Source organism: Tachyglossus aculeatus, chromosome 14 (genome assembly GCF_015852505.1).
Source record: "Tachyglossus aculeatus isolate mTacAcu1 chromosome 14, mTacAcu1.pri, whole genome shotgun sequence".
NCBI lineage: Eukaryota > Metazoa > Chordata > Mammalia > Monotremata > Tachyglossidae > Tachyglossus > Tachyglossus aculeatus.
Genome location: NC_052079.1, coordinates 52,738,797 through 52,794,711, shown reverse-complemented (window position 1 = coordinate 52,794,711; position 55,915 = coordinate 52,738,797). Strand labels below are relative to the sequence as shown.

General features: G+C 50.9%; 2 protein-coding genes across 2 annotated transcripts; one reads left to right on the top strand and one right to left on the bottom strand.

Moving 5' to 3' along the window:
• The first annotated feature begins 441 nt into the window (after positions 1 to 441).
• Positions 442 to 22,771, top strand: PMM1 (phosphomannomutase 1). The gene is made up of 8 exons (XM_038756913.1): positions 442 to 560; positions 9,269 to 9,386; positions 11,863 to 11,939; positions 13,338 to 13,429; positions 16,111 to 16,210; positions 17,219 to 17,294; positions 17,559 to 17,674; positions 20,579 to 22,771. Exons 1-8 carry the CDS (start codon positions 468 to 470, stop codon positions 20,699 to 20,701), a joined length of 795 nt encoding a protein of 264 aa, XP_038612841.1. The 5' UTR covers positions 442 to 467; the 3' UTR covers positions 20,702 to 22,771.
• A 3,177-nt stretch (positions 22,772 to 25,948) lies between these two features.
• On the bottom strand, positions 25,949 to 46,009 carry CSDC2 (cold shock domain containing C2). Its single transcript, XM_038756753.1, has 4 exons — positions 45,895 to 46,009; positions 33,110 to 33,371; positions 29,645 to 29,767; positions 25,949 to 27,959 (listed from the first exon to the last, which is right to left on the bottom strand). The coding sequence occupies exons 2-4, from the start codon at positions 33,283 to 33,285 to the stop codon at positions 27,797 to 27,799; spliced, it is 462 nt and encodes a 153-aa protein (XP_038612681.1). The 5' UTR covers positions 33,286 to 33,371; positions 45,895 to 46,009; the 3' UTR covers positions 25,949 to 27,796.
• Positions 46,010 to 55,915: the final 9,906 nt, after the last annotated feature.

The window sequence follows — 55,915 nt, the reverse complement described above, 5'->3', positions numbered from 1 at the left end:
CTTAGTACAGTGCTCTGCACATAGTAAGCGCTCAATAAATACGATTGATTGATTGATTGATTGATTGTCCCTCACACACAGGCCCCGCCCCCGTGGCCTGCCCACCGCACCCAGGCCCCCGCCACTTCATCCTGCCCATCACCCACAGGCCCCGCCCCTCGGCCGGTCCACCGCACACCGGCCCCGCCCCCACGGCCTGCCCATCACACCCCGGCCCCGCCCCTGCGGCCTGTCCACCGCGCCCCGGCCCCGCCCCTTTATCCTGTCCATCCCCGCGCAGACCCCGCCCCCGCGGCCTGCCCATCACACACCGGCCCCGCCCCTGCGGCCTGCCCATCACGCGCAGGCCCCCGCCCCTCGGCCTGTCCATCACACCCCGGGCCCCGCCCCCCGGGCCCGCCCGCGCGTGTGTCTGTCTGTGTGTGTGAGAGTGTGTGTGTGTGTGTCTGTGAGCGCTGTGAGCAGCCATGGCAGGCGGCGCGGTGGAGGAGGGCGTTAGGCCCCGGGACCGCCTGCTCTGCTTGTTCGACGTGGACGGGACCCTGACCCCGGCCCGACAGGTACCGCGGGACCTCCTCCCCCTCTCCCCCTCCTCCCCCTCCCCCATCCTCCTCCTCCCCCTCCCCATCCTCCTCCTCCCCCCTGCTCCCCTCCTCCCCCTCCTCCTCCTCTTCCCCCTCCTCCTCCTCCCCCTCCCCCTCCTCCTCCTCCTCCTCCCCCCCCTCCTCCTCCTCCCCCTCCTCCTCCTCCTCCTCCCCCTCCTCCTCCTCCCCCTCCTCCTCCTCCCCATCCTCCTCCTCCCCCTCTCCCATCCTCCTCCTCCCCCCTGCTCCCCCTCCTCCCCCTCCTCCTCCCCCTGCCCCTCCTCCTCCCCCCCCTCTTCCCTCCTCCCCCCTCCTCCTCCCCCCCGCCCCCCACCTCCCCCTCCTCCCCCTCCTCCCCCTCCTCCACCCTACTCCTCCCCCCTCCTCCCCTCCCCCCTCCCCTCCTCCTCCTCCCCCTCCCTCCCTCCCTCCAAAGCCCCACTGCCAGCTCGCCTCCCCCAGGAGGCCCTCCCCCCCCTCAGCCCCCTCCCCACCGCCTGACCTCCTTCCCCTCTTCCCCACAACACCTATAGAATCATAGTAAGAATGGCATTCATTAAGCGCTTAATAATAATAATGGCATTTATCAATCAATCAATCATATTTATTGAGCGCTTACTGTGTGCAGAGCACTGGACTAAGCGCTTGGGAAGTACGAATTGGCAACATATAGAGACAGTCCCTACCCAACAGTGGGCTCGCAGTCTAAAATTGGCATTTATCAAGCGCTTACTATGTGCCAAGCACCGTTCTAAGCGCTGGGGAGGTTACAAGGGGATCAGGTTGTCCCTCGGGGGGCTCACAGTCTTCATCCCCATTTGACAGATGAGGGAACGGAGGCCCAGAGAAGTGACTCGCCCAAAGTCACCCAGCTGACAATTGGCGGAGCCGGGATTTGAACCCGTGACCTCTGACTCCAAAGCCCGGGCCCTTTCCATGGAGCCACGCTGCTTGCAAAGCACTGTTCTAAGCGCTGATTCATTCATTCAATCGTATTTATTGAGCACTTACTGTGTGCAGAGCACTGGACTAAGCGCTTGGGAAGTACAAGTTGATATCTATATATATATATATGTTTGTACGTATTTATTACTCTATTTTAATCGTATTTATTGAGCGCTTACTGTGTACAGAACACTGGACTAAGCACTTTGGAAGTACAAGTTGATATATATATATATACATATATATATATATATATGTCTGTACATATTTACTACTCTATTTTAATCGTATTTATTGAGCGCTTACTGTGTGCAGAGCACTGGACTAAGCACTTGGGAAGTACAAGTTGATATATATATATGTCTGTACGTATTTATTACTCTATTTTAATCGTATTTATTGAGCGCTTACTGTGTGCAGAGCACTGAACTAAGCGCTTGGGAGGTACAAGTTGATATCTATATCTATCTATCTATGTATATGTACGTATTTATTACTCTATTTATTTTAATCGTATTTATTGAGCGCTTACTGTGTGCAGAACACTGGACTAAGCGCTTGGGAAGTACAAGTTGATATCTATATATATATGTTTGTACGTATTTATTATTCTATTTATTTTAATCATATTTATGGAGCACTTACTGTGTGCAGAGCACTGGACTAAGTATTTATTACTCTATTTTACTTGTACATATTTATTCTATTTATTTTATTTTGTTAATATGTTTTGTTGCCTGTCTCCCCCTTCTAGCCTGTGAGCCCGCTGTTGGGTAGGGACCGTCTCTCTATGTTGCCAACTTGGACTTCCCAAGCGCTCAGTCCAGTGCTCTGCACACAGTAAGCGCTCAATAAATACGATTGAATCAATGAATGGGACCCCAGGCCGGGCCGGATGGCCTCCGCCCGCTCGCCCAGGGGGGCCAAGAGGTAGCCCAGCCGACTGGCCGGGGGGCATTGGCATCTTCCGAGGATCAGACTCATTCCTTCCTTCTGTCGTATATTCATGGAGCGCTTACTGTGTGCACAGCACTGTGCTAAGCGCTTACAGGCCGGGCACAGTGGGCACGGAGGGAGCTGGATGGGCTGGCTTGGAGAGGCCTTCCTCATCACACACAGTGCTTAACAAATAGCATTATTATTATTATTATTATTATACACTATCTCGGCTCCACCACTTGTCTGCCAGGTGACCTTGAGCAAGTCACTTAATAATAATAATAATAATTATGGCATTTGTTAAATTATATCATTATTATTATACACTATCCCAGCTCCACCACTTGTCTGCTCGGTGACCTTGAGCAAGTCACTTAATAATAATAATAATGATGGCATTTGTTAAATTATCATTATTATTACACACTATCCCGGCTCCACTGCTTGTCTGCTGGGTGACCTTGAGCAAGTCACTTAATAATAATGATGGCATTTGTTAAATTATTTTACTATTATTATTATTATTATACACTCTCCCGGCTCCACCGCTTGTCTGCTGGGTGACCTTGAGCAAGTCACAATAATAATAATAATGATGGCATTTGTTAAATTATCATTATTATTTTACACTATCCTGGCTCCACCGCTTGTCTGCTGGGTGACCTTGAGCAAGTCACTTAATAATAATGATAATGATGGCATTTGTTAAATTATCATTATTATTATACACTATCCAGGCTCCACCACTTGCCTACTGGGTGACCTTGAGCAAGTCACTTAATAATAATGATGGCATTTATTATTATTATTATTATTATACACTCTCCCGGCTCCACCGCTTGTCTGCTGGGTGACCTTGAGCTAGTCACTTAATAATAATAATAATAACGATGGCATTTGTTAAATTATTATTATACACTCTCCCGGCTCCACTGCTTGTCTGCTGGGTGACCTTGAGCAAGTTACTTAATAATAATAATGATGGCATTTGTTAAATTATTATTATTATTATTATTATTATACACTCTCCCGGCTCCACTGCTTGTCTGCTGGGTGACCTTGAGCAAGCCACTTAATAATAATAATAATGGCATTTGTTAAGCGCTTACTATGTGCCAAACACTGTTCTAAGCACTGGGGGGGGGGGGGAGATATAAGGTCATTGGGTTGTCCCACGTGAGGCTTCCAGTCTTCATACCCATTTTCTGGATGAGGGAACTGAGGCCCAGTGAAGTGACTTGCCCAAAGTCACACAGCTGGTCAGTGGCCCAGCCGGGAGACTGTAAGCCCGCTATTGGGTAGGGACCGTCTCTATATGTTACCAACTTGTACTTCCCAAGCGCTTAGTACAGTGCTTTGCACACAGTCAGCGCTCAATAAATACGATTGAATGAATGATTAGAACCCACGACCTCTGACTCCCAAGCCCGGGCTCTTCCCACTATGCCAAGCTGCTTCTCGAGTTAACTTCCGGGTGCCTCAGTTCCCTCATCTGTAAAATGGGGCTGACGACTGTGAGCCTCACGTGGGACAACCTGATTGATAAACTTGTATGTCCCCCAGCGCTTAGAACAGTGCTTGGCAGAATAAGCGCTTAACAAATCCCATTATTATTATTATTATTATTATTATTATTATTATTATTACCATCTTCCTGCTCATTAGGGAAGTGAGTGGGCCCTGGGCCCCGCTCATCTTCTCCTCCGCCCTGGGCCCGCTCCCTTCCCCCTTCCCCACCTCCCGCCAGACCTTTCACTGCAACCCCTGCACCGTCTTCACCTCAAGGCCCCCCCGCCCCCCCCCTCCACTGCCACCTCCTTCCCAAGTCTGTCCACCCTCGGACTCCTTGGGGTAATTTCCAGCACCTTCCCCATTCTCACCCACTTCCTCCCTGCCACACTTCCCCGCCATTCTCACCCTCCTCCTCTCTGCCATTACTTCCACCCTCCCCTCCATTCTCACCCTCCTCTCCCTCCTTCTCCCCATTCTCACCCTCCTCCCCCTTCCCCATTCTCACCCTCCTCTCCCTCCTCCCCCCATTCTCTCCCTCCTCCCCCCATTCTCTCCCTCCTCCCCCCATTCTCTCCCTCCTCCCCCCATTCTCTCCCTCCTCCCCCCATTCTCTCCCTCCTCCCCATTCTCTCCCTCCTCCCCATTCTCTCCCTCCTCCCCCAGTCTCTCCCTCCTCCCCCATTCTCTCCCTCCTCCCCCATTCTCTCCCTCCTCCCCCATTCTCACCCTCCTTCCCCCATTCTCACCCTCCTTCCCCCATTCTCACCCTCCTTCCCCCCATTCTCACCCTCCTCTCCCTCCTTCCCCCATTCTCACCCTCCTCTCCCTCCTTCCCCCATTCTCACCCTCCTCTCCTTTCTCCCCCCATTCTCACCCTCCTCTCCTTCCTCTCCCCATTCTCACCCTCCTCTTTCCTTCCCCCATGCTCACTCTCCTCTCCTTCCTCCCCCCATTCTCTCCCTCCTTCCCCCATTCTCACCCTCCTCTCCTTCCTCCCCCATTCTCACCCTCCTCTCCTTCCTCCCCCCATTCTCACCCTCCTCTCCTTCCTCTCCTCATTCTCACCCTCCTCTTTCCTTCCCCCATTCTCACCCTCCTCTCCTTCCTCCCCCCATTCTCACCCTCCTCTCCTTCCTCCCCCCATTCTCACCCTCCTCTCCCCCCTCCCCCATTCTCACCCTCCTCTTTCCTTTCCCCATTCTCACCTTTCTCTCCCTCCTTCCCCTCATTCTCACCCTCCTCTTTCCTTCCCCCACTCTCACCCTCCTCTCCCTCCTCCCCCCATTCTTTCCCTCCTCTCCCTCCTCCCCCATTCTCTCCCTCCTTCCCCCATTCTCACCCTCCTCTCCTTCCTCCCCCCATTCTCACCCTCCTCTCTTTCCTTCCCCCATCCTCACCCTCCTCTCCTTCCTCCCCCATTCTCTCCCTCCTTCCCCCATTCTCAGCCTCCTCTCCCTCCTTCCCCTCCATTCTCACCCTCCTCTCCCTCCTTCCCCTCCATTCTCACCCTCCTCTCCGTCCTTCCCCCATTCTCACCCTCCTCTCCCTCCTTCCCCCCCATTCTCACCCTCCGCCCCCCATTCTCACCCTCCTCCCTACATTCTCATCCTCCTCAACCCTTCGGGTAGGAATCCAATTTGGGAATGATTTAGGGCCTCCTGATTACCTCCCTATTGGTTGTGTAACTGGTCAGGGACATCTGCTCAGCTGCGGAAGTTGGGGAGGGGGAGAAAAAGAGAGACACTGGCCATCCCTTAAGCCGTCCTCACCTGCCGACCCCTAGACTCTTCTGGACTCCCTAAACTCTGCTCTAGACACTTCCAGTTGCCCCAGGCTGCCTCTTCCCAGCCCCCTGACCCAAGGCGAAGGAAAAGAGGCTCCTGCATGTTTGTCCGCATTTCCACTGCCCTTGGAAAAGGAGCATGCTTTAGTGGAAAGAGCCCAGGCAAAGGAGTCTGAAGTCTGGGCTCTAATTATGGCTCTACCTCTTGCCTGTTGTATGACCTTGGGCAAGTCATTTAACTTTTCTGTGCCTCAGTTTCTTCAACTGTAAAATGGGGATTCAGTGCCTACTCATCCCCCCCTTCTCAGACTGTGAGCCCTATCAGAGAATGCGTCCAATCCGGTTAGTACAGTGCTCAGCACTTAGTAAGCACTTAAATACGCTATTAAAAACACTAACAAATACCACAGTTGTTATTAAATGTGCAGGAAAGGGGCCTGGTTGCGTTTGTTCCTTCTTCTTAATAATAATAATGGCACTTATTAAGTGCTTACTATGTTCAAAGCACTATTCTAAGTGCTGGGGGGGGGGGGGAATCAAGTTGTCCCACATGGGGTTCACAGTCTTAATCCCCGTTTTACAGATGAGGTAACTGAGGCCCAGAGAAGTGAAGTGACTTGCCCAAAGTCACCCAGCTGACAATTGGTGGAGCCAGAATTTGAACCCATGACCTCTGACTCCGAAGCCCGGGCTCTTTCCTACTGAGCCACGCTGCTTCTCTGGTAGGCCTGTCTGCCTGCTCCCCCAAATCTCCTTCCCTCACTACGGGGTGGGGGGCAGCCTGGTCAACAGCTCCCAACTGCGGGGTTCATTCATTCATTCAATCGTATTTATTGAGCGCTTACTGTGTGCAGAGCACTGGACTATTCATTCAGTCAGTCAGTCGTATTTATTGAGCGCTTCCTGTGTGCAGAGCACTGGACTAAGCGCTTGGGAAGGCCAAGTCGGCAACATCTAGAGACGGTCCCTACCCGACAACGGGCTCAGAGTCTAGAAGGGGGGAGACAGACAACAAAACATGCGGACAGGTGTCAAGTCGTCAGAACAAATAGAATTAAAGCTAGATGCACATCATTAACAAAATAAATAGAAAAGTAAATATGTACAATTAAAGTAGAGTAATAAATCTGTGCAAACATATATACAGGTGCTGTGGGGAGGGGAAGGAGGTAGGGCAGGGGAATGGGAAGGAGAGGAGAGGGTTAATAATAATAATAATAATAATAATGACGGCATTTGTTAAGCGCTTACTATGTGCAAAGCACTGTTCTAAGCGCTGGGGAGGATACAAGGTGATCATGGCATAGTGGAAGCAGCATGGTGTAGTGGCTAGAACATAGGCCTGGGAACCCAAAGGTCATGGGTTCTAATCCTCCACTTGTCTGCTTTGTGAACCAAGGCAAGTCACCTCCCTTCTCTGGGCCTCAGTTACCTCATCTGTAAAATGGGGATCAAGACTGTGAGCCCCACAGGGACAGGGATTGTTTCCTGCTTGTATCCACCCCGATGCTTAGTATAGTGTCCAGTACATAGTAAGTGGGAAAGAGCCCGGGCTTTGGAGTCAGAGGATGTGGGTTCGAATCCCAGCTCAGCCCCATGTCTGCTGTGTGACCTTGGGCAAGTCCCTTAACTTCTCTGAGCCTCAGGTACCTCATCTGTAAAATGGGGATTAAGACTGTGAGCCCCCAAGTGGGACAACCTGATCACCTTGTGTCGTCCCCTCCCAGCGCTTAGAACAGTGCTTGGCACATAGTAAGCGCTTAACAAATGCCATTATTATTATTATTATTATTATTATTAAATACCATTATTATTATTATTCTTGCCTGCTCCTGGATTATTCATTCATTCATTCAATCGCATTTATTGAGCGCTTACTGTGTGCAGAGTACGGTACTAAGCGCTTGGGAAGCACAAGTCGGCGTATTTCCTCGCCCCACACTGCCATACCTTCCAGCCGCGGTGGGGCGGTGGATCTGGGCAGTGATTATCATCATCATCATCAATCGTATTTATTGAGCGCTTACTGTGTGCAGAGCACTGTGCTAAGCGCTTGGGAAGTCCAAGTTGGCAACATATAGAGACAGTCCCTACCCAACAGTCTAAAAGGGGGAGACAGAGAACAAAACCAAAAACAAAACTAGGGACCGTCTCTAGATGCTGCCAACTTGGACTTCCCAAGCGCTTAGTACAGTGCTGTGCACACAGTAAGCGCTCAATAAATATGATTGAATGAATTAATGAATTATTATTATTATGGGGATCCCCTCTCTAAGGCTTCTGGCTGGGGGCTGGGCCCTCTTCCCCTTCCATCCCTTTCCCTTTCCCCAAGCCGATTTGTATGTATTTATTACTCTATTTATTTATTTATTTATTTTACTTGTACATATTTATTCTATTTCTTTTATTCTGTTAATATGTTTTGTCTTGTCGTCTGTCTCCCCCTTCTAGACTGTGAGCCCGCTGTTGGGTAGGGGACCGTCTCTAGATGTTGCCAACTTGTACAATAAATACGATTGAATGAATGACTGAATGAATTATTATTATTATGGGGATCCCCTCTCTAAGGCTTCTGGCTGGGGGCTGGGCCCTTCTCCCAAGCCGATTTGTTCGTATTTATTACTCTATTTATTTATTTATTTCACTTGTACATATTTATTCTATTTCTTTTATTCTGTTAATATGTTTTGTTAATCTGTTCTGTTCTCCCCCCTCGTCCCCCTCTCCATCCCCCCCATCTTACCTCCTTCCCTTCCCCATAGCACCTGTATATATGTATGTATGTTTGTACATATCTATTACTCTATTTATTTATTTTATTGTACATATCTATTCTATTTATTTTATTTTGTTAGTATGTTTGGTTTTGTTCTCTGTCTCCCCCCTTCTAGACTGTGAGCCCACTGTTGGGTAGGGACTGTCTCTATATGTTGCCAACTTGTACTTCCCAAGCGCTTAGTCCAGTGCTCTGCACACAGTAAGCGCTCAATAAATACGATCGATTGATTGATTCTCTGTCACTGTCTCTGTCTCCCCCTTCTAGACTGTGAGCCCACTGTCGGGTAGGGGCCGTCTCTAGATGTTGCCAACTTGGACTTCCCAAGCGCCTTAGTCCGGTGCTCTGCACACAGGAAGCGCTCAATAAATACGATTGAATGAATGTGGCCAACTTGGACTTCCCAAGCGCCTTAGTCTGGTGCTCTGCAAACAGGAAGCGCTCAATAAATACGATTGAATGAATAAACGAATCTTAGCAGCAGCTCCCAGAAACAAGGCCGTTTCCTGGGTCCAGCTCGATGGACTCCAGGAGAAGGGCCGGGGGCCCTGTTGGTCCCCGGCTCTGCCCCTTCCCTCCCTGGGGTACGGGGGGGAGATGGAGGGGCAGCTGGACTGACTAGTCCAGTGCTCTGCACACAGTAAGCGCTCGATAAATACGATTGATTGATTGATTGATTGATTGACTGGCTTCTCCACCTGCCCTCAATCTGCCCCCACCCCTCACCAGAAAATTGCCCCAGACGTGGCAGAGTTCCTCCAGGAGCTGCGGGGAAGGGTCAAGATCGGCGTGGTGGGCGGCTCTGACTACTCCAAGATCGCCGAGCAGCTGGGCGAGGGGGACGAAGGTGAGAGCCTCGACGGGCCGGGCTGCGGAGGGCACCCCCAAGCCAGGCTCCGCCCGGGCCCCGTCCTGACTCCAGGAGGACTGGACCCGCTTCTCGGGGGCGGGAGGGCAGGCTGGGCCGCGGGCCAGAGCAGGGCGGGCACTGACGGAGGTGAGCGGTGGTAGGGACTGGCTAGAGGGAGAGGTGGCACCGGCCATCGAGGCGACCCTGGCCTACCGTGCCACCGAGTCCTGCTTTTCTGATTAGACTGTGAGCCCACTGTTGGGTGGGGACTGTCTCTATATGTTGCCAATTTGTACTTCCCAAGCGCTTAGTACAGTGCTCTGCACATAGTAAGCGCTCAATAAATATGATTGATTGATTGATTAAAAAAATGACGACCCACAAATTCATGAAGCGTTCCGTATTTTCTAACAGACGGTTACTCCCCTCCCCTTTAATAGTAATAATGGCATTTATCAAGCGCTTACTATGTGCAAAGCACCGTTCTAAGCGCTGGGGAGGTTACAAGGTGATCAGGTGGTCCCACGGGGGGCTCACGGTCTTAATCCCCATTTTACAGATGAGGGAACTGAGGCACGGGGACTGAAGTGACTTGCCCAAAGTCACCCAGCTGACAGTTGGCAGAGCCGGGACTTGAACCCATGACCTCTGACTCCAAAGCCCGGGCTCTTTCCACTGAGCCACGCTGCTTCCCCTTTCAAAGCCTTATTGAAGGCTCATCTCCTCCAAGAGGCCTTCCCTCTTTCTCCCACTCCCTTCTGCGTTGCCCTGACTTGCCCCCTTTATTTGTCCCTTCTCCCAGCCCCACAGCACTTCTGTCCATATCTTAATATGTCCATAATAATAATAATATTATTATTATTATTATATCTGTCATTTATTTATTTCTATTAATGCCTGCCTCCCCCTCTAGGCTGTAAGCTCAATGCGGGCAGGGAATGTGTCTGCTTATTGTTATATCGTACACTACCAGAACAATTGCTGATGGAGGTGGGGCATCTGTTAGTATGTTTGGTTTTGTTCTCTGTCTCCCCCTTTTAGACTGTGAGCCCACTGTTGGGTAGGGACTGTCTCTAGATGTTGCCAACTTGTACTTCCCAAGCACTTAGTACAGTGCTCTGCACACAGTAAGCGCTCAATAAATACGATTGATGATGATGATGATGGTGGGGCATTCTGGGAGAGATGTGCCCACGGTCTTGCTATGGGTCAGAGACGACTCGACGGCGTAAGACGAGACGAGACTCTCCCAAGCGCTTAGTACGGTGCTCTGCACACAGTGAGTGCTCAATAAATACGATTCAGTGAATGAGCGTCACCCCCGCCAATGAGGGCCTTCAGCCCAGGGTGACCCAGGGTCCCTCTCGGCTCCAACATCCACGTGGCCCAAGGAATAATAATAATATAATAATAATGGCATTTATTAAGTGCTTACTATGCGCAAAGCACTGTTCTAAGCACTGGGGAGGTTACCAGGTTGTCTCATGGGGGGCTCACAGTCTTAATCCCCATTTTCCAGATGAGGGAACTGAGGCCCAGAGAAGTGACGTGACTCGCCCAGAGTCACACAGCTGACGATTGGTGGAGCCGGGATTCGAACCCATGACCTCTGACTCCAAAGCCCAGGCTCTTTCCACTGAGCTACTCTGCTTCTCATCCCGGTTCTGCCACTGGCCTGCTGGGTGACCCCAGGCAACCTACTTAACAGCTCTGCGCCTCATTGTCCTCATCTCAGTCAGTCAATCGAATTTATTGAGCGCTTTACTGTGTACAGTAAGCGATAAATACGATTGATGATGATGATGATACAGAATGCTGTGCTAAGCGCTTGGGAGAACATGACAATAAAAAGCCAGTACAGAGTACCGTACCCTCTTCACGGGCAGTAAAGAGAATACAGTAAAATAGACACATTTCCCACCCACATCAAGCTTACAGTCTAGAGGGGGAGACAGACATCAATAGAAATAAATTACAAATAGGAAGATAAGCGCTGTGGGGCAAAACGGGGGGTTAAATGTCTGTGTGCCCTCTCCTTTAATCAATCAATCAATCAATCAATCGTATTTATTGAGCGCTTACTGTGTGCAGAGCACTGTACTAAGCGCTTGGGAAGTCCAAGTTGGCAACATATAGAGACGGTCCCTACCCAACAGCGGGCTCACGGTCTGGTTTGCCCTTTAGACTGAGACAGTCCTCAGGGCCTGCTTCCAGCTTGACTGTCGTTTATCCACAGTGCTTAACGCAGTGCTTGGCGCACAGTAAGTGCTTAAGAAGTACCACCATTTTCAATTATTATTATTAGGACTGTGGGAGTCACGGGGGCCGGGCAGCGGTGGGTGAGCGCGGCGGAGAAGGCGGCCCGGTGCCAGTTCTTCCCCATGCCCATGTCTTCCTCCTTCCTCCCCCCCGTCACCCCACGACCCCGCATCGCCCTGCGTGCCCGGCCCGGCCCTGTCCGTCGCCCACAAAGTCGTCGACAAGTTTGACTACGTCTTTGCCGAGAATGGGACCGTGCAGTATAAGAACGGACGCCTCCTCTCCAAGCAGGTGGGTGCCCCCGGCCCCGGTGCCCTTGGCAGGCAGCGGGCAGCCCCATTATAGGGTTAGGCTGTCCGGCCGGCCTGCCCACCTCTCTGCCCGTCCCCTGCCATATGGGAGGCGTGAGGTGGGGGTCGCGGGGGCGTCTCCCATACCACCCTTGGCCTGGTCCCCCCGTAGAAGCCCCAAGCAACGGGGCAAAGAGGGGAAGGACGGCTGCAGCCCTCGCTGACCCCCCCCCATTCCCTTTCCCCCCAAATTCGTCCCTCTCTTTCCTGTGCCTCAGTTTCCTCATCTGGAAAATGGGGATTGAGGCTGAGCCTGATGTGGGACAGGGGACAGGTATATATATATACCTGTTTGTACATATTTATTACTCTATTTTGTACATATCTATTCTATTTTATTTTGTTAGTATGTTTGGTTTTGTTCTCTGTCTCCCCCTTTTAGACTGTGAGCCCACTGTTGGGTAGGGACCGTCTCTGTATGTTGCCAATTTGTACTTCCCAAGCGCTTAGTACAGTGCTCTGCACATAGTAAGCGCTCAATAAATACGATTGATGATGATGATGATATGTTTGTACATATTTATTACTCTATTTTACTTGTACATATCTATTCTATTTATTTTATTTTGTTAGTATGTTCGGTTTTGTTCTCTGTCTCCCCCTTTTAGACTGTGAGCCCACTGTTGGGTAGGGACCGTCTCTGTATGTTGCCAACTTGTACTTCCCAAGCGCTTAGTACAGTGGTCTGCACACAGTAAGCGCTCAATAAATACAATTGATTGATTGATTGATTGACAGGGACTGTGTCCTACCCAATATGCTTGTAGCCACCCCAGCACTTAGTACAGTGCTTCCCCCCTTCTAGACTGTGAGCCCACTGTTGGGTAGGGACCGTCTCTGTATGTTGCCAACTTGTACTTCCCAAGCGCTTAGTACAGTGGTCTGCACACAGTAAGCGCTCAATAAATACGATTGATTGATTGACAGGGACTGTGTCCTACCCAATTTGCTTGTAGCCACCCCAGCACTTAGTACAGTGCTTCCCCCCCTTCTAGACTGTGAGCCCACTGTTGGGTAGGGACCATCTCTAAATGTTGCCAACTTGTACTTCCCAAGCGCTTAGTCCAGTGCTCTGCACACAGGAAGCGCTCAATAAATACGATTGAATGAATGAATGAATGGTAAATAATTCATTCATTCAATCGTATTTATTGATTGCCGTCAACAGCGATGGGGAAGTCAGGGAGAGTCTTAATAAGCGCTTAAGACTGTGCCCCCCACGTGGGACAACCTGATTACCCTGTATCCACTCCAGCACTTAGAACAGTGCTTGGCACATAGTAAGCGCTTAACTAATACCATCATTATTGTCATTATTATTATTATTATTTCTGCTCAGACCATCCAGAGCCATCTGGGGGAAGAGCTGTTGCAGGAACTGATTAACTTCTGCCTCAACTACATGGCCCTGCTGAAGCTACCCAAGAAACGGTAAGCGGTTTCGCCCCTGTCCTGCTCTGAGCTGGAAAACCAACTTTGCTCTCTCCGTTGTTGTCTTCACCCTGTCCTTTTTTTAAAAAAATTATTAAATTTAATATATTACTTAATATAATAATAAGAAGAAGAAGAATGGCATTTATTAAGCGCTTACTGTGTCCCCCTCTCCATCCCCCCATCTTACCTCCTTCCCTTCCCCACAGCACCTGTATATATGTATATATGTTTGTACAGATTTATTACTCTATTTATTTTACTTGTACATATCTATTCTATTTATTTTATTTTGTTAGTACGTTTGTTTTGTTGTCTGTCTCCCCCTTTTAGACTGTGAGCCCACTGTTGGGTAGGGACTGTCTCTAGATGTTGCCAACTTGTACTTCCCAGGCGCTTAGTCCAGTGCTGTGCACACAGTAAGCGCTCAATAAATACGATTGATTGATTGATTGCAGAGCACTGTTCTAAGTGCTGGGGAGGTTACAAGGTGATCAGATTGTCCCATGTGGGGCTCACAGTCTTCATCCCCATCATCATCATCATCATCAAAATAAAATAAATAGAATAGATATGTACAAGTAAAATAAATAAATAAATAGAGTAATAAATATGTACAAACATGTATACATATATACAGGTGCTGTGGGGAAGGGAAGGAGGTAAGAATGCGGGGATGGAGAGGGGGATGAGGGGGAGAGGAAGGAAGGGGCTCCCCATTTGACAGATGAGGGAACTGAGGCCCAGAGAAGTGAAGTGACTTGCCCAGAGTCACACAGCTGACAAGTGGCGGAGCCGGGATTTGAACCCATGACCTCTGACTCCAAAGCCCGGGCTCTTTCCACTGAGCCACGCTGCTTCCCTTTCATCCCTGCTTGCGTGTGTATGTGTGTCTGTATCTGGGGAGGTTTGGGGGGCAAAGAAACCGTAGGCCCTGAGCTCCCTTTGCCTTTCGTCTCTGGAGTTTCCCTCTCCCCAAATCCTTTCTGTCTGTTTCTCTTCCAAATGGTTAGGACTACTAGATTATAGACTCCTGGAGGACAGGGATTGCATCTATTCACTCCGTCGTATTTATTGAGCGCTTACTATGTGCAGAGCACTATGCTAAACGCTCGGGAGGGTACAATATATCGATAAACAGACACATTCCTTGCCCACAATAAGCTTAGGTTCTAGAGGGGGAGACAGACATTAATACCAATAATCTACCAACTGTATTGTCCTCTCCTAAATTCTTAGTAGAGTGCTCTGAGGAAAGTGAGCACTCAGTAGATACCACCGATTGATTGAAGTGGATCGTTCTCCAGTTTATTTTTTAACACATCTGTGGGGATGTGTTTTTTTTTTTACTCTATTTTTTTACTCTATTTATTTAATTTATTTGTACATATCTATTCTATTTATTTTATTTTGTTAGTATGTTTGGTTTTGTTCTCTGTCTCCCCCTTTTAGACTGTGAGCCCACTGTTGGGTAGGGACTGTCTCTATACGTTGCCAATTTGTACTTCCCAAGCGCTTAGTACAGTGCTCTGCACATAGTAAGCGCTCAATAAATACGATTGATGATGATGATGAAAGGGGAGGAACCATGATGACCCCGACTTCTCCTTCCCCTTTCCTCAGCCACTGCCTCACTTCCCTCTGACTCCCTTCCTTCCTCTCCCCCTCGTCCCCCTCTCCATCCCTCCCATCTTACCTCCTTCCCTTCCCCACAGCACCTGTATATATGTATATATGTTTGTACAGATTTATTCCTCTATTTATTTTACTTGAACATATCTATTCTATTTATTTTGTTAGTATGTTTGGTTTTGTTCTCTGTCTCCCCCTTTTAGACTGTGAGCCCACTGTTGGGTAGGGACTGTCTCTATATGTTGCCAACTTGGACTTCCCAAGCGCTTAGTACAGTGCTCTGCACACAGTAAGCGCTCAATAAATACGATTGATGGATTGATTGACTCGGCCCTGAGGGAGAGATCCCTGTGGCCAGCTAAGCTAACTCTGGGCTGGAATCCCCAGCGCGGGAAAAATGTAAGGATGGCTTCCCCGGCGCGCTTTCCGGAATGGGGTCTGGATCTGGATCCATCTCAGAGGTTTTCCACCTGGGAGATGGCCAGGGCCCTGCAGGGTGGAGCCTCGGAGGACACTTTCATTCATTCAAGCACGTTTACTGTGTGCTTTCAGAGGGCAGAGCACTGTACTAAGCGGCGTGGCTCAGTGGAAAGAGCCCGGGCTTTGGAGTCAGAGGTCATGGGTTCAAATCCCGGCTGCGCCAACTTTGGAAAAGTCACTTCACTTCTCTGGGCCTCAGTTACCTCATCCGGAAAATGGGGATTAAAACGGTGAGCCCCCCGTGGGACAACCTGATCAGCCTGTAACCTCCCCAGCGCTTAGAACAGTGCTTTGCACATAGTAAGGGCTTAACAGATACCAATATTATTATTATTTGGGAGAGGACAATGTAACAATAAATCGATCAATCATATTTATTGAGAGCTTACTGTCTGCAGAGCACTGTACTAAGCGCTTGGGAAGTACAAGTTGGCAACATATAGAGACGTTCCCTACCCAACAGTGGGCTCACGGTCTAGAAACAGACGCATTCCCTGCCCACAACAAGCTTATAGTCCAGGGGCACCTGGGGTATGACTCCCGCTTTCCTCTTGCCTATCCGATCCCAGCGGCACCTTCATCGAGTTCCGCAACGGAATGCTGAACATCTCCCCCATTGGCCGCAGCTGCACCCCGGAAGAGCGAATCGAGTTCTCGGAGCTGGATAAGGTAATAATAATAATAATAATAATAATAATGATGATGGTATTTTTTAAAGCGCTTACTATGTGCCACTCACCACAGCAGGCAAACACCCCCGCGCCTGACCCCCCTCCTGCATCGGGTCAGGAGGCAGCAGGGAGGCCGGAGAGGTCCCAGGAAGGCTACGGGACTCGGTTTCCCGATGGCGGGGGACGGGGCCGCCACACCGTGCTCTCTTACTCCCTACGGCGACCCCCCCGGTAGTGCCCACCGAGGCAGATGTGGGAGGAACTGGAAAGAGAGCATGCCAGGAGACTGATCTTGGGGTGGGATCAGAAGTCTGGGAAAAAGCAAATTCCTCCCACCTAGAGTCCCCTGCATGTCGGCAGAGGGGCAGGGAACACCTCATCATCGTCATCAGTCGTATTTATTGAGCGCTTACTGTGTGCAGAGCACTGTACTAAGCGCTTGGGAAGTACAAGTTGGCAACATCTAGAGACAGTCCCTACCCAACAGTGGGCTCACAGGCTAAAAGGGGGAGACAAAGAACAAAACCAAGCATATTAACAAAATAATAATAATAATAATAATAATGGCATTTATTAAGCGCTTACTATGTGCAAAGCACTGTTCTAAGCGCTGGGGAGGTTACAAGGTGATCAGGTTGTCCCACGTGGGGCTCACAGTCTCAATCCCCATTTTACAGATGAGGGAACTGAGGCACAGAGAAGTTAAGTGACTTGCCCGAAGTGACAATTGGCAGAGCCGGGGTTTGAACCCATGACCTCTGACTCCAAAGCCCGTGCTCTTCTCCACTGAGCCACGCTGCTTCTCTAATAAAATAAAATAAATGGAATAGATATGTACAAGTAAAAACTTGTACACCCGGGGTAACAAAGACCTCCACAGTGAGCAAGGCCAGCAGGGTCCCTAGGGCAGGTCTGTCTCCTCTTCTAGACTCTTCCGCAGAGCCGGGGGGGGGGGGGTCAAATGGACCTCCTTAATGCCCTCGCTTTCTCCCCTCTCCGCCCGCAGAAGGAAAAGATTCGGGAGAAGTTTGTGGCAGCCCTGAAGACGGAGTTTGCCGGGAAGGGTCTGCGGTTCTCCCGAGGTGAAGGGTCAGGGGTCAGCGGGTGACGGAGTCTCACGAGGGGACGGCTCGGCGAGGGGGCTAGCGGAGGGAGAAGGCAGCCTCGCTCTGGGGATGTTCACCCCCATTTGGCCCCTGGCATCTTGCCCGTTGCCATGGCTACCCCGGCTGCCGTCACCCCAGCAACCCAGCCTCCCTGCTGCAGCAGGGCGGGCTCTCCCTCTTGGGTCTGTCCCCTCTCCTGACATAGCCAGCCTCACGACTCCCGTGTCCCCCCCGCCGCAGGCGGCATGATCAGCTTCGACGTCTTCCCCGAGGGCTGGGATAAGCGCTACTGCCTGGACACCCTGGGCAAGGACAGCTTCGACGCCATCCACTTCTTCGGGAACGAGACCAGCCCCGTGAGTTCAAGCCGCCCCAGGGGTGGGATCCCACCACCTTTCCACCGTGCCCCGCCTCAGCCAGCCACTCCATCATCAGTCCTATTTATTGAGCGCTTACTGTGTGCAGAGCACTGTACTAAGCGCTTGGGAAGTACAAGTTGGAAATCGGATGGCCCCATCCCCATTTGGAGGCGGGGGGGCTCCTAGCCCCCAGCCCTGGGGTAGGACAGGAGTAAAGAGACAGGACTTCTGGTTCTGCAAGATGACCTCTGACCCTCTGGGCAAGAGGTCTTGTTTTTTTGGTTTTTATGGTATTTGTTGGAGAAGCAGCGTGGCTCAGTTTCAAGAGCCCGGGCTTTGGAGTCAGAGGTCATGGGTTCCAATTCCGGCTCGGCCAGTTAATAATAATAATAATGGCATTTTATTAAGCGCTTACTACGTGCAAAGCACTGTTCTAAGCGCTGGGGAGGTTACAAGGTGATCAGGTTGTCCCTCGTGGGGCTCACAGTCTTCATCCCCATTTTACAGATGAGGGAACTGAGGCACAGAGAAGTGAAGTGACTTGCCCAAGGTCGCACAGCTGACAATTGGCAGAACCGGGATTTGAACCCATGACCTCTGACTCCAAAGCCCGGGCTCTTTCCTACTGAGCTACGCTGCTTCTCAGCCAGTTGTCAGCTGTGTGACTTTGGGCAAGTCCCTTCACTTCTCGGAGCCTCAGTTACCTCATCTGGAAAATGGGGATGAAGACTGTGGGCCCCACGTGGGACAACCTGATTCCCCACCACTTAGAACAGTGCTTGGCACATAGTAAGCGCTTAACAAATACCAAAATTATTATTTTTATTACTAGGTGCCAGGCGTGGTTCTGAGCACCGGGGTGAATTGAAGCTAATGAGGTTGGACACAGTCCTTGTCCCACAGGGGTTCTCAGCCTTAATACTCATTTTACAGAGGAGATAACTGAGGCCCAGAGACGTGACATGACTTGCCCAAAGTCACACAGCAGACAAGTAGCGGAACCGGGATTAGAACCCAGGCCCTTCCGATTCTCAGGCCCGGGCTCTTAGCCACTCGGCCACACTGCTTCTCGTAAGCAGCGTGGCTCAGTGGAAAGAACATGGGTTTTGGAATCATTCATTCATTCACTCGTATTTATTGAGCGCTTACTGTGCGCAGAGCACTGTACTAAGCGCTTGGGAAGTCCAAGTTGGCAGCATATAGAGACGGCCCCTACCCAACAGCGGGCTCACAATCTAGGGTCATGGGTTCAAATCCTGGCTCTGCCAACTGTCAGCTGTGTGACTTTGGGCAAGTCTCTGGGCCTCAGTTCCCTCATCTGTCAAATGGGGATTAAAACTGCGAGGCCCCCCGCCGCGGGACAACCTGATCACCTTGTAACCTCCCCAGCGCTTAGAACAGTGCTTTGCACGTAGTAAGCGCTTAACAAATACCATCATTATTATTATTATAAAAAGCAGTGGCTGGATGGGTCTTGGGGTGGGAGGGGGGGTCAAAGAATCCTTGAGCTGGAAGGCGTCCCAAGAGGTCATCAGGTCCAGCCTGCTGCCTCCAGGCCCTTGAATTGCCGGTTGAATGCTTATTCTTTTCACCAAAATCTCCGGGATTGGAGGCTCCATCCTCCCTTGGTGACCATTTACTGCGCCTTTAATCCCTGAGAGTTCAGAGTTCTTCCTCTGTCTTTCCAAAAATCCCCCGCAAATTAAGCCCATTAATTCTCTGATGCCCTGAATCCATGGAGAACAGCTGGCATCCTCCTCCCAGAAACCCACCTCAGAATTGAAGGCAATTAGGCTTCTCCTTAATAATAATAATAATAACGTTCGTATTTGTTAAGCGCTTACTATGTGCCAAGCACTGTTCTAAGCGCTGGGGTAGATACAAGGTAATCGGGTTGTCCCACGTGGGGTTCACAGGCTTAATCCCCATTTTCCAGATGAGGGAACTGAGGCCCAGAGAAGTGAAGTGATTTGCCCCAAGTCACACAGCTGACAAGTGGCGGAGCCGGGATTCGAACCCCCGACCTCTGACTCCAAAGCCCGGGCTGTTTCCGCTGAGCCACGCTGATGATCTCCTTAGTCGATCGGGCGCTTACAGAGCACCCAGCGCTGAACTAAACATTTGGAAGAGCCCATCGGAAGCAAGACTCACGTCCCCTGCCCTCAAAGGGTGGTCATTCAGTCGTATTTATTGAGCACTTCCTGTGTGCTGCACTAAGCACTTGGGAGAGTACCATACAACTATAAACAGACAGGTTCCCTGCTCACAGTGAGGTTACAGTCTAGATGAGGGCCGGGGGGAGACAGACAAGAAGAGAAATAAATTATAGATATAGACATAAGTGGTGTGGGGTGGGGAGGGGGAAGAGTAAAGGGAGCAAGTAAGGGGGACGCCAGAAGGGACGGGGAGAAGAGGAAAGGGGGTGCATGAGAAGCAGCGCAGCCCAAGAGAGCAGGGGCTTGGGAGTCAGAAGGATCTGGGTTTTAATCCCGGATTTCTACCATTTAAAAAAAAAAGTTTATAAGATAATGGGGAAGCAAGAGACGACTTGGATTAGCCACCTGAATTCCTTTTCCACCTCACACCCATTTTCCAATCCCGGGACTGCTTTCTCAGTTATTCATTCAGTCGTATTTATTGAGCGCTTACTGTGTGCAGAGCACTGTACTAAGCGCTTGGGAAGTACAAGCTGGCGACATATTTGACTCTGATCTGTCACTCAGAGTCCTGCCGATCACCCTCCGTCCCTTCAAGGGCGGCTAAGACCCAGGCGCGTGGTTCAACCAGGGCCCAGGGCCGAGCGCGGTGGCAGAGCCCGGGGTGAGTCAGGCCTGCGTGGCTGATCCCGGGGCCGGGGAGGGGGCTGACCTCATCTCTCCCCGCTTCCCCGCCCCCGTGCAGGGCGGAAACGACTACGAGATCTTCGACGACCCCCGGACGGTGGGACACACCGTGGTCTCCCCGCAGGACACGGTGCAGCGGTGCCGGGAGATCTTCTTCCCAGAGAGGGTCCGCGAGGCCTGAGGCCCACCGCCGCGGCCTGACCCTGGCCTCTCCCTCCCTCCCCTCCTGCCCCTGAGCCCGGCGCACGGGGGGCCAGAGTGGTCGCGTCCTCCCCCGGGGAGAGGGGGTCTCCGAAGCCTCGCAAGCAACGAGAAGCTGAGCTCTTCCCTGAAGAACATGGGAAGGGGAGGCTCTCGGGGACTCCGACTTCTCCCCCTTCTCCCTCCCAAGGATCCTAGTCCTGGCAGGAGCCGCCCCACCCAGGTGCCGACCCCTTCCCTCTCTGCCCCTGATCTAGCCCGGCCACCTTGAAAGCGACAAGGCCCAGCGGCGAGCACGCCTAAGAGGCCAGCTGGGCCTTGACAGGCCAGAGCAGAGAGAGTCCACTCTTCCCTGGCAGGAGCAGGCCTCACCCCCTCCAGCCCAGGGAGCAGTAGAATCGGCCACGTCCCTTGGGAGCCCGGGGCATCCTAGAGGGATGAGGGTTCGCCCCTCCACACCTGTGGGGCAGAGCGGGTGACAGTGGCGGGGGCCGTGACCCCCACCTGGTCTGGCCGATGCATAGGAACCATAAGAGACATCAGACCGGAGCTCTCCCCCGCCCCTCTCCCCGACTCATCCTACTCCCCGGTTCACACTCCCGTACCCTCACTGTTTGGAAATGGCAGGGGTGAAGAGCAGCAAAGGAGTTATATATATATATGTATGGTGGGGGGCGGGGGTAGATTTCTATACTGGCGTGAGAGTGTGTAAGTGCAGCTACACACATGTGTGCGTTGGGCCGGGGAGAGTGAGCGCCAGAAGCCACGCCAGAGGGGTGGGCAGCCAGTGGGGCTTCTTCCCGTGTTTTAGAGAACTTTTTATCGCGCATCACGGACTGTACTAAATGTCTTCTACAACACAGCCCCCTCTGTGCTCCGTGCGGCCGGGGGCGAGGCCAGCGTCGGGGCCGAAGAAGTGAGGGGAGAAGCCCTCCGGCTGAGAACCTGTGGGCCGGGGACGGTGGAGGCCGGCCGGCTCCCCGGGCCCGTCCCTCCATCCGAACACCAGAGCGGCAAGGGGAGGGCTGAGCTCGCTGGCCCGTGGCCAGGCCAACCCCTCTGGCCTTGAGGCCCAGCGAGCATGGCAGTGCCATCTGGCTTTTGAAAGAGTGAGTGTGGACAAAGGGCATTTAGTTGAAGGAGCAAACCCTCCCTCCTCTTTTCCATTCGGCCTCAGCGAGGGAAGCGTCTCCCTGGAGTTGGGGGCTTCGAGGGGGTGCCCCCCGGGACTGGGATACCACCACATGCCACTTTACCCTACCAGTCTAGTCTCCCCCTGTAACCTCAGGTATTGGGAACCTTCCCCTTGGCCTACCCAGGGGACATCCAGGCTTTCGCGGGCTGGGGCTGAGCGGGCACGGCCCGGAGCCCACTGTTGGGTAGGGACTGTCTCTATATGTTGCCAATTTGTACTTCCCAAGCGCTCAGTCCAGTGCTCTGCACACAGTAAGCGCTCAATAAATACGATTGATGATGATGATGATGGAGAAGCTCCCAGGGGGTCGGGGGCACCACTGAAGCCCGCAGGGGACCACTGCGGTCCGCTGCCGGGCCGGGGACTGAAAGATGGGAGCGGACCACTCCTCCGGCGCTTAATAAAGCCCGGGCAGGTGGCGCGGGGCTGCCCTCGCCTTCGAGGGACGCCGTGATTATCAATCATCCAGCCTGCTCCCACCTTCCAACTGGCCCCCTTCCCGGTCATTCCGGATAATTGAGTTTTCATGGGAACGGGCTGCTCGAAGGACTAGCAGCCCTTTTCCTACTCACCGGAGGAGGGGGAAGCTGCCGCTTACACAATAGACAGGGACCGTCTCTAGATGTTGCCAACTTGTACTTCCCAAGCGCTTAGTACAGTGCTCTGCACACAGTAAGCGCTCAATAAATACGATTGAATGAATGAATGAATAGACACCCCCCCCAACAGCACCACTCAGTTTTGTGGTTTGGGCTCCCAACCCCGGTTCCGAGAGGCAGCAGGAAACACCGTGGCCTAGCGGAAAGAGCACGGACCCGGGTTCTGATCATCATCATCATCATCAATCGTATTTATTGAGCGCTTACTATGTGCAGAGCACTGTACTAAGCGCTTGGGAAGTACAAATTGGCAACATATAGAGACAGTCCCTACCCAACAGTGGGCTCACAGTCTAAAAGGGGGAGACAGAGAACAAAACCAAACATACTAACAAAATAAAATAAATAGAATAGATATGTACAAATAAATTAAATAAATAAAGAGTAAAAAAAATATGTACAAGCATATATACATATATACAGGTGCTGTGGGGAAGGGAGGGAGGTAAGATGGGGGGATGGAGAGGGGGATGAGGGGGAGAAGAGGGGGAGAATGATCCCTGCTCTGTCGCTTACCTGTTGCGTGACGACGGGCGACTCGCCTCTCTGGGCCTCGGTTTCCTCATCCGTCAAATGGGAGTTCAATACCTGTCCCCTCTTCCCCTTAGAGCCAGAAGTCCCATGTGGGACGGGGACCGTGTCCCCACCTGTGTATTCTGTAGAGAAGCAGCGTGGCTCGGTGGAAAGAGCACAGGCTTTGGAGTCAGAGGTCATGGGTTCAAATCTGACAGACCAAGTCTGTGCTGAGCCTGCACCCGGTGGATTCTGGGTGCGGATCACAGGCCAAGAAATTCACCCCACCCTCAGCCCCACTTCACCTACTTACGCATCCGTAAAATTTAGTTTAATGCCTATCTCCCCCCCCGGACCGTAAGCTCCTTGTGGGCAGGGAACACATCCACCACCGCTGTTATTACTGTACTCTCCCCAGCAGCGTGGCTCAGCGGAAAGAGCCCGGGCTTTGGAGTCAGAGGTCATGGGTTCAAATCCCGACTCCGCCACTTGTCGGTTGTGTGACTTTGGGCAAGTCACTTCACTTGTGACCTCATCTGTAAAAATGGGGATGAAGACTGTGAGCCCCCCCCGTGGGACAACCTGATCACCTGGTCACCTCCCCAGCGCTTAGAACAGTGCTTTGCACATAGTAAGCGCTTAATAAATGCCATCATTATTATTATTATTATCAGCACGCGAGACTACCGCACACAGGGAATGAATCAGTCCGGTATGTAACGGGTCACCTGAAGTAATAATAATTATGATGGTATTTGTTAAGCGCTTACTATGTGCCATGCACTGTACTAAGCGCTGGGTAGAACCACTTGCCAGCCCTGCCCTCTTGAAATCCTGCCCGGCTGGGTGGCTGTGGGGTCCAAGGTTGGCTGTGTCGTCAATCAATCAGTCGATTGTATTGCATCATCATCATCAATCGTATTTATTGAGCGCTTACTATGTGCAGAGCACTGGACTAAGCGCTTGGGAAGTACAACTTGGCAACATATAGAGACAGTCCCTACCCAACAGTGGGCTCACAGTCTAAAAGGGGTGGTTACTCTGTGAAGGGCACTGTTCTAAGCGCTAGGGAGAGTATAATATAATAACAGAGCCGGTAGACATGTTCCCTGCCCACAGTGCGCTTACCGTCTAGAGGGGGAGACAGACATTAACAGGCTCAGTAGAAAGAGTCCAGGCTTGGGAGTCAGAGGTCATGGGTTCTAATCCCGGCTCCGCCACGTCTGCTGTGTGACCTTGGGCAAGTCACTTAACTTCTCTGAGCCTCAGTGACCTCATCTGGAAAATGGGGATGAAGACTGTGAGCCCCACGGGGGACAACCTGATCACCTTGTATCCCCCCAGCGCTTAGAACAGGGCTTCACACATAGTAAGGGCTTAAGAAATGCCATTTTGTTGGTATGTTTGGTTTTGTTCTCTGTCTCCCCCTTTTAGACTGTGAGCCCACTGTTGGGTAGGGACCGTCTCTATATGTTGCCAACTTGTACTTCCCAAGCGCTTAGTACAGTGCTCTGCACATAGTAAGCGCTCAATAAATACGATTGATGATGATGATGATCATTAGTGAGCCCACTGTTGGGTAGGGACCGTCTCTATATGTTGCCAACTTGGACTTCCCAAGCGCTTAGTCCAGTGCTCTGCACACAGTAAGCGCTCAATAAATACGATGGATGATGATTATTGCATAAATAAAAATAAGTTACAGATAGGTACATAAGTACTGTGGGGCTGAGGGAGCGGGTGAATAAGGGGAGCAAATCCAAGTGCAAGGGTGACCCATTAGGGAGTGGGAGAAGAGGAAACGAAATGGGATGAAACAGAAGGGGAAATACCATCATCAACAAATGAGGGCTGAGTCAGAGAAGGCCTCTTGGAGAGGAGATCTACCTGCCACTCCCAAGGGACAGGACTTCCAGTCATGCCCCCCCACAAAGGCCCCTGGGCAGTTAATAACAAAAATAATGATAATAATTATGGTATTTCTTAAGCCCTTACTATGCAGCAGGCACCGTACAAAGAACTGGGGTGGATACAAGCAAACTGGGCTCACGGACTCGATCCCCATTTTACGGACGAGGTAAAGGCCCAGAGAAGTGAAGTGACTTGTCCCAGGTCGCCCAGCAGGCAAGTGGCTGAGCCGGGATTAGAACCCATGACCTTCTGCCTCCCGTGCCTGGGCTTCATTCATAAGCCATGCTGCTTCCAGTTGGGCCTGGCCTGGTCCTGCTCTCAATCAGCGCGCGGCTTTAAGCTAAGTCCATTTTGGCGTTCTCAACCGCTCTGCCCCACGCCCACCTTTGATACCAAAGCCCCTCTCCTCGGCCCCCTGCCAAGGCAGTCCCTGAAGAGAAGGCGGGAGGCGGCAGAACTCATGGGAAAGTCACTTTTAATGGTTTATTGCCAACGTTACAAAGGTCCACATCAGGGCAGAAACCACACCAAGGGTTCACGGACACACAACGGTTTGGTGGAGGTGGCGGGAAGCAATGTGGGGAGCCACGTCTCCATCCACTCTCTAACGGAAGGGCCCGCTGGCAGCACCCTAGTTTAGGACCGGAGGAAAGGGCACCTGCCACCCACCACGGGCACAGGGTGGAGCGGGGCTGGCACGGCAGAGGGGAAGGAAGCAGGAGACTCGTGCCTGCCTCAGTCGTCGGGGGGGAAACCTGGGGGTAAGTGGGTGGATAGGACCTGGTGGGGGGCAGGGAGTGGAGAGAGAGGAAAAAGGGCCTTGGAGACCCCACTCTGTCCCATTCAAGTCCCATAATCAAAGTCAGAGGGCAATCACCCCCTACCCAGCTCGAGATCATCATCAATCGTATTTATTGAGCGCTTACTATGTGCAGAGCACTGTACTAAGCGCTTGGGAAGGACAAATTGGCAACATATAGAGACAGTCCCTACCCAACATTGGGCTCACAGTCTAAAAGGATCCTGGCCCCGTGGCTCCCCATTCTCAGGTCAGCCACCCCCCAGGCTGACTAGAGGCACCTAAGCCCCAACTCCCCTAGGCCCACCCAGGGCTTGGCCCCGGGCAGGTTCGGGGCTGGCATCACAGAGGCTTTGGGTTCCAGTCGGGGTCAGGGGGCTGGAGGGGAGCTGCTCCTAGCTAAGGTCGAGGGGAGGGGGGGAAGGCTGTGAGCTCCTGAGCCGGGCCCCGGCCTCCCACTCTCTGGGAGTTTGGTTAGGGAGATGATGCCAGGAAGAGGGCCGCAGCCCCCAGTCCCTCCTCTCTAGACAACAGTGCCCACAAGATGCCACCCAGCAAGGACTGAGAATGGAAATGACACTGTCCACACACACACACACAAACACACAAGTTGGAGGTGCTAAGCAAATACGGTTCACACCCTGTTCCATCTACAAGAGGCCCAGCCGCCACGGCTGCCGTCTCCTCCTCCTCTGCCCACCTCGAGGACCCCGGCCCCCCAGCTTGGTCTGAAGCAGGAAGACGAGCGGGCGAAGAGGCGGCCCCCGGCTCTCCTCCCTCCCCCTGGCCCAGCGGTGCGATGCCCGCCAGACGGGGGGAGGCTGGGGGTTGCCCCGACGACCGGGAGGAGGGGAACGACGAGGGGAAGGGGCCGGTCCCAGCTTTTCGCTTCGGGGACAACAACACAAACCCTGCCACATCCCCGACCGAGGCCTGTCACCACGGCAACCGAAGCGATGGTACCATCGAGGAACGAGGAGCGGGAGGGCGGTGGAGAGGGAGGACAGGCGTCACCACAAGGCCGCGGGAGGAGGGTTGATGGGAGCCCAGGAGTACAATCAAGAGCTCACGGGCCCAGGAAGGGGGCGGGGGGTCTCCCCCGAATAAAGAAAACCACCACACTGGTTATAAATAAATACTCTAAGAGTGGGAGGGTTGTGTTAAATTTCCTCTGGAAAAGAAGCAGATCAGGAAGGACGTGGGAGGTTCGGATGATACCCGGAGTGGGAGTGGGGGCTTAGGGGGATGTTCCCGCGCTTTAATGATGGACGCCCAAGCTGAGCAGGGCAGGCCTAGCTTCTGCAGCACGGAAGGCCCGGACTCTGGTCCCCAGCCCCCTCCCCTTTAACCATGGTGGGGTGGGCGTGGGCTGGGAGATGGGAAAGAAGGGTCACGGCTACTAGAGTAGGGGAACTCGGGAAAACCTGGAAAGGGAGAGGAAGAGGCACCAAAAAGAGCGGGGCGGGCGGCCTCTGACCACGACTTCTTGGGAAGCTGGAGGTGGGTCGGGGGTCGCGGGGAGCAGTCGGCCCTCCCCGGGAGCCGGCTGGGTGGGGCAGAGGCCAGAGGAGGAGGGGGGAAATAGGTCCTGGCCTCCGGGAGGGCTTCCGGAGAGATACCGACCCACTTCTGGGAATCGGGAAAAAGGTCCCCTCGCCCCTAAGAGTGGAAGCTGCCTCTTCCTCCGGGACAGAGCGCAGCCATTCCCCAGGGCAGCGGCCGGCGGTGGGGGGATCAGAGGCCACAGCAGCGCGGGTGACGCCGGGAGAGCCGGAAGGTGCAGCCGCCCGGGGAGGCCTCGCCACGTCCCCCCTCACCGCCCGGACGACAGTCGCGACGGGAAGAAACGGAGACGGCGCCGGGGGGACGGGAGGACGAGGGGAAGCCCGGGGCGGCACGTGGGACCGCGGCCCTTCCCGCCGTCGCCCTCCCCGCATCCCGCACGGGCGGCCCACCCCCTGGCCTGCCTTCCCTCCCCGTCCCCGGCTCCCGGTGGGCCTAGGAGCCGATGATCTGTCCCGACCAAGTCTCGTGCTTGGTGTGGGGGGCGAGGTGGGTGAGCACCACCTCTACGGCCTGGAACTTCTGGTTCTTGGGCGGGATGGGGCACACCTTGTACGTCACCTCGTCTCCCTCCACGGGCACGTACTCCCCCTCGATGCTGTGGCGGGGAGAAGGGAAACGGGGAACGTGATTCCTGGGGCTCAGCAGGGGCCCAACCCGTAGACCCCCCCCCCGGCCCCAGCCCACCGGGGACGAGCCGCCCCTCCTCCCCACACGCATGCTAGCTTGAGTTCGAGAAACAGTGTGGCGTAGTGGATAGAGGGTTCGTGGGTTCGAATCCGGGCCCCGCCACTTGTCACCTGTGTGACTCTGGGCAAGTCACTTCACTTCTTGGTGCCTCAGTGACCTCATCTGGAAAATGGGGATGAAGACTGTGAGCCCCCTCCGTGGGACAACCTGATCACCTCGGATCTACCTCAGCGCTTAGAACAGTGCTTGGCAGAACTGTTATTGTTACTCATCGCGGCTGCGCCACTTGCCAGCTGTGTGACTTTGGGCAAGTCGCTTAACTTCTCTGTGCCTCAGTTCTCTCATCTGTCAAATGGGAATGAAGACTGTGAGCCCCACGTGGGACAACCTTGATTACCCTGTATCCCCCCCCAGCACTTAGAACAGTGCTTGGCACATAGAGAAGCAGCGTGGCTCAGTGGAAAAAGCACAGGCTTTAGAGTCAGAGGCCTTGGGTTCAAATCCCAGCTCCGCCACTTGTCAGCTGTGTGACTTTGGGCAAGTCACTTCACTCCTCTGGGCCTCAGTTACCTCATCTGCAAAATGGGGATTAAGACTGTGAGCCCCCCTAGGGACAACCTGATCACCTTGTAACCTCCCCAGCGCTTAGAACAGTGCTTTGCACATAGTGCTTAATAAATGCCATCATTGTTATTATTATTATAGTAAGAGCTTAACAAATACCAACATCATTATTATTATTAGAGCACAGGCCTGGGGGTCAGAAGGACCCGGGACCCGGGTTCTAGTTCCAGATCTGCCACGTTTCTGCTGTGTGACCCTGGGCAAGATGCTTCACTTCTCTGGGCCTCAATTCCCTCACCTGTAAAATAATAATAATAATAATAATAATGATGATGGCATTTATTAAGCGCTTACTATGTGCAAAGCACTGTTCTAAGCGCTGGGGAGGCTACAAGGGGATCAGGTTGTCCCACAGGGGGCTCACAGTCAATCCCCATTTTCCAGATGAGGGAACTGAGGCCCAGAGAAGTGAAGTGACTTGCCCAAAGTCACACAGCTGGCCACCGGCGGAGCCGGGATTTGAACCCGTGGCCACTGACTCCAAAGCCCGGGCTCTTTCCACTGAGCCACACTGCTTCCCAAAACAGGGATGAAGGCCGCGAGCCCCCAAGTGGGACACGGACTGTGTCCAACCTGATTATCTTGTATCTACCCCGGCGCTTAGCACGGTGCCTGGCACAGAGGAAGCGCTTAAATACCATATGGAAAAAATTAAAAAGGCTCTCGGGGAACAGAGGTTATCTCTTCCAACTCCCGGGGGCTTAGAACAGCGCTCTGCACACAGTAAGTGCTCAATAAATACTATTGATTAGCCTACTCTTCTCTGAAAGTGCCACAGGCCTGTTAGTGGCCAGGTATCTCCCAAGTAGGAGAGGGGGGCCACTGGGCAACAATCCCCGTGGGGCCAGGCCTACCGTTTTTCCCACCGCATGGCCTCCAGACCGAGAAAGGACAGCCTTGTCGGCACACGCGGAGTGAAGAGGGGGGACGCTTTGCGGTCCGGGGCTGCGGTTCCGGGGGGCTACTCACTCAGAAACATGGACGAATATATCCTCGGTGCCGTTCTCGGGGGTGATGAAGCCGTGGCCTTGGGAGCGGGAGAACTGCTTGCAGACGCCTTTGAAGACGGGCCCCGCCGAGGCCCGGGCCGTCCTGTCGGCGGGTGGGGAAGAGAAGGGGGAGGAAAAGAAAAACAGAAAAAGGGAAGGGGGGAGCAGTACTCAGAGGTCAGTGGTCCCCCTTCCTCCCCTGCCAGGTCTCCACCCCACCACCCAACTCACTCATTCTCCCTCCCAATTCCCACCAGTTACCAAACTGGCGAGGCTGGAGGAGAAGGTGCCCCCTCCCACCAAATAGGGAGGGGATCAGCCGTCCTCCCCCTGGCCTGGAATGCCCCCAATCCCTCTGCCCATCCGCCAAGCTCGCTCTCTTCCTCCCTTCAAGGCCCTACTGAGAGCTCACCTCCTCCAGGAGGCCTTCCCACACTCAGTCCCCTCCTCCCCCTCTCCATCCCCCCCCCCCCCCCCCCCCGCCTTACCTCCTTCCCTTCCCCGCAGCACCTGGATATATGTATATATGTTTGTACGGATTTATTACTCTATTTATTGATTTATTTTACTTGTACATATCTATTCTATTTATTTTATTTTGTTAATATGTTTGGTTTTGTTCTCTGTCTCCCCCTTCTAGACTGTGAGCCCACCTGTGTATATGTATATACGTTTGTACATATTTATTACTCTATTTATTTACTTATCTTACTTGTACATATCTATTCTATTTATTTTATTTTGTTAGTATGTTTGGTTTTGTTCTCTTGTCTCCCCCTTCTAGACTGTGAGCCCACCTGTATATATGTATATATGTTTGTACATATTTATTACTCTATTTACTTATTTATTTACTTATCTTACTTGTACATATCTATTCTATTTATTTTACTTTGTTAGTATGTTTGGTTTTGTTCTCTGTTGCCCCCTTCTAGACTGTGAGCCCACTGTTGGGTAGGGACTGTCCCTATGTGTTGCCGACTTGTACTTCCCAAGCGCTTAGTCCAGTGCTCTGCACACAGTAAGCGTTCAATAAATACGATTGATTGATTGATTGTTGGGTAGGGCCCGTCTCTACATGTTGCCAACTTGTACTTCCCAAGCGCTTAGTACAGTGCTCTGCACACAGTAAGCGTTCAATAAATACGATTGATTGATTGATTGTTGGGTAGGGCCCGTCTCTACATGTTGCCAGCTTGTACTTCCCAAGCGCTTAGTACAGTGCTTTGCACACAGTAAGTGCTCAATAAATATGATTGATTGATTGAGGGGGAGGATGAGTGGAGAGCACCAGGCTCAAGTCCCACATGAGGGGTGTCGGGGGGCTGGAGCTCTGGCGGCCACGTCCCAGGGGGTGACGCCTCAAGCCCTCCCTTCACCCCCAGGTGCTTCATCCAGGCACCCGGCGGTGCTCCTCAACCTCCGGTGGTTGCCCAGCCACCTCTGCATCAAACAAACTCCTCACCATTGGCTTTAAAGTATTCAATCCCCTCATCCCCTCCTACCTCACCTTGCTAGTCTCTTACTCCAACCCAACCTGGGCACTTGGCTCCTCTAACGCTAACCTCCTCACCGCACCTCGATCTCGTCGCCGACTTCTCACCCACATCCTGCCTCTGGCCTGGGACGCCCTGCCCTCCCCTTCATATCCAACAGACATTGACTCTCCCCCCACCGCCCCAAAGCCGTATTGAAGGCCCATCTCCTCCAAGAGGCCTTCCCTGACATAAGCCCTCCTTTCCTCTTCTCCCACTCCTTTCTGCGTCACCCTGACTCGCTCCCTTTATTCATCATCATCATCATCAATCGTATTTATTGAGTGCTTACTGTGTGCAGAGCACTGTACTAAGCGCTTGGGAGTACAAATTGGCAACATTGGCAATTGGCATTGGCAACATAGCACCTGTATATATGTTTGTACATACTTACTACTCTATTTTACTTGTACATATCTATTCTATTGATTTTATTTTGTTAGTATGCTTGGTTTTGTTCTCTGTCTCCCCCTTCTAGACTGTGAGCCCACTGTTGGGTAGGGACTGTCTCTAGATGTTGCCAACTTGGACTTCCCAAGCGCTTAGTCCAGTGCTGTGCACACAGTAAGCGCTCAATAAATACAATTGATGATGATGATGATGATGATGGTGGGTAGGGACTGTCTCTATATGTTGCCAACTTGGACTTCCCAAGCGCTTAGTCTAGTGCTCTGCAGTCAATCAATCGTATTTATTAAGCGCTTACTGTGTGCACAGCACTGGACTAAGCGCTTGGGAAGTACTCTGCACACAGTAAGTGCTCAATAAATACGATTGATTGATTGATTGATTGATTGATTGATCCCCCCCCTCCCAGCCCCACAGCACTTACTGACGTATGTGTAATTTACTTATAATAATGTCTGTTTCCCCTCCTAGACTGTAAGCTCATTGTGGGCGGGGAATAGGTCTGTTTATTGTTACAGTCTACTCTCCCAAAGGCCCAGTGAATCAATCAATCAATCGTATTTATTGAGCGCTTACTGTGTGCAGAGCACTGTACTAAGCGCTTGGGAAGTACAAGTTGGCAACATATAGAGACAGTCCTTACCCAACAGTAGGCTAACAGTCTACAAGGGGGAGACAGAGAACAAAACCAAACATACTAACAAAATAAAATAAACAGAATAGATATGTACAAGTAAAATAAATAAATAGAATAATAAATATGTACAAACATATATACATATACACAGGTGCTGTGGGGAAGGGAAGGAGGTAAGATGGGGGGATGGAGAGGGGGACGAAGGGGAGAGGAAGGAAGGGGCTCAGTCTGGGAATATGAGAAGCGGGCAGCGTGGGTTATTGGAAAGAGTGCGGGCTTGGGAGTCAGAGGTCATGGGTTCTGATCCCGGCTCTGTCACTTCATGATCATCATCATCAATCGTATTTATTGAGCGCTTACTATGTGCAGAGCACTGTACTAAGCGCTTGGGAAGTACAAATTGGCAACATACAGAGACAGTCCCTACCCAACAGTGGGCTCACAGTCTAAAAGCGGGAGACAGAGAACAAAACCAAACATACTAACAAAATAAAATAAATAGAATAGATATGTACAAATAAATTAAATAAATAAATAAATAGAGTAAAAAAATATGTACAAACGTATATCCATATATACAGGTGCTGTGGGGAAGGGAGGGAGGTAAGATGGGGGGATGGAGAGGGGGACGAGGGGGAGAGGAAGGAAGGGGCTCAGTCTGGGAAGGCTGTCACTTAGCTGTGTGACCTTGGGCAAGTCACTTCACCTCTCTGGGCCTCACTTCCCTCATCTGCAAAAGCGGGATGAAGACTGAAGTGCTCCGCACGCAAAAGGCGCTCAATAAACACGTCGACTGACTCTGCTATACGGTCCCGTCCCCCACGGCCCCCAGAAGTGGCACCACGGAGAGGGCCGGGCGACTCACGCGGAGTAGGTCCTGGTTCTCTTGGTGGGCAGAGGACTGGGCAGGTCTCTCAGCAGGAGGCTGCCCCGCTCCCAGACGCGGCTCCCCTCTCGCGGGAAGGGGAAAGTGGGCCACACGGGGGATTTGGGGGAGTGGAGCGGCGGGACCGCCGACGGAGCCGTGGGTTCGGACGACATGGTGCGACGGGCGGGCGGGCGGGCGGCAGCGACCACGGCCCCGGGCGGGCCGGCCTCACGGGCCTCCTCCGGAGGCCCGCGGGAGTCTGAAAGACAGAAGAGACCAATCAATCAATCAATCAATCGCATTTATTGAGCGCTTACTGTGTGCAGAGCACTGGACTAAGCGCTTGGGAAGTCCAAGTTGGCAACATCTAGAGACGGTCCCTACCCAACAGTGGGCTCACAGTCTAGAAGGGGGAGACAGAGAACAAAACCATACATACTAACAAAATAAAATAAATAGAATAGATATGTACAAGTAAAATAAATAGAGTAATAAATATGTACAAACATATATCCAGGTGCTGTGGGGAAGGGAAGGAGGTAAGGCGGGGGGGTGGAGAGGGGGACGAGGGGGAGAGGAAGGAAGGGGCTCAGTCTGGAAAGGCCTCCTGGAGGAGGTGAGCTCTCAGTAGGGCCTTGGAGGGAGGAAGAGAGCGAGCTTGGCAGATGGGCAGAGGGATTGGGGGCATTCCAATCAATCAATAAATCAATCGTATTTATTGAGCACTTACTGTGTGCAGAGCACTGTACTAAGTGCTTGGGAAGTCCAAGTTGGCAACATCTAGAGACAGTCCCTACCCAACAGTGGGCTCACAGTCTAGAAGGGGGAGACAGAGAACAAAACCATACATACTAACAAAATAAAATAAATAGAATAGATAGGTACAAGTAAAATAAATAAATAAATGAGTAATAAATATGTACAAACAGTTCCCTCATCTGTAAAAGGGGGATTAAGACTGTGAACCCCCCAAGGGACAACCTGTTTACTGCATCTCCCCCAGTGCTTAGAACAGTGCTTGGCACATAGTAAGCACTAACAAATGCTATTATTATTATTAATAATAATACCAGCGTGGCACACTGGAAAGAGCCCGGGCTTTGGAGTCAGAGGTCATGGGTTCGAATCCCGACTCCACCACATGTCTGCTGTGTGACCTTGGGTAAGTCACTTAACTTCTCTGAGCCTCAGTTACCTCATCTGTAAAATGGGGATTAAGGCTGTGAGCCCCACGTGGGACAACTCGATCACCTTGTAACCCCCCCCCAGCGCTTAGAACAGTGCTCTGCACATAGTAAGCACTTAACAAATGCCATTATTATTATTATTATCATCAATCGTATTTATTGAGCGCTTACTGTGTGCAGAGCACTGTACTAAGCGCTTGGGAAGTACAAATTGGCAACATATAGAGGCAGGATGATGGGACTGATCCATCCCACCCACTCACCCACTGAGCCTAGGCTGGGGGTGGGCTCCCGGAAGTGCAGAGGAAGAAGCAGCAGCGTGGCTCAGTGGAAAGAGCCCGGGCTTTGGAGTCAGAGGTCATGGATTCTAATCCCGGCTCCGCCAACGGTCAGCTGTGTGACTTTGGGCAAGTCACTTCACTTCCCTAGGCCTCAGTTCCCTCATCTGTAAAATGGGGATTAAGACTGTGAGCCCCTTGTGGGACAACCTGATCACCTTGTAACCTCCCCAGCGCGTGGAACAGTGCTTTGCACATAGTAAGCGCTTAATAAATGCCATCATTATTCTTATTATTATTTTCTGTGCCTCAGTTACCTCATCTGTCAAATGGGGATTAAAACTGTGAGCCCCCCGTGGGACCACCTGATCACCTTGTAACCTCTCCAGCGTGTGGAACAGTGCTTTGCACATAGTAAGTGCTTAATGCCATCATTATTATTATTATTATTATTCTCTGGGCCTCAGTGACCTCATCTGTCAAATGGGGATTAAAACTGTGAGCCTCCAATGGGACAACCTGATCACCTTGTAACCTCCCCAGCGCGTGGAACAGTGCTCTGCACATAGTAAGCGATTAATAAATGCCATCATTACTATTATTATTATTCTCTGTGCCTCAGTTACCTCATCTGTCAAATGGGGACTAAAACTGTGAGCCCCCCGTGGGACAACCTGATCACCTTGTAACCTCCCCAGCGCTTGGAACGGTGCTTTGCACATAGTAAGCACTTAATAAGTGCCATCATTATTATTCTTATTATTATTCTCTGGGCCTCAGTGACCTCATCTGTCAAACGGGGATTAAAACTGTGAGCCCTGCGTGGGACAACCTGATCACCTTGTAACCTCCCCAGCGCGTGGAACAGTGCTTTGCACATAGTAAGCGCTTAATAAATGCCATCATTATTATTATTATTATTATTATTCTCTGTGCCTCAGTGACCTCATCTGTCAAATGGGGATTAAAACTGTGAGCCCCCCGGGGGACAACCTGATCACCTTGTAACCTCCCCAGCGCTTGGAACAGTGCTTTGCACATGGTAAGCGCTTAACAATTATTATTATTATTATTATTATTATTATTATTATCATAATTATTAAGTGGGTTCAGGCCTCGCGGCAGCCGCGAAAAAACAAGAAAGAAGAGGGAGGGGGAGGAGGCATGGCCGGGCAAGTGGTGGCGCCCAGATCCAGCCAATGGGGGCTCGGTGGCGCCCGGCACCAGCCAATAGGGGCCCGGCGGCGCCCAGCGCCAGCCAATAGTGGCCCAGCGGCGCCCAGCGCCAGCCAATAGGGGCCCAGCGGCGCCCAGCACCAGCCAATAGGGGCCCGGAGGCCGCGAGGGGGCGAGGAGGAGGGAAAAGGCGGTGCCCAGAATCAGCCAATGAGGACTCGGCAGCCGCGAGGGGGAGAAGACGAGAGGAGGAAGGGGGCCGGCAAGCGGCGGCGCCCAGAATCAGCCAATAGGAGCTCGGCGGCGCTCAGAACCAGCCAATGGGGACCCGGCAGCCCGGGGGGGGGGGGGAATGGAGGGGGGGAACGGGCAAGGGGTGGCGCCCAGAATCAGCCAATGGAGACAAGGCAGCCGCCAGGAGGGAGAAGAAGGGGGGGCAGGGCCGAGCAAGCGGCGGCGCCCAGAGCCAGCCAATGGGAGCTCGGCGGCGTCCAGAACCAGCCAATGGGAGCTCGGCGACGCCCAGAATCAGCCAATGGGGACTCGGCAGCCGCGAAGGGGCGAAGAGGGTGAGGGCGGGGCCGAGCACGCCCCAAACCAGCCAATGGGGGCTCGGCGACGCCCAAATCCAGCCAATGGGGGCCCGGCAGCGCCTAGCCCCGCCCCCGCCCGCGGCTGCCCGACTTGGGCCCCGGCGGCCGACCCCTGACTCACTCTAGTCAGCGCGGAAAACAGCGCCGACGTCATCATCGTAATAATCATTTTGGTATTTGTTAAGCGCTATACTATGTGCAAAGCACTGTTCGAAGCGCTGGGGAGGTGACAAGGGGATCAGGTTGGCCCACGGGGGGCTCACAGTCTTCATCCCCACTTGACAGATTCATTCATTCACTCAGTCGTATTGAACGCTTACTGTGTGCAGAGCACTGTACTAAGCGCTTGGGAAGTACAAAGATGAGGTAACTGAGGCCCAGAGAAGTGCAGTGACTTGCCCAAAGTCACACAGCTGACAAGTGGCGGAGGCGGGATTTGAACCCATGACCTCTGACTCCAAAGCCCGGGCTCTTTCCACTCTTTCTCTAATAATAATAATAATATTGTACTTCCCAAGCGCTTAGTACAGTGCTCTGCACACAGTAAGCGCTCAATAAAGACGATTGATGATGATGATGAATAATAATGGCATTTATTAAGCGCTTCCTATGTGCAAATCACTGTTCCAAGCGCTGGAGAGGTTACAAGGTGATCAGGTTGTCCCTCGTGGGGCTCACAGTCTTCATCCCCATTTGACAGATGAGGGAACTGAGGCCCAGAGAAGTGAAGTGACTTGCCCAAAGTCACACAGCGGACAATTGGCGGAGCAGGGATTAGAACCCACAACCTCTGACTCCAAAGCCCGGGCTCTTTCCACTGAGCCACCTTGCTTCTCTAAGCACTGTACTAAGCACTGGGGTGGATCCAAGCAAATCAAATCACCTCTATATATGTATATGTTTGTACGTATTTATTACTCTATTTATTATTTTATTTGTACATATTTATTCTATTTATTTTATTTTGTTAGTATGTTTTGTTTGGTTCTCTGTCTCCCCCTTCTAGACTGTGAGCCCACTGTTGGGTAGGGACCGTCTCTAGATGTTGCCAACTTGGACTTCCCAAGCGCTTAGTCCAGTGCTCCGCACACAGTAAGCGCTCAAGAAATACAATTGAATGAATAATCCCCACTCTGCAATTTGTCTGCTGTGTGACCTTGGGCAATCACTTCACTTCTCTGTGCCTCATTTACCTCATCCGTAAAATGGGGATCAAGACTGGGAGCCCATGTGGGACAGGGGCTGTGTCCACCCCGATTTGCTTGTATTCACTCCAGTGCTTAGTACAGTGCCTGGCACACAGTAAGCACTTAGCGCTTAGTACAGTGCTCTGCACACAGTAAGTGCTCAATAAATACGATTGAATGAATGAATGAATAATCCCCACTCTGCAATTTGTCTGCTGTGTGACCTTGGGCAATCACTTCACTTCTCTGTGCCTCATTTACCTCATCCGTAAAATGGGGATCAAGACTGGGAGCCCATGTGGGACAGGGGCTGTGTCCACCCCAATTTGCTTGTATTCACTCCAGCACTTAGTACAGTGCCTGGCACACAGTAAGCACTTAGCGCTTAGTACAGTGCTCTGCACATAGTAAGCGCTCAATAAATACGATTGAATGAATGAATGAGTAATCCCCACTCTGCAATTTGTCTGCTGTGTGACCTTGGGCAATCACTTCACTTCTCTGTGCCTCATTTACCTCATCCGTAAAATGGGGATCAAGACTGGGAGCCCATGTGGGACAGGGGCTGTGTCCACCCCGATTTGCTTGTATTCACTCTAGCGCTTAGTACAGTGCCTAGCACACAGTAAGCACTTAACAAATACCACGATTATTATTATCATTGCCTTGGCGAGTTGCCATGGTGGGAGGGGTCGGCGCACCTCCCCCCACTCCCCAGTCTGGATTGGGAAAGGAAAATCTGGCCAAATTCCAGGGACATAATAATAATAATAATAATAATAATAATAATAATGGTATTTTTAAGCGCTTACTATGTGCAAAGCACTGTTTTAAGCACTGGGGAGGTTACAAGGTGATCATGTTGTCCCACGAGGGACTCACAGTTTTAATCCCCATTTTACAGATGAGGTAACTGAGGCACAGAGAAGTTAAGGGACTTGACCAAAGTCACACAGCTGAGAGTTGGTGGAGCCGGGATTTGAACCCATGACCTCTGACTCCAAAGCCCGGGCTCTTTCCACTGAGCCACGCTGCTTCTCACATAATAATGGTATGTGTTAAGCACTTACTATGTGCAAAGCACTGTTCTAAGCGCTGGGGGGGATACAAGGTGGTCAGGTTGTCCCACGTGGGGCTCACAGTCTTCATCCCCGTTTTACAGATGAGGGAACTGAGGCTCTGAGAAGTTAAGTGACCTGCCCAAGGTCACACAGCAGACATGTGGCAGAGTCGGGATTCGAACCCATGACCTCTGACTCCAAAGCCCGTGTTCTTGCCACTGAGCTACGCTGTTTCTCCTTCCCTCAGACGCCTCGCTCCCCAAGACCCACTGGCCAGGAGCCGCAGTGTCGTTATGGTGTACTCTCCCAAGCGCTTCCCTTTCCCAATTCCTTGGAAAACCTCTTCCCGTAGAACGGGAGTGCATGATATGGGTAAAGAGGGGTGGAGGGGGTGGATTTGAGTTTGCTTCTGACTCGTTCTTTTATTTAAAAACAGCAACTAGGGTGTTTGCACACAGTAAGCGCTCAATAAATCGGATTGAATGAATGACTGTGAGCCCACTGTTGGGTAGGGACTGTCTCTATATGTTGCCAATTTGTACTTCCCAAGCGCTTAGTACAGTGCTCTGCACGTAGTAAGCGCTCAATAAATACGATTGATGATGATGATGATGATGATGAACGCCGCTCTGTCCCTGCCTTCTCCACTCTTCTCCGACCCCAAGCGCTCAGTACAGTGCTCTGCGCACAAAAAGCATTCCATAAATACCACTGATTGATTAATAGCTCCTCATCCTGAAATTTCAGGCAGCTGGAAACCCAACTGGAATTTTGAAGGGGGAGCTGAGACACATATCCCCACTCACAAAGACGGAAATCCAGGAGGGCATCCAGCACACTGTTAACAATAATAATAATAATAATAATAATAATAATAATAATGGCATTTATTAAGCGCTTACTATGTGCAAAGCACTGTTGCCGACTTGGACTTCCCAAGCGCTTAGTGCAGTGCTCTGCACACAGTAAGCGCTCAATAAGTACGATTGATGATGATGATGACTGAGCCCCTTCCTCTCCCCCTTGTCCCTGTCTCCATCCCCCCATCTTACCTCCTTCCCTTCCCCACTGCACCTGTATATATGGATATATGTTTGTACATATTTATTACTCTATTTATTTTACTTGTACATATCTATTCTATTTATTTTATTTTGTTAGTATCTTTGGTTTTGTTGTCTGTCTCCCCCTTTTAGACTGTGAGCCCACTGTTGGGTAGGGACTGTCTCTAGATGTTGCCAACTTGTACGTCCCAAGCGCTTAGTACAGTGATCTGCACACAGCAAGCACTCAATAAATACAATTGATGATGATGATGATGATGATGACTGAGCCCCTTCCTCTCCCCCTCGACCCCCTCTCCATTTCCCCCCGAATCTTACCTCCTTCCCTTCCCCACAGCACCTGTATATATGTATATACGTTTGTACATATTTATTACTCTATTTACGTATTTATTTTACTTGTACATATCTATTCTATTTATTTTATTTTGTTAGTATGTTTGGTTTTGTTCTCCGTCTCCCCCTTCTAGACTGTGAGCCCACTGTTGGGTAGGGACTGTCTCTAGATGTTGCCAACTTGGACTTCCCAAGCGCTCAGTCCAGTGCTCTGCACACAGTAAGCGCTCAATAAATACGATTGATGATGATGATGATTCTAAGCACCAGGGAGGTTACAAGGTGATCACGTTGTCCCACGGGGGGGCTCACAGTCTTCATCCCCATTTGACAGATGAGGCAACTGAGGCGCAGAGAAGCCAAGTGGCTTGCCCAGAGTCACACAGCTGACAAGCGGCGGGACGGAGATTTGAACCCATGACCTCTGACTCCAAAGCCCGGGCTCTTTCCACTGAGCCACGCTGCTTCCCAACTGTTCTTCCAACACGAGCGCCCGGCTGCTTCCCAGACTGGTTCTGGTCCGATCTGGGCATGTGAGGGGCCTCCTCAGTGACCACCCCCTGTTGAGGCTGAGTGGGAAAGGGATGGAGGGACAGCTTTCCTGTCATGGCCACCCCCCAAAACCACCAGAGAAGTCTACTGAGTGCCCCCCACCTCAATGGACTACCCACCCCGGCTGAAATTATCCCAGCCGGGCCACCCAGGGATGCACATACGCTCCGAGGAGAGGGCAGTCACCCTTCCCAACTCCCAAGACTCACCAGACCCGTACAGCGGTCCCCGTGTCTGGCCTCTGTCCAAAGGGGAGTCAGACGTCTTGGGCAGACACGGCCCCCACACAAGCCCCTTCCTCTTCCCTCCAGGAGACGGAGGAGCTGCGTGGACTACTGAGTCAGGACACCCGGGTTCTGATCCGGGCTCTGCCCTTGACTCGGGCAGTGACCCTGGGTGACTCACTTCATCATCAATCGTATTTGTCACAAATAAAAAAAAAACAAAACAATAAAAGCGGCCCAGCCCGGCACCCAGTGGGGGCCAGCGGCATCGGGGAGTGATTACCATAGTTGGTGCTTTTAAATAAAAGACCGAGTCAGAAGCAAACTCAAATCCACTCCCCCCACCCCTCTTCGCCCACATCAGGCACTCCCATTCTACGGGAAGAGGTTTTCCAAGGGATTGGGAAAGGGAGGACGGAGAGAAGGCCTGGGGCATTCAGTGGGAACCACTGCTGCCTTGGTTTCCTTCCCCGCTCCCCCAGCACCAGGCTCCTCCATCACGGGTTTCCATTAAAACTATAATCAGAGCAAAGATGCACACCTCACTCCCATTCTACGGGAAGAGGTTTTCCAAGGGATTGGGAAAGGGAGGATGGAGAGAAGGCCTGGGGCATTCAGTGGGAACCACTGCTGCCTTGGTTTCCTTCCCCGCCGCCCCCCCCCCCCGGCACCAGGCTCCTCCATCACAGGTTTCCATTAAAACTATAATCAGAGCAAAGATGCACACCTCACTCCCATTCTACGGGAAGAGGTTTTCCAAGGGATTGGGAAAGGGAGGACGGAGAGAAGGCCTGGGGCATTCAGTGGGAACCACTGCTGCCTTGGTTTCCTTCCCCGCCCCCCCAGCACCAGGCTCCTCCATCACGGGTTTCCATTAAAACTATAATCAGAGCAAAGATGCACACCTCACTCCCATTCTACGGGAAGAGGTTTTCCAAGGGATTGAGAAAGGGAGGACGGAGAGAAGGCCTGGGGCATTCAGTGGGAACCACTGCTGCCTTGGTTTCCTTCCCCGCCCCCCCAGCACCAGGCTCCTCCATCACGGGTTTCCATTAAAACTATAATCAGAGCAAAGATGCACACCTCAGAGCTGGAGGTGACCTAATTAAATCAGGTTCCCTCTGGGGACTGGGGTGGGGAGCGGAGCCGCACGTGAACTCAATTAAAGCACCCGGCCTCCGGATCACCCCTTAGTCACACTGTCCCCGTCCGCTGGCCTCTAGTTTTGCATCTCCCCTTCCTCCTCCATCATCATCGATGGTATTTATTGAGCGCTTACTGTGTGCAGAGCACTGTACGAAGCGCTTGGGAAGTCCAAGTTGGCAACATCTAGAGACAGTTCCTACCCAACAGTGGGCTCACAGTCTAAAGGGGGGAGACAGAGAACAAAACCAAACACACTCCGATCGGCGCTGGGCACCAGAGGAAGGATGTCCTCAGAGGGCATGGCCCCCCGAGTCCCCCTGATCGTGGGCACGGGTGCAGAGCTGGGGAGAGGAAGAGGAAGGCGCTTAGGGCAAGCTGCGTGAGGATTGATAAATGGCAGGCAGGCTTCCATGGGCAGGCATCATCAATTATTGAGCGCTTACTATGTGCAGAGCACTGTACTAAGGCAGGCCAGAGACACCCATTTTGGGGTGTTTTCAACACTGCTGGGGAACGGTTGGACTCCCCAGCTCTTGTAGGAGAAGCTGAGATGAGGATTCCTGGGGGTCCGGTCCCAAATAATAATATTGGCATTTGTTAAGCGCTTACTACGTGCAAAGCGCTGTTCTAAGCGCCGGGGGGGGATACAAAGTGATCAGGTTGTCCCATGTGGGGTTCACAGTCTTAATCCCCATTTTACAGATGAGGCAACTGAGGCTCAGAGAAGTTAAGTGACTTTCCCAAGGTCACACGGCAGACACGTGGCGGAGTCGGGATTCGAACCCCTGACCTCTGACTCCAAAGCCCGTGCTCTTTCCACTGAGCCACGGGGCGGTGGCTCCCACCACCCTCCACAACTTGTACTTCCCAAGCGCTTAGTCCAGTGCTCTGCACACAGTAAGCGCTCAATAAATACGATTGATTGATTGAATGATTGAATTGATCCCTGAGCCTGAATGTGAAGTCAAAGGCCCTGAGCTTCAGGAGGGAGGAACTTCCTTTTCCCAGCTGGAGCTGGGGAAGGGGAAAGGTCAGAATTAGAACCCAACTCTCCCACAGCCTCATGTTCTTCGGCGAATCCCCAAGAGTCAGAGGACCTGGGTTATAATCCCGGCTCTGCCACCTGCCTGTTGTGGAACCTTGGACTAGCCACTTCTCTGAGCCTCAGTTTCCTCATTTGTAATCCTACTCCCTCTTCCTTGAACTGTGAGTCCCATGTGGGCCAGGGACTTTGTCCAGCGTGATTATTTTATCACTGCCCAATGCTTAGCAGAGTGTTTGGCACTTAAAAATCCAACACTGGAATAATAACCACCACCGTGGTGACAGACCCTCTAGCACTTGCAGCCCTCTAGACTGTGAGCTCCTTACGGACAGGGAACACGCCTACCAATTCTATAGCATTTACTCTCCCAAGCGCTTAGTACAGCTCAATAAATATCATCGATCATCATCATCAATCGTATTTATTGAGCGCTTACTATGTGCAGAGCACTGTACTAAGCGCTTGGGAAGTACAAGTTGGCAACATCTAGAGACAGTCCCTACCCAACAGTGGGCTCACAGTCTAAAAGGGGGAGACAGAGAACAAAACCAAACATACTAACAAAATAAAATAAATAGAATAGATATGTACAAGTAAAATAAATAAATAAATAAATAGAGTACTGACTCTCCATGTCCTCAAGACCAAACCACTCAGATTCCCACCCCCCATAAACTACAGAGGGAATCCACCCTTCCCTTCCCAAATCAGCATCAGGTGATTACTCCAGAGCCACGGCCCCTCTCACTCTTGGTAGAGCCCTGACTCTGAGACAAAAACAGTTCCCAATCTTCTGCCATTATTCATCATCATCATCATCCATCGTATTTATTGAGCGCTTACTATGTGCACAGAAGGAGAGAAAGAGCAACGCTGTAAAGCAGCGTGGCCTGGAGGATAGAGCTCGGCCCGGGAGTCGGAAGCACCGGATTCTAATCCCAGCTCAGCTACTTGTCTTCTATGTGACTTTGGGAAAGTCACTTAATTTCTCCCTGCCTCAACTGCCTCATCTGTAAAATGGAGATTAAGACTGTGAGCCCCACGTGGGACAACCTGATCACCTTGTATCTACCCCAGCTCTTAGAAGAGAGCTTGGCACATAGTAAGCGCTTAACAAATACCATAATTATTACTATTATTATCACCCCAGTGCTTAGAACAGTGCCTGGCACAGAGTCATTTCTGATTCATAGCGACTCTAAGTACATATTTTCTCCAGAATGTCCTGTCTTCTGCTATAATCTGTGACTATGCTAGCGGTTCTTCCGTTATTATGGGGATGAAGACTGTGAGCCCCATGTGGCTGATCACCTTGTATCTTCCCCAGCGCTTAGAACAGTCCTTGACACATAGTAAGCGCTTCACAAATGCCATCATCATCATCATCAGTAAGAACTTAAATGCCACTAGAAAAAAACAGCCCCCGTTTAAAGCAGACAGTACCTTACGCTGAATGGAGGTAAGCAGGGGGTGGTTGGAAGAGGGAAGTCATTGAAAATTAGAGATGTTTTAGGGGGGAGGGAGTGGGGAATGATCCAATCTGGGGAAGTTGGGGGGTGAGCGAGAGGCAGCTGGGATGGAGCAAGGCTTAGAGAGAGCGGTCGCCTCCCCCATCACAACCTGATCACCTTGTATCTACCCCAGCTCTTAGGAGAGAGCTTGGCACATAGTAAGCGCTTAACAAATACCATAATTATTATTATTACCCCAGTGCTTAGAACAGTGCCTGGCACAGTCATTTCTGATTCATAGCGACTCCCTCCCAAGGCCATTACCCTATTAAATTGTAACCACTCGGGCGTGCTGCAAATGTATAGGAGGATTAAAAGAAGTGACCCTCCCCAGAAATTCTTCCTCCCCCCAAACAGAACCACTTCACCCGTTGGCAGACGGTGCTTATTATTTTTCTTTCTTCTTGTGTCCATCCCTTCCACCTCCCCCTCCCCTGCGAGGATCAGAGATCCCTGCAGTGTGGCAGCTTTGTGGAAACACAGTCTCTTTCTTTTTTCCTCTCACTGTCTCTCCCTCTCTTTCTGCTGCCCCTGCTAGGGAAAGCCCCTTTATCCCAGGCCCAGGTCGCCTTTGCAAGGATCATGGGATCAGGAGGTAAAAACACCAGCAAAGACTGACAGCCGCCGCCTCCCAGCAAGTTAAATCCCTGATCAGAACTGGAAGGGAACCAAAGCTCCGGACTCCATCTCTCACTGGGCCTTTCCAGGAGGCCGGAGATTGCGGCCGGCAGGGCCTTCCAACCAGAACAGTTAGGATGGAGAGGTCACAGCAGGGCAACTGAGAGCTTCCCCCCCTCTAGATCTGGGGAGGGACAGAGGGCAGGCATTTGGGTCAAGAGAACATGGAGTCCAGGGGCAGCCCACAGACATGAGATCACTAAAGCAATTAGCCCTCCTCATTTGGCTTCAGCTCTCCGTCCAACTGCCAGCTTCTTCCCATCCCTCCCCCCCCCACCCAAGCTGGGAGATGGAAAGTCATTATGGGTCCAGAAGGGGCCAACCATTCCACCTCCCGAGCTGTTATTTCCGCATCTTGATGGACGGCATTATTGTCTTCTTGGGGAGGTGGCCACCCCCCACCTCCAGCCCCTCCCCAGCCGACCAGTGTCCGCTGACCTCAGCCTTTCCTGGCAGAAATGGATGGAACCAAAGCACCAAACCCAGACACACAACAACAAAGCTGTTAAAGGGACCCCGTGGGGGGTGTGTGTGTGTGTCTGTGTGTTTGTGGCATTTTGGGTTTCCATCCTCCCCCTCCTCAGGGCCCAACAACGCTCTCTGCACTTGCCACTGACAGCCGGGTTATTTTTCTGAGATCGCCCTTCTCTGCGCTCCCCAAGTCTCTCCCCCATAATTAAGCACCCCAAGAGCTATCATTTCCAAAGCATCAGCACCCGGCAGATACAACTGGGCCCCCTTTACCTTGGAAGATGTAGCCGGGGGTCCCCCGGGCAGCAGCCGGCCTTGAGATTGTCCCTCTCCTCCCTCGTCTCTCTTGGGAGCTGGCAGGAAGAGGAGGAATTGAAAATATTTAGGGGGTGTGAGTGTGTGGACATGCAGTTCCCTCAACACTCACTCTCTCTCACACACTCCTTCTTCCTGACGTCAGGGGCCTGTGTGGAAAGCTGGTGGGAGGGGTCAGGATGGGAACTCGCACCCCAGACTTAAAGAGACATCGGGTCCTCTCCCCTCACTGGTGGAGAAACTGAGCCTCGGGAGGGGATTCAAGAGGCAGGCTTGGCCTGCCCTCCTCGGTTGGGTGGGGGTCTTGGGACAAAGGATGCACTAGGAGGAGCAGCGTGGTTCAGTGGAAAGAGCACGGGCTTTGGAGTCTAGAGGTCCTGGGTTCGAATCCTGACTCCACCACATGTCTGCTTAGGCAAGTCACTTCTCTTCTCTGAGCCTCAGTTCCCTCACCTGCAAAATGGGGATTAAGACTGTGAGCCCCACGTGGGACAACTTGATCACCTTGTAACCCCCCCAGCGCTTAGAACAGTGCTCTGCACATAGTAAGCGCTTAAAAAATGCCATTATTATTATTATTATTGGAGAAGCAGCGTGGCTCAGTGGAAAAGAGCACGGGCTTGGGAGTCAGCAGTCATGGGTTCGAAGCCCGGCTCCGCCACTTATCGGCTGTGTGACTTGGGCAAGTCACTTAACTTCTCTGTGCCTCAGTTACCTCATCTGTAAAATGGGGATTTAGATTATGAGCCCCCCGTGGGACAACCTGATCACCTTGTGTCCCCCCCAGTGCTTAGAACAGTGCTCTGCACATAGTAAGCGCTTAATAAATGCCATTATTATTATTATTATTATTACTAGGGGATGGGGCGGACAAGGAGGGGCTTGTGGAAGTTGCCTCTCTCCTGCCTCGAAAGAGTCTTTTGGGGGGAAACTGGCTTTTATTGCGGGAGAAGCAGCGTGGCTCAACGGAAAGACCACGGGCTTGGGAGTCAGAGGTCATGGGTCCTAATCCCGGCTCCGCCACTTAATAATAATAATGCCATTTGTTAAGCGCTTACTATGTGCAAAGCACTGTACTATGCGCTGGGGAGGATATAAGGTTGTCCCACGTGGGGCTCACAATCTTAATCCCCATTTTACAGATGAGGTAACTGAGGCTCAGAGAAGTTAAGTGACTTGCCCAAGGTCACACAGCAGACATGGTGGAGCCGGGATTTGAACCCATGACTTCTGACTCCAAAGCCCGGGCTCTTTCCACTGAGCCACGCTGCTTCTCTGCCACTTGTCAGCTGTGTGACTTTGGGCGAGTCACGTCACTTCTCTGGGCCTCAGTTCCCTCATCTGTAAAACGGGGATGAAGACTGGGACCCCCCAAGTGGATCAACCTGATAACTTTATATCTCCCCCAGCTCTTTAGAACAGTGCTTGGCACATAGTAAAGCGCTTAACCAATACCATCATCATCATCATCATCATCATTACCCGGCCAAGTCGGGTGGGAGGATGGAGATAGTCGGGGAGAATTTAGCCGGGTCTGCAGGAGGCTGATGTGAGTGGGTAGCCTTCTGAGCGCAGGCCAGGGCCCCTCTCCAGAAGAATAAACATTTATATTAACATGCTGAGGATGTGAATAATTTAGTACGTAAGTGCAAGAGATGACTAGTGAGTTTATAGCACTTGGGGTGCTGAAAATAATAATAATAACGTTGGTATTTGTTAAGCGCTTACTATGAGCCCCCTCCCCACAGCACCTGTATATATGTTTGTACAGATTTATTACTCTATTTTACTTGTACAGATTTACTATTCTATTTATTTTATTTTGTTAATATATTTTGTTTTGTTGTCTGTCTTCCCCCTTCTAGACTGTGAGCCCGTTGTCGGGTAGGGACCGGCTCTATATGTTGCCAACTTGTACTTCCCAAGCGCTTAGTCCAGTGCTCTGCGCACAGTAAGCGCTCAATAAATACGATTGAATGAATGAAAGCACTGTTCTAAGTGCTGGGATAGATACAAGGTGATCAGGTTGTCCCACGTGGGGCTCACAGTCTTCATCCCCATTTTATAGATGAGGGAACTGAGGCCCAGAGAACTGAGGGCCTCATCTTACCTCCTTCCCTTCCCCACAGCACCTGTATATATGTATATATGTTTGTACATATTTATTACTCTATTTATTTATTTTACTTGTACATCTCTATTCTATTTATTTTATTTTGTTAGTACGTTTGGTTTTGTTCTCTGTCTCCCCCTTTTAGACTGTGAGCCCACTGTTGGGTAGGGACTGTCTCTATATGTTGCCAACTTGGACTTCCCTAGCGCTTAGTACAGTGCTCTGCACACAGTAAGCGCTCAATAAATACGATTGATTGATTGATTGATGAAGTGACTTCCCGAAATCACACAGCTGACAAGTGGTGGAGGCAGGATTCGAACCCACGACCTCTGACTCCAAAGCCCGGGTTCTTTCCACTGAGCCACGCTGCTTCCCCTGGGAACTAATCAGGGAAGGCTTTTTGGAGGAGAAGCAGCGTGGCTCATTGGAAAGAGCACAGGCTTGGGAGTCAGAGGACTTGGGTTCTAAGCCTGGCTCTGCCAATCATCATCAATCGTATTTATTGAGCGCTTACTGTGTGCAGAGCATTGGACTAAGCGCTTGGGAAGTACAAATTGGCAACATATAGAGACAGTCCCTGCCCAACAGTGGGCTCACAGTCTAAAAGACGATGGGCAAGTCACTTAACTTCTCTGTGTCTCCGTTCTCCTGTTTTCCCTCCTACTTAGACTGTGAGCCGTATGGGGGTAGGGACTGTGTCCAACCTAATTAATTTCTATCTACCCCAGTGCTCAGAACAGCGTTTGACACCTAGTAAGCGCTTTACAAATACCATAAAAAAAAGTGGAATCTCTGAAAGGGTCGGATTTACAGGGAGGGCCGGTCTGGTGAGTTGGTGGAGTGCCTTGAAGCCAACGGTGAGGAGTTTGGGCTTCACGTGGAAGGATACAGGAAGCCAGAGGTGGGTTTTGAGGAGGGGAGAGATGTGAGCATGCTTCTCCTCTCTTAACCAGTCTAATCAATCAATCAATCATATTTATTGAGCACTTACTGTGTGCAGAGCACTGTACTAAGCACTTGGGAAGTACAAATTGGCAACATATAGAGACAGTCCCTACCCAACAGTGGGCTCACAGTCTAAAAGGGGGAGACAGAGAACAAAACCAAACATACTAACAAAATAAAATAAATAGGATAGATATGTACAAGTAAAATAAATAGAGTAATAAATATGGTCTAAGCGATGCTCACCCTAATATAACTTCTCTGTGCCTCCTCATCTGTAAAATGGGGGTGAAGACTGTGAGCCCCACGTGGGACAACCTGGTGACCTTGTATCTACCCCAGTGCTTAGAACAGTGCTTGGCACATCGTAAGCGCTTAACAAATACCATCATTATTATTAATATAAGGGATGGGAAAACAGGCATGACTGTATTTTCGCGGACGCGGTTAGCCGGGGATTCTCGGCATGGCACCCGCCCACACACGGGTACAGCCTCATCGTCAACAGCGGTGTCGTTTTTGAACCGAACGACAATAAATACGACACTGCCAACATGGTAGCGACTGCCGAGGGAACACAGCAGGGCCACAGGGTGGGCCGACAGCCAGGATCCTGGCCTCAGTTTCACCGGGTCAACGCGAGCTGAAGGGAAAAAGGGCAAATCACTGCCCTTCCTTTTATTAAAAGCCCTTGAAAGGAGAGGTAAATTTAACAAGTAACCACTGTATTATGTAAACCAAGATTTGCGGATGAGTTCTCCCGGAACCCAGCTACAGTGTACGGTGACGTACGGAATTCACCCAGGTGGCCTTCGGTACCGACGTTCACATATAATTGATCTGCTATAGAGAAAGTTCTGGGGGTGGTTTGGCTCCTTTAATCTGTAATATATCAAGTATTTACGGTAACCTTTGATTTAGGAGAGATATGTACTGTCCTGTTAATTGGATTCAGGTTTAGTTCTGTACCTTTTCCAGTTCTTTCACAGATGAACTCTATTGTATTCTGCATCTTCTCACGGTATTCTGTTCAGTTTCTAAATTAAAATGGCTATCGGGAAAAAGTCACCAGCTGGGTTTTGTTCTTTTCAGCGGGCTTCGGGCGGAAAAATACCACCATCAAAATAAGGCTGTACCGCTCCCCCAGAATCTTTCCGCTTTGCTGCTGCTTCCTCTATTTTCCTGATGGCAACTTTAATACTCAAAATAGCTTTTTTTTTTATAATGGTATGTAGTAAGCGCTCACTTCCCATGTGCCAGACACTGTACTGAGGACTGCGGTAAGTAGAAGCTAATCAAATTGGACACTGTCCATATCCCATGTCCCCCATCTTACCTCCTTCCCTTCCCCACAGCACCTGTATATATGTATATATGTTTGTACATATTTATTACTCTATTTATTTATTTATTTTACCTGTACATATCTATTCTATTTATTTTATTTTGTTAGTATGTATTTGTATTGTATTTGTTAAGTATTTGAGTAAGTTATGTAATTTAATTTAAGTAAGTTAAGTAGGGTATTAAGTGCCTGTGGGCTAAGCGCTGGGGGTCCCCTCCTTCCTCTTCCCCTCCTCGCCTTACCTCCTTCCCCTCCCCACAGCACCTGTATATATATGTGTTTGTACATATTTATTACTCTATTTTACTTGTACATATTTATTCTATTTATTTTATTTTGTTAATATGTTTTGTCTGTCTCCCCCTTCTAGACTGTGAGCCCACTGTTGGGTAGGGACTGTCTCTATATGTTGCCAACTTGTACTTCCCAAGCGCTTAGTACAGTGCTCTGCACATAGTAAGCGCTCAATAAATACGATTGATGATGATGATGATGATGATTAATGATAATAATAAAAATAACAATGGTACTTGCTAAACAGCACCTGTATATATGTATATATGTTTGTACATATTTATTACTCTATTTATTTATTTATTTATTTTATTTGTACATATCTATTCTATTTATTTTATTTTGTTAGTATGCTTGGTTTTGTTATCTGTCTCCCCCTTTTAGACTGTGAGCCCACTGTTGGGTAGGGACTGTCTCTATATGTTGCCAATTTGTACTTCCCAAGCGCTTAGTACAGTGCTCTGCACATAGTAAGCGCTCAATAAATACGATTGATGATGATGATTTATTATGTACCAAGCGCTGTTCTAAGCACTGGGGTAGATACAAGGTTACTATGTTGGACACGGTCCCCGTCCCACATGGGGCTCACAGTCAACCTCCATTTTACAAATGAGGTAACTGAGGCACAGAGAATAATAGTAATAATGGGAATTGTTAAGCTCATTCATTCATTCATTCAGTCAGTCGTATTTACCGTGTGCAGAGCACTGTACTAAGCACTTGGAAAATAAAATTCAGCAATAAAGAGAGACAATCCCCGCCCACACCGGGCTTACAGGGGGAAGACAGACATCAAAACAAACAGGCATCAATATAAATACAAAGAATTATAGATATAGATAGGAGGCCTTCCCAGACTGAGCCCCCTCCTTCCTCTCCCCCCTTCCCTTCCCCACAGCACCTGTATATATGTATATATGTTTGTTCGCATTTATTACTCTATTTATTTATTTATTCTACTTGTACATATCTATTCTATTTATTTTATTTTGTTAATATGTTTTGTTCTCTGTCTCCCTCTTCCAGACTGTGAGCCCACTGTTGGGTAGGGACCGTCTCTCTATGTTGCCAACTTGTACTTCCCAAGCGCTTAGTACAGTGCTCTGCACACAGTAAGCGCTCAATAAATACGATTGATGATTGATTGATATATACACATTGAAACAAGTAAACAGACATCAATATAAATAGAATTATAGATCTGTACATATATACATAAGTGTTGCGGGAAGGAGAAGTGGGGAAGAGGAAAGGGAGTGAGTCAAGGTGATGTGGAAGGGAGGGGGAGCGGAGGAAAAGGGGGGCCTTAGTCTGGGAAGGCCTCTTGGAGGAGGTGAGCCTTTGTAGGGCTTTGAAGGGGAGGAAGAGTGATTGTTTGGCCGATTTGAGGAGGGAGGGTGTTCCAGGCCAGAGGTAGGATGTGGGCCAGGCGAGATCGAGGCCCAGCGAGGACATTAGCAGCACCAGAGGAGCGGAGTGTGTGGGCTGGGATGGAGAAGGAGAGGCAGGAGGTGAGGTAAGAAGGGGCAAAGTGATGGAGACCTTTGAAGCCAATAGTGAAACGTTTTTGTTTCCTATGTGCCAAGCACTAAGTGCTGGCATAGATACAAGTCAATCAGGTTGGACACAGTCCCTGTCCCACATGGGGCTCACATCCTTACCCCCATTTTACAGAGGAGGTAACTGAGGCCCAGAGAAGTCAATTGCCCAAGGTCACACAGCAGATAAGTGGCAGAGCCCAGGTCAGTTGGGTCTGTTCCCCTTGATCGCACTCGTCCCAGTTCCAGAGCACTTGGGTACATAATCCCCATACTCTGCCGCTTCCCCCGTCTATAATGTATTTTAAGGTCCGACTCTCCGCTTCTTGAGGGACTCTACTGTCCTCACCCAAGCACTTAGTACAGTGCTCTGCACATAGTAAGCACTCAACAAATACCACCAGCGGTTAGATGGATCGATTGATAGAATTTAGACCTCGGTTCCCCCTCTCCCTGTAACCCGATGGGCAGATTCAGCCTCCTCCTTGAAAGTGGAAAGAGCCCGGGCTTTGGAGTCAGAGGTCATGGGTTCAAATCCCGGCTCCGCCAACTGTCAGCTGTGTGCCTTTGGGCAAGTCACTTCACTTCTCTGTGCCTCAGTTCCCTCATCTGTAAAATGGGGATTAAAACTGTGAGCCCCCGGGGGGACAACCTGATCACCTTGTCACTTCCCCAGCGCTTAGAACAGTGCTTGGCACATAGTAAGCGCTTAATAAATGCCATGAGGATCACGGAGGCAGTGGAGAAGCAGTGTGGCCTAGTGGAAAGAACGCAAGCCTGGGATTCAGAGTTCCTGGGTTCTAATCCTGGCTCTGCCGCTTGCCAGCTGTGGGATCTTGGGCAAATCACTTAACTTCTCTGTACCTCAGTTTCCTCATCTGTAAAATGGGGATTAAATCCTACTCTTTCCCACTAAAACCGTGAGCCCCACGTGGAACAGGGAACTGTATCAGCCTGGATTATCTTGTAATTGATCAACCGTATTTATTGAGAGCTTACTGTGTGCTGAGCACTGTATTATATGCTTGGGAGAGTACAGTGTAACAGAGTCGGTAGACACATTCCCTGCTCACAATGAGCTGCTCAGAGAAGCAGCGTGGCTCAGTGGAAAGAGCCCGGGCTTTGGAGTCAGAGGTCATGGGTTCAAATCCCGGCTCCGCCAACTGTCAGCTGTGTGCCTTTGGGCAAGTCACTTCACTTCTCTGTGCCTCAGTTCCCTCATCTGTAAAATGGGGATTAAAACTGTGAGCCCCCTGGGGGACAACCTGATTACCTTGTCACCTCCCCAGCGCTTAGAACAGTGCTTTGCACATAGTAAGTGCTTAATAAATGCCATCATTATTATTATTATTATTATTATTGAGCTTAAACTCTAGAGGGTGAGACGGGTTTGGGCAAGTCACTTGACTTCTCTGTGCCTCAGTTCCCTCATCTGTAAAAGGGGGACGAAGACTGTGAGCTCCCCATGGGACAACCTGATCACCTTGCAACCTCCCCAGCGCTTAGATCAGTGCTTTGCACATCGTAAGCGCTTAATAAATGCCATCAAAAAAAAATTACGGATATATGTGTAAATGTTATGAGGTGAAGAGTGAATAAAGGGTGCAAATCAAATACAACAGCAACACAAAAGGGAGTGGAAGAAGAGGAAATGAGCAGTGTTTAGTACAGTGCGTAGCACCAAGGGCTTAAGAAACACCACAAATTAGTCCCTTACATGTAGAAAAATGTCAGAACTTACCTCAAGAATGTTAAGCATCTTTGGGAGAACTGTGGTTGTATCGTTTCCCTCCCTGGTTTTCCTCCTTCCTGATCTCACCCTGAAGCTCCGTGTGGTCTTAATAATCAATGAATCAATCAATCGCATTTATTGAGCGCTTACTGTGTGCAGAGCACTGTACTAAGCGCTTGGGAAGTCCAAGTCGGCAACACGTAGAGACAGTCCCTACCCAACAGTGGGCTCACAGTCTAGAAGGGGGAGACAGAGAACAAAACCAAACATACTAACAAAATAAAATAAATAGAATAGATATGTACAAGATAAATAAATAAATAAATAGAGTAATAAATATGTACAAACATATATACAGGTGCTGTGGGGAAGAGAAGGAGGAAAGATGGGGGAGATGAAGAGGGGGACGAGGGGGAGAGGAAGGAAGGGGCTCAGTCTGGAAAGGCCTCCTGGAGGAGGTGAGCTCTCAGTAGGGAATGAAATGAAATGAAATGAATAAATGACAGATACAGAGAAGCAGCTTGGCTCCGTGGAAAGAGGCCGGGCTTGGGAGCCAGAGGTCCTGGGTTCTAATGCCGGCTCCGCCGCTTGTCAGCTGTGTGGCTTTGGACCAGTCACTTCACTTCTCTGGGCCTCAGTTCCCTCATCTTTGGTGACCCTCCCAAACCCTGCCCTCTCCCTGACTTTCCCATCTCTGTTGACGGCACTACCACCCTTCCCGTCTCACAAACCCACAACCTTGGTGTCATCCTCGACTCCGCTCTCTCATTCACCCCTCACATCCAAGCCGTGACCAAAACCTGCCGGTCTCAGCTCCACAACATTGCCAAGATCCGCCCTTTCCTCTCCATCCCAACCGCTACCCTGCTCATTCAAGCTCTCATCCTATCCCATCTGGACTACTGCATCAGCCTTCTCTCTGATCTCCCATCCTCCTGTCTTTCTCCACTTCAATCCATACTTCATGCTGCTGTCCGGATTATCTTTGTCCAGAAACGCTCTGGGCATGTCACTCCCCTCCTCAAAAATCTCCAGTGGCTACCAATCAATCTGTGCATCAGGCAGAAACTCCTCCCCCTGGGCTTCCAGGCTGTCCATCCATCCCCTCGCCCCCTCCTACCTCACCTCCCTTCTCTCCTTCTACAGTCCAGCCCGCACCCTCCGCTCCTCCACCGCTGATCTCCTCACCGTACCTCGTTGTCACCTGTCCCGCCATCGACCCCCGGCCCACGTCATCCCCCGGGCCTGGAATGCCCTCCCTCTGCCCATCCGCCAAGCTAGCTCTCTTCCTCCCTTCAAGGCCCTGCTGAGAGCTCACCTCCTCCAGGAGGCCTTCCCAGACTGAGCCCCTTCCTTCCTCTCCCCCTCGTCCCCCTCTCCATCCCCCCATCTTACCTCCTTCCCTTCCCCACAGTACCTGTATATATGTATATATGTTTGTACATATTTATTACTCTATTTATTTATTTACTTATTTATTTTACTTGTACATGTCTATTCTATTTATTTTATTTTGTTAGTATGTTTGGTTTTGTTCTCTGTTTCCCGCTTTTAGACTGTGAACCCACTGTTGGGTAGGGACTGTCTCTATATGTTGCCAATTTGTACTTCCCAAGCACTTAGTACAGTGCTCTGCACATAGTAAGCGCTCAATAAATACGACTGATGATGATGACCCGCACGTCCTTCCCGAGGCTGGCCACGGTGCCGTACACCTTCCGGACCACTTCCATGTTGTTCAGCAGGGAGTTGAAGGCTTTAAAATAGAAGCAGAGATCACTGTCCGGGGGCGGGGGGATTCTTCAAAATAGCCTGGGGGTAAGAACCATTACAACAGTAGCTGCTTCTGCCAGTCCTGACCAGTTAATTACAGGATTTATTAAGCATTTACTAGTGCCCGGGGCTGAGCTATGCGCCCCTGTAGCGACTAGATAATCAGATCAGATGCAGTCCCACCTGGGGCTCTCAAGTAAAGAGAAGCAGTGTGACTGAGTGAAAAGACCACA

What these genes read in the sequence shown, in the direction of transcription:
- PMM1 (XM_038756913.1), top strand. Translation starts at nt 468, where the DNA reads ATGGCAGGCGGCGCGGTGGAGGAGGGCGTTAGGCCCCGGGACCGCCTG. An exon ending in CCCTGACCCCGGCCCGACAG is followed by an intron (nt 561 to 9,268) that starts GTACCGCGGGAC and finishes ACCCCTCACCAG; the next exon opens with AAAATTGCCCCAGACGTGGC. An exon ending in AGTTCTCGGAGCTGGATAAG is followed by an intron (nt 16,211 to 17,218) that starts GTAATAATAATA and finishes CTCCGCCCGCAG; the next exon opens with AAGGAAAAGATTCGGGAGAA.
- CSDC2 (XM_038756753.1), bottom strand. Translation starts at nt 33,285, where the DNA reads ATGTCGTCCGAACCCACGGCTCCGTCGGCGGTCCCGCCGCTCCACTCC. An exon ending in AGAACCAGGACCTACTCCGC is followed by an intron (nt 29,768 to 33,109) that starts GTGAGTCGCCCG and finishes ACCCGCCGACAG; the next exon opens with GACGGCCCGGGCCTCGGCGG. An exon ending in ATATTCGTCCATGTTTCTGA is followed by an intron (nt 27,960 to 29,644) that starts GTGAGTAGCCCC and finishes TCCCCGCCACAG; the next exon opens with CATCGAGGGGGAGTACGTGC.